Source organism: Phaseolus vulgaris, chromosome 7 (genome assembly GCF_000499845.2).
Source record: "Phaseolus vulgaris cultivar G19833 chromosome 7, P. vulgaris v2.0, whole genome shotgun sequence".
NCBI classification, from domain to species: domain Eukaryota; kingdom Viridiplantae; phylum Streptophyta; class Magnoliopsida; order Fabales; family Fabaceae; genus Phaseolus; species Phaseolus vulgaris.
In genome coordinates, this window is record NC_023753.2 from 28,083,330 (window position 1) to 28,155,418 (window position 72,089).

General features: G+C 30.9%; 3 protein-coding genes across 4 annotated transcripts; 1 reads left to right on the forward strand and 2 right to left on the reverse strand.

Annotated features, from left to right (window-relative positions):
* Positions 1 to 26,928: 26,928 nt before the first annotated feature.
* On the reverse strand, positions 26,929 to 29,887 carry LOC137829358 (uncharacterized). The gene is made up of 4 exons (XM_068636164.1): positions 29,170 to 29,887; positions 28,520 to 28,665; positions 27,664 to 28,041; positions 26,929 to 27,252 (listed from the first exon to the last, which is right to left on the reverse strand). The coding sequence occupies exons 1-4, from the start codon at positions 29,885 to 29,887 to the stop codon at positions 26,929 to 26,931; spliced, it is 1,566 nt and encodes a 521-aa protein (XP_068492265.1).
* Positions 29,888 to 46,307: 16,420 nt separating this feature from the next.
* Positions 46,308 to 49,203, forward strand: LOC137829643 (zinc finger protein CONSTANS-LIKE 13-like). Its single transcript, XM_068636491.1, has 4 exons — positions 46,308 to 46,982; positions 47,398 to 47,577; positions 47,678 to 47,955; positions 48,730 to 49,203. The coding sequence occupies exons 1-4, from the start codon at positions 46,512 to 46,514 to the stop codon at positions 48,824 to 48,826; spliced, it is 1,026 nt and encodes a 341-aa protein (XP_068492592.1). The 5' UTR covers positions 46,308 to 46,511; the 3' UTR covers positions 48,827 to 49,203.
* Positions 49,204 to 54,348: 5,145 nt separating this feature from the next.
* On the reverse strand, positions 54,349 to 57,575 carry LOC137829644 (protein TRANSPORT INHIBITOR RESPONSE 1-like). Of its 2 annotated transcripts, XR_011084055.1 has the most exons (4): positions 56,875 to 57,575; positions 56,054 to 56,546; positions 55,070 to 55,931; positions 54,349 to 54,647 (listed from the first exon to the last, which is right to left on the reverse strand). XR_011084055.1 is itself a non-coding variant. In XM_068636492.1 (3 exons), exons 1-3 carry the CDS (start codon positions 57,339 to 57,341, stop codon positions 55,134 to 55,136), a joined length of 1,758 nt encoding a protein of 585 aa, XP_068492593.1. In that variant the 5' UTR covers positions 57,342 to 57,575; the 3' UTR covers positions 54,688 to 55,133. The 2 variants fall into 2 exon arrangements, 1 of the variants encoding a protein (XP_068492593.1); XM_068636492.1 differs by lacking the exon at positions 54,349 to 54,647 and having other exon boundaries at positions 54,688 to 55,931.
* Between the last annotated feature and the right edge of the window lie 14,514 nt (positions 57,576 to 72,089).

A 72,089-nucleotide genomic window follows, 5' to 3' on the forward strand; every position in this document is an offset into this window, starting at 1 on the left:
TTCTCGGAAATCTCCGAGAAGTTCCTGTTGAATCCTGGGGGACTTGCGCAATACACTGCGGATAAGTCCTTACGGACAGTGATTACTCACGCCTCGGGAAACCAATTTTGTTCGTTTTTAAGCCTATATATGTTAACCTAAATCTCACATATATAAGTGAGATATTTTGGAAACAAGGGAACAAGAGAAGAATTTTAGTAAATCCTAGTTTAGTAGTCTCGGTAGTCTGTAGGCATAATCATAATTAATCATAGTATAGCTCTTTAATGTTCTATCGGTGCTTTCATTAACGTTTTCCATGCCTCCCAAACTTCAATCTAAAGACCTTGAAGAAATCCTGCAAGCCATCCAAGAACGACTCTCAGCTATACAAGCTCAAATGGAGGCCGCCAAAACCAGACAGACAAATATCGAAGTCAGGAATGAATTTATGCATTTGTCATTCACATCTTTCATAAACCACATTTCCTCTCTACCACCTCCTAATTGTTTCCCACATAATGGTACACAGAATGAGTCCCACACTCAGTCCCCACCATGAGACCACAAAAACAACAACTCACTGCTTTTGAAGGCTTAGACCGCCCGCGCCTCAACCGTCGCGTCGCTAGTGTCATCAGCCCTGCGCACACCAGGCTTTGTTCTGCAACACCACTACCGACATCAAGATTCATTCAATTGCCAGCACCCTAACTGTCGTTGCGGCGCCCAAGGTCGCCTGCAACTACACCGTCCTCATCCATTCCAATTTTTGCACCCCACCCCCCTCCCCTTCATTCACTTTAGAACACCAAAAATAGTTTCTCCCATTAAAAAAAAGGAAAAGAAAGAAATGCAACAACAGCAATTGTGTGCGGTGCACCAAACCCTAATACACAAGAGCAAGTGGCGCCCCAAATCAACCCTAACAAACCCAAAACGCCCCCTGCATCCCTATTTCCTACTGCACCCCACATCACTATCAAAACACTCTACCCCACCACCAAACAAATGCTCAAACGATTCAACCCCAGCACAAGAAGCACCAGCAGCCCAATTGCACTTAAGATTACACTTTGAGGACAAAGTATTTTCTAAAGCGGATAATAATGTTAGGATAGGCCCAATAGCATACAGGCTCAATCTATGTTAACCTAAATCTCACATATATATATATATATATATAAAAGTGAGATATTTTGGAAATAAGGTAACAAGAGAAGAATTTTAGTAAACCCTAACTTAGTAGTCTTAGTAGTCTTAGTAGTCTGTAGGCATAGTTAATCATAGCTAAACTCTTTACTATTCTATTATGCTCCTACTTAACCCAAATAAAATTAATTGGCTCAACATCCTCAAACCAATCATTAAAAAATATATAATATATAATGTATTGTACATATTATTTATGTAATCTATATAAATTCTTAGACAATTCATCCACACATTTTTTTATGTTCCTCCAAATATATTGTATAAATATTCGTAATAGCACCATCCATACTATCACAGTTTAATAAAAAAATATATAACAAAAATAACATAATCAATGTACAAAAATAATTAATTATTTCAAACATTCCAGACACAACATTTATTTAATTCATCTCACCAATTCAACACTACTCATAGAAATATTTTGATCATTGGATATCTTCTCACTCTTATATCTATTAACAATTTAGATTATTGACATATGATTCGTGAGCGATAAAACTATTTATTTGAGCTATATATAGTAGTTTCTTGAGAGAGATGAACAAACTTTATAACTCAAGTATTTTATTTTAATTAAACAAACAAGTGTTTTCAATTTAAAACCTTTTCTTCTCTATATACTATTGAAACTAAACTTGTTTTAATTCAATTAAGATTTAAAGTAATTTCCAGGTAAACAACATATCATTCAAAATACTAATTTCAAATATCAAATTATCATTTATAGTGTTATGAACCGAGTTCGATATTGCGTATAAACATGTCATGTACCGATATTCATATTTAAATACATTACATTAATGTCATGTCAGCGCAAATCAAATGATTTCGAATAATCACATTACAAGAAAATCATTGAATAGAAACCAACTTTATAAACAAAAAAAATAACTAGTTGTTATATTGACTAAATTATAAACCATTTTAGAAACTAAAAAAATTGTTGGTTTTTAAATTAATTTTTATTGTTGATAAATAGTTTCTAAATTGGTATCTAATTAGCTACCAAGATTTTTACAACCAAATTTAGAATCTAAATAATTGGTAGTTAAAACACCGGTAGCTAATTAAATACCAATTCATAAACTATTTATCAATAATAAAAACTAATTTAGAAACCAATATTTTGTTTAGTCTCTAAAATGGTTTCTAATTTAGTCACTATAACAACTAATTATTTTTTGTCTCTAAAATTGATTTCTATTTAGTAATTTTGTTGTAGTGTCAGCCTTAAATAGGGGACAACATTTATTAATGAATTAGGTCAATAACAACGCCAAAAGAAATAGAGTGGAGATTTTCGTATAGATCAGAGAATACATAAAAAAAAAACAAATTATACACTAGTTAAAAGTTCACATGTTTTTAGTTATACTGAATGACTTAGGTTTGAGATCTTGATCTAAAACATCATCGAAACTCAATTTAATCTAAATTGTTTTTATAAACACTCAATTTAATCTAATGTCTCTCACTAAATCAAGACAATATGTAAATCCAGTATAATCATCATTTATATACACTTGTATACAATTTAATCTCATCATCAGATAACTCCACCAATAACTTCTTATTTCATCATCAAAATTCAATAATTCAAATACCAACAACAAAAACGACAAAATTAAGAATGTGAGGAAAAAAAATCTTAAGAAAAATAGGTCACACATTATCTTATACTTCTTGTCTTCTAATTTATGTACTTTTATTGAGAAAAAAATCACTTCAAAACTCTAGAAAAATATTGGTTTGTATAATATATAAATTTTATAATTTTGAAATAACACTATAAGAAAAAAGGTTTTAATAGAGGTTATTTAGTGGAGGTTAATATAATCTTAGGAATTGATTTAATTAATGGAGGTTTTTTCTAAAACCTCAACAAAATAACGGAGGTTTTTTAACCTTAGCTAAATTCCAAAGGTTTATTCTAAAACCTCAGTAAAATAACATAGGTTTTTTTAACCTTTATTAATTTCCAAAGGTTTATTTTAAAACCTCCGCAAAATAACGAAGGTTTTTTTAACCTTCGTTTATTTTAAAACCTCCACAATATAGCGAAGGTTTTTTTAACCTTTGTTAATTTACAAAGGTTTATTTTAAAACCTCCATAAAATAACAAAGATTTTTTTAACCTTCGTTAATTTCCAAAGGTTTATTTTAAAACCTTCGTTAAATTCTAAATATTTATTCTAAAATCTCATCAAAATAATAGAGTTTTTTAATTTTTTTTAAGTGTCAAAAGTTTATTGTAAAACATCAATAAAATATTTTATATTTTCTCAATTCTTAATATATAGATATAATTAAATTTTTTAGTGAGTTTAGCCTAAACTGGTATACATATTTAAATATGCTTTGAACTTAGGTCTTAGAGGTTGATTCATTAATTGAAGTTAGAAGGCACTTCATTAATTGAAATTATTATTCAATTCTTAAAGATTGTTTTTATGAATTTCAATAAGTAAAAATAAGTTGTGTGTGAAGTGACATTAACTTATCACATATATACATCATCATAATTTATTTTTTTGGTTACATTTGCAGTATCAAATTTTGAAGAATCAGACACTGGAAACTATTCATTATAATAATATTAATAATAATATTTATAATAATATTAATAAAAATATTTATAATAATATTAATAATAATATTTATAATAATAATAATATTTATAATAATATTAATAATAATAGTAATAATATTAATAATATGAATAATATTAATAAATATTAATAATATGAATAATATTAATAAATATTAATAATATGAATAATATTAATAAATATTAATAATATGAATAATATTAATAATATGAATATAATATTAATTATAATAATAATATTAATAATAATATTAATTATAATAATAATATTAATAATAATGTTAATATAATATTAATATGTATAAATTATGTTAATAATAATAAGTAAAATAAAAATGATAATATGACCAAAGAACTTTTTTGGTTTAGTGGTTAATGAAACCTATGGTATTTAATGGAGGTTATGAAAGCCTTTTCCTGGGGTTTAAAAAAAACCCTGGGAAACACGTTCCCCAGGATGGTTTAGCGAGGGAAATCGCAACCCAGGATAAACCACTTAATGAAAGTTTTAACCTTTGGTAATGTAAAAATAAACCCTCGTTAAAACCATTTTTTCTTGTAGTGTAATAAAATATTCATTCTCTGTTTAATTTAATATTTCCTTTATAACTTATAAAATAAGTTCCTACACTACTATTAAAAGTTAATCACATTTAAGTCATACACGAAAAGTTAAAATATGTTTTATATTTCAAACAATAAATATTTTTTTTACATAATATTATAAAAAAAAGTGGTATACTTAATAAAAATCAAAAGTAATTATAAGAAATATAACAAAAATGTGTAATAAGATTTTCTTCTTAATAACAAAGAATAAATTAAGAATAAACAGAATTAAATGAAATATTAGGATACTCAACACTTATACAAAATAAAGTTATATTTTCAAAATAATTTCAAAAAATCTAAAGTTTAACAACTAAATAAAAAAACTATGAACATCTACACACCCTAAATTTTTTTATTTTTTCTTTTGTTGATATGTGTTAAACAATGGTGTACTTAACATATGACACATGAGATTAAACCAGTCCCATAGATTTGTAAAGATTTATAAAATTATTGTTATTTTCCATGTCATCAAAAATTGATTGTCTGATTTTTTTTTTTAAGGTCTGTTCGTTTTCAACGACAGATTTACCAGATGAATACTAGGTAGGGAATAAAAAGTAACAAAAGCACAAAAACTAAAAGTTAAAAAATTAATTAAAAACAAAAAACGAAATAGAAGTATTGTAACGTTCTTTTTTCAAAAGATTTATAAAAGGAAGTCGCGAATATATAAACAATTATAAGCATAAATTTATTATAAAATATTATCATGTGAATACATAATGAATTTTGGAAAAGATATTTTATTATATTTACACATATAATTATTATATTAAATATTAAATATATATATTATTTTTATATAATTAATTCTTATTATTAAATTATTAATTTTTATATTATATAAGTAATTATATAACATAATATAATATAAATAAAAAATTATTTTATTAAAAAGTAAAAAATATTAATAAATATATAAAATAAAAATGAAAATAAAAAATATTAATAATAAATTTATAAAATAATAACAATAAAAGAATTATAAATAATAAACAATGATAATAAAATTAAACAATGATAATAATAATAGAATTATAATTTTTTATTTGTTTAGAACTAATCTATAATAATAAAAATAAATTACTTATTATATATATATATTAGTTTTAAAAAAAAAAAAATTGATTATATCTATTAAATCACTTTAAAACTCTCTTTTCCATCTTTTCCGCTTCCTAAAATTCATCTCTCAATCCAAATAAAATATTAATGATTAAGATTTTTACTACACAAATTATAATCAGAATCACAAATTTAAGACTTTAATTTTATAATCATCTTATGGTGACATAAATATAAAATTGAAGACTTTATTATAAAAATAAATTAATACACTAAAAAAAAAGGTTTATTATCATGGGATAAAAACGGAGGCTAAGTATGAAAAACCTACGCAAAAATGTCATTATCGTCGGCATAGCGTTAATAAGAATTTTGAAGCTAATATACTCAACGTAAACATATTGGCGGGTGCGGCGACACATGGCGGGGGTTTTTTGCGTATGTCAAGCGTGGGCTTAGCCTACAAGAAGTTTAGAAATTTATAAAAAATTGTGAGTTTTACCTACGCTAAGCTCACACAAAATTATATTAGCGTGGGTCAAACCTTCAAAATGTCCAAGTAGTTATAAAAAATTGTGAGTTTGACCTACGCTAAGCTCACACAAAATTATCTCATATTTTGAAGTTACAGTTACATTATGAAAATTAAACTCTTTAAACTCTCTCATATTTTCAGGTTGCTTACCTTGAAGATCCTGACAAATTCACTCAAATACATTTCAATCACATGTACTTGGCGTCCATCCTGCAATAAAGAAGCACAAAATTCTCCTTTCAATTATGAGCTATGCTTTTACTGTTTTACTACATTCTCCTTTTTGTGTGTAAAGGGAGTTTGATAAACTTTTAATGACAACGCATGGAATCTTGCATTGTGTCCCATTTGGTTGGTTCAATTGAATAATATGACTCACAAACACCATTTTTATGTGATTATGATACAGAACAATAAAGATGAACAATGTTTTTATGAGTTTTTTTCCTTTTTAACTGTTCTTATGCATCTTCTTAATGTTCCAATTCTCCATCCTTTTTCCTAATTAGTCTTCCTATGACTGAACTACATATATATTTATATTAAGAATGAACTACATATTTATATTAAGAAAGGTGTTTCACAATTCTACAAACTTACAATATCTTTTTATTGATATGCAAAATCAATGAGTTTTTATTAGTGAAAACAGTCTGATATGTGAAAACAGCTTGAGACACCAACTTGATTATGAGTTTTATTAGACTCAGTATTAAAAACTTTCCACGACTTATATTGGTGATGTTGAAAAAACTGAATGACTTCACCATAGCAATAACCTGTATCTTTTCCTTAGATGAACAATCACTAAACAATCAAATTCATGTGTAGGTGAACAATGCAGGAATCAATGGGTTTGATACATATCTAAATGGCATGGTCAATGAGCAGTTTTTTTTACACTGTGTGAGGATATTGTTCTCTCTAGATTAAAGGCTTCTAAAAGTCATTTGGCTTCTTTACTCTAATGCAGGTGCCTTAAAAAATTAACTGGAACGAGCTACCTCGACTACCTCAATTTTGGTTAGATGAAATTCTAGTTTGCAGAATTCGGCTTCTCTACCTCTGCCTTTTTTTCTCATCTCCTCTGTATGAATTAAAAAATTAGAGACTTTGTGCAATATGTTACCTAATACCATGATTAAGTTTTGGACACAACATAGTACCACGTTTCATCTCATCCCTCACTTCTTCGTCTTCCTGTCATTCTTGCTAAAAAAAAGCTTCAAAGAAATGGGAAGTTCCCAGAGATACAAAAAGAAAATTATATACACTACTGTTACCACTATCATATTCATCTGGATGCATTGAATTCGAACAGTGTCAAACATACAAAACTAATGAAAACCAGTGAATCCAATATCATTGAGAATACAAAATACAAAATCACAGAGAATCACTGAAAATCAAAACACAATGTTAGGGCAAAACTGAGAGAATCACTGAAAATCAAAACACAATGTTAGGGCAAAACTGAGAGTAGAAATCAAAAATAAAATTACACATAACACAAAAAGAAAGGAATCGAAATGAAAACCTAGGACAAAACCGCGAAGACTCCGTTGGCACGCTGCTTATGAACGACAGTGCTCAAGCTGAAGCTGAAGGCTATTCGAGACTTCCCCCTAGCATGCTGCTTCCCGAATGAACCTTAACAATAGCTGAAGTTGAAGGCTATTCTCTGGCACGCTGCTTCCCAAATGAACCTTAACAATTAAGAATAGCAACACTTTTCCGAATGAACCTTAACAATAGTTGAAGCTGAAGGCTATTCTCTGGCACGTGCTTCCCAAATGAACCTTAACAATTAAGAATAACAACACTTTCAGAAAAAGGGTTTAAAATTTTCTCAAAATATTCAAAACCTTAACAATTAAGAATTTTCAAATAAATACAAATTAATTGTTTGCATGGGCTTCACCTTCAGAATTTAATTATTTGTTTAAATTTAATTTAAAATATTTAGCGTGGTTCAAACATTTAAATTTTTATTATTTTTATACTTTTAATAGTGGTTTGTTCCACCCACGCAACTTATTTTTTAATTTTTTTTTAAAGTTTGTGTGGGTATAACCCACGCTTTCTCACATTTTATTTGAATTTTGTGAATAGTGAAAGCTTATTTGACACTATTTAGTGTCGACATAAGACCTTCGCTTTTTTTTTCAGCTAAATAAGCAATTTCTTGTAGTGATATATTTTTATTTGAAAACATATTTTTCGTTAATAATGAAATAAAACATCAATTATTAAAGTGTGAGTTTTATCAAACTTATGTAATAAAATAAAAGTTATAAAAAGAATTTAAAGTGATATCACATAAGAAAACAGAAAAAAATAAAATCCCCTTTCATATGTAAGGTAAATCATGAGGTATAGGTTAACAATATTACTATGTGTTAGGTTAATAATGTCAATAATTTTATCTAATTTCAGGAACTATAACAAATTTTACTACAAAATTGAAAGAACTAAAATCTACATTCTTTTTAATTGGAAAAAAAATACTCAAGTTTAAAAAAAGACTTAATACTTTTCCGTATAATAATTTTAACGTTTACATATAAATTATACGAACAATTGTAAATGTATTAAATATGATAATAGTTTATGCAGAGATTGAGAATAACACAATTGATTAAATTATATTGATATATAATTTAAGTTGGGACTATTTAGTCTTGTTTTTATTTAGTGTAAGTTATACAAATCTAATATTTTAGATCTTAAAATTACTTTCATTTTTTAATTTTATTTTTCTATCAATTATTTTGTATCTTAAAAAACAAAGAATTTATTTTGTTTTTCATTTATGATACCAAACCAATGTCACGTATCTATAATCCAACTAGATGCAACTATTACTGAGTAGTTTTTCCTCCCACGGTTGCAAAAAAATATTTTAAGAAATTTTGCACTATTTTCTATATAAACCATTAGTCACATTGGTTTATACTCATCCTAACCATATCCACTTTTGGGATTAAGGCAATGAAAGATGGTTACTGCCTCTTTGAAAAATCTCACTATTATACAAATCTTCCACAAACTGCATATCTTTTTATATTCCATATTGTCTCTTTGATTCTCTTTTCTTTTTAACTTACCAATTTATTTGTCTTCATTAGTTATATTAAAACTCCAACACCTCCAACTTTGGTCTTTCTCAATCTTCATCGCTAAATATCTTCTAAAAAAATTCTCTAACCCCCTTCTTCACTTTTTGTGTTCCTCTAATTCAAACTTAATTTCTTTCAAAATTATAGAAATTTGAATTATAATCAACTTATTATGGGTTGATTATGAGACAAAGGGGTGTTTTTTACATCATTTGTCTAATTTTTTTTACAATCTCAAATATACAATGGGGTGGTTTAACTTTGCTCACATGCACATGAAATTTTTTGTAATAGTAAGTGGGGGAGTAGTCTTTGAATTATATGGAGTATTTGGGGATACTTCAACCCTTATACAAAAGATCGTGTATTATAAACTTCACATGCTAACAAAATGACTGTTGCTAAAAAAAATACTCTTACCCCAGTAAATTATAGACACGGAAAGTGAAAGACAAGTACCTATATCCTGACAATGATATGTATATTAAGAATTGGACTTTAACCCTAATTCAACCTTATAAAACTGACTTATAAGATGAGGTTTGCACGCGCTTATATATTATGAAATGTCTTAATCTGGTCAATGTGAAATCAAAAGTGTACTAATGAAGAAAAAAATAGTCTTCCACTACAAGAAAATTATTAAATAGAAACCAATTTTAGAGACCAACCTTGCTCTTGGAATAGTTAACCTTAACACCAGAAGCAAGTTTGAAACACTTCATAATTGCTTTTAAGGTCAAAACACTTTGAGTTGTGGCTTTAAAAAAAATAGGATGTCGTCTGCATATTGCAACATACTCACATTTACTCGTCCTTCCTCGACCTCGATACTCTTTACTATCTTCTCTTTTGTCTGTCTGACAACCCCTACAAGCCCTTCTGTCACAATGAGGAAGAGAAATGTTGTTAATGGGTCCCCTTGCCTTAAGCCCTTCTTTCATTTGAACTCAATAGTTGGACTTCCATTTACCCACACAGATATCGAAGAATATTTTAAGCAATTTTTTATCCATTCAATCCACTTTCCACAAAATCTCAATCTTTCTAGCATGCAATAAATAAACTCCCAACTTATTGAGTCATAAGCCTTTTCATTATCCACCTTGAACACCACACATTCTTTCTTTTTTTCTCTTTACTTCCTCAAATGTCTCATTAGCTACTAGCACACCATCCAACAACCCCCTTCCTTCTAAGAACGCAGACTATTGAGGGTCAATGACTTTATCCAACACCCTTTTCAACCTTGAAGAAAGAATTTTAGATACAATTTTATACACACATCCCACCAACGAAATCGGTCTAAACTCATTCAAAAGTTATGGATTTACAAATTTTGGGACTAGAGTAACAAAAGAAGCATTAGTACCTTTCGTTCAACTTCCACCCTCTACAAAACTTTGTACCGCACTCAAAACATCTCATTTTATAATATCCCAACAAAATTTTATAAAGCCAGAGTTAAAACCATCTGGTCCAGGACTTTTAGAACTGTCGCAATTCCAAACCGCCTCCTTAATTCAACTTCAGAAATAATTCCAAAACATTTCATTGTCCTCTCTTATGATACCCTTAAACCGAACATTATCCCATCTAACTTGTCTTCTTTCCCCCTACTGAACCTTTCCTAAAAAAAATCCTTCATTCTAGCTTTTACTTCAACCGGGTCATCACACCACTGATCACCAACCTTAAGACTACTAATTCCATTTTGCATCCTCCTCCACTTAATACTAGAGTGATAAACCCTGACTTAACCAATTCATCCTTGCTTTTTGCTGCAAAATGGCTTCTTGTTTAACTCTAGCTTGTCCCAAGTCAGCAAAAAGACATCTCCTTTCTTCTCTTCCTTCCACACTTAACTCCTCCTCATCATCTTTTTATCTAGAAGTTGAATTCTCTTTTCTAAATCCACTCTTTGTTGATTGACATCTCCAAATACAGATTTGTTCCAACTCCTTATGTCGAACTTTAACCTTCTCAATTTCTCCTTCAAAACATATAGACCATTCCCCCTAATAACATAGATTTTCCACTTAGTCCTTATGAGCTCCCTAAAATGAACATCTTTTCGCCATACATCGAGACATCTAAACGGTTTTGGACCCCAGTCAGTGTTTGTATCCTTTAAAATTAACACACAATTATCCGAAATTGATCTCCCTTCCGCAAACTATTTACTTCCCGACCACTTCTCTAACAATTCATGTGAAACTAAAATTCTAGTTATTTTTCTCTTAACTATCCCATTAGGTTTATACCAAGTAAACTTTCTTCCCACCAACGGAATATCGACCAGACTAGAATCTTCAATAAAATTATTAAAATTCCATATTTCACTACTATAGTTGACATTAGAGCTTTGGCCTCTTCTCTCCCCAGCAAATCTGATAGAATTAAAATCTCCAGCTACACACCACAATTTTAATGAATGGCCTTTTCTTACCTCACTTAACTCATCCCAAATAATTCTCTTTTCTCTTAAGGAACCAACACAATATATATTAGCTATCGTTATTTCTATTGGGGTTCCTATCTTCCACACTCCTTCAATGACTGAAAAGTTATTCCCGTTTTTGTACCTTTTCATTTCAAAACAATTTTTCTTCCACATAGTGATTAGCCCTTCACCATTATTGACTACCCCATTCTCAATCCAATCAATTTCATTTGACTCCCAAATTTGATAGTAACTTTCCTCATTAATATGTTCACATTTTGTTTCCTAAAGGCAAATAAATCCAACTTATTCTTTTCTAATAAGATCACTAATATACTTCCTTTTTATCCTTCCTCCCAAAACCCCTAGCATTCATACTAATCAGTTCTATCATCTAAAACATTTAGTCCACCCCTACTTTGACCCTCCTTCCTATTGTACTTTTCTTCCATACACTTTAAACTATATAAGACTCCTTCCTCGTTTCCCAAACAAGAGAAACCTAATTCCTTTCCTACATTCCGAATTTTAGTTGCATCCAAAGACTCGTTATTTAACTAAACTAGACGATTGCATTTTTTAACACCATTATCAGAAATGTAATTAGAATTAGACTTTAACCTTGCATCTGTCTTGCGAGACTACTCAGTGGTTCCATCAAGGCATGCATACCCCACCACTTGTGATTTGTTATTGCTACTCTCCCCAACCTTCGACGTCCTCTGTCTAGCACTGCTGATCAACGCATCAAGGTGGTGGAGGTGCACATGCGCGATAGAGCTTAATTAGATAATTGGTAGTTAAAACTTTGGTAGCTAATTAGATACCAATTTAGACACTATTTATCAATAATAGAAACTAATTTAGAAACCAATATTTTTTTTAGTCTCTAAAATAGTATTTAATCCAGTTAATATAGTAACTAATTATTTTTAATCTCTAAAATTGATTTCTATTTAATGATTTTCTAGTAGTGAAATAAGAAAGAATCATAAAAATATAAGTTGCTTGTAAACTTCACCTATTAAAAATATTAATGAAAACAAGCTTCAGTTTCTCAATGAATCTTAATAAAATCAATATAAAAAAAACTTATAAATTAAAGTTATTTTATAGAATATGCAATTATTAGTAATATTTAAATTAACAATAATAAGTTATAATTTTTTTTAAAAATATGATACTCAAATATTTTGTTTTAAAAAATAAAAATGTCATTCATATAGAGGAAAATGAAATATTTTAACTAAAAAAATGTGATCATGACATTATCTTGACTATGAAATTATAAAAGGAGAAATATAATGATTTTTTTTAAAATAGCACTTAAATATAAGTAACTCCACTGTAACAAATTAGAGTTGAACATTAAACTTAATGACACTACAAGAAAATCATGAAATAGAAACCAATTTTTAGATAAAAAAATAATTAGTTGTTATAGTGACTAAATTAGATACCATTTTTTAGAGACTAAAAAAAATGGTTTCTAAATTAGTTTCTATTATTGTTAAATAGTTTTTAAATTGATGTCTAATTAGCAACCAGAGTTTTTGCTACCAAATTTAGAATCTAAATAATTGGTAGCAAAAACCTTGGTTGCTAATTAGATATCAATTTAGAAATCATTTAACAATAATAGAAACTAATTTAAAAACCAAATTTTTTTTAGTCTCTAAAATAGTCTCTAATTTAGTCACTATAGCAACTAATTATTTTTTATTTCTAAAAATTGGTTTCTATTTCATGATTTTCTTGTAGTGAGTCAAATCCTCAAAATATTTTACCTTAAGAAAGTAATATATTATTCTCAAGTTTTCTTCCACGAAATATTGTTTAGTTTAAATAATTTTATTTTTATATATGTTCTATTTTACATAAGTATATATTAATTAAAATTATTATTTTTTATCAATAATAAATAAATAAAATAAAATGGAGTATTATTATACATAAAAATAAAATGGTAAGAATATCTCTCACCCTTGCACCAAAAAGAATCTTTTACCTTATCTCAACACAGGGAATCTTTAGACACTCTAAAAACCACGAACAACAGTATAACTAATAGATGTAAAAGATATAATGAGTTTTGCTAATAGTATGTAAAATATGACATGATGATATTTTTGGATAAATAGAAGGTACGTATATATTTTTATTGAAAGTGAAAGAGTAATCTTTTGTGCATTAAAAAAATAAAATCATCTATCAGTTAAATAATCGTATTAGTAAAAGACAGTTTGCGGCCAATTAAAAAAATTATGAGTTATGATTATATATAGCTTTTAAAAGAAAGCATCTCTCAAAAAATAATGTACCCTGGTTGAGAAATGTTAAGCTGACGAACGAGTGATTATTTCTCAAATTCAAGTAAAATTCAATCTCTCAAAATTCACTTTCTAATTCAAACAAAATATTTAGAGAAATCACCGAATAAAACTTAAAAAAAAAACTGATAAAAAAATATGAAAATTAAATATTTAAAATAAATAAAATTAATATCAAAATTATCAATAATTTTATTTATTTATAATATTTAATTTTATGTAAGTTATAATCAAATAAATCAATAGTAATTTTATATATTTTATTATTTATTTATACACTTAGATAATTTGGTTTGTGTTATGTGCACTAAGGTGGAGGAATATGTTAGCCACCTTTTCCTAACATATATGAAGTGACTTTAGTAGTGTGGAACGGTTAATTGAGGAATACACGGTTCAACATAATAATGTAAAACATCACTTATGTCAATTCAGATTATTAAAGTTATCTGGGAATAATGGTTGGGAGTGTATGTGGATAGCAATTGTGGAAGAGATCTGAAAACAGATAAATAATATCATTTTTAATAATAGTAGACCTGACCCAATAGAGATTTTTACTATGGCACAACTAACTAGTCTTGAATTACCAGAAATAGAAAGGGGATTTCCTTTAAGTATTTTAATTGGTGTTTAAACCCGATAAGTTGTTTGAAAACTATTAAAAAGAAATCTAGTTGTACTTCAAATTTTTATAAAAAAAAATTACATACTTTTTAGGTCATTCAAAGAGGTAGCATTGTGATGATTGGTGGGAATTATATATGATTGTTATGCTTACATCTTGTACATGGTATTATGGTTGGGAAATGTATTTGGTATGATGTATGGTATTATGGTTGGGAAATGTATTTGGTATGATGTTTGCAAGTGGAAAATAATTGGTTGAGTTAGCATGAGGATGAAAGTGATTATACAAGGGGTGGAAATAGAAAAGAAGGACAAGAAGAGACACAACAACATAAGAAGCTTGCGGAAGACAATTTGGCCAAATAAAGTTCTAATAATTTGTATAAGGTATTGTATTGATGGATCACACATAAATATCAAATGATAAATTGAATGTTGTAATAGATAGACTATACCCTGGAGGAACTTAGGTGTTTTATTCTCATTTAGTTTGAAAGACTTGATGATCTTTGGTACCTTATTGGTTGTCTTCATGAGTAGGTTGAACTTCTTTGTATAAGGATTGAAGAACCTCTTAAGTGCTCCCATATTTATTTAATTAATTCATTACTAATAAAAGAAAAAACCTTTGAGGAATTGCCTTAGCTTATGCTCTCTATATGTTTGATAAAACCATTAGGAAAAGAAAGAATATGTTGAGGACAGTGTTGGATATAATAAAAGTAAGTAGATGATTTTGGTATGGATGGCATGTGATATGTAATAAGATTGGAGTATTTCTGAAATACTCATATTTATTAATTCTTTACTTGTTATAAAAAGAGTGAAAGTGAAAAAAGTGAAAGTAAAAGTTACTGAAATTTCACTACAAGACAAGCATTAAATAATAACTAAATTTAGAGACAAAAAATAATTAGTTACTATATTGACTAATTTACACTAATTTAAAGACTAAAAAACTATTGGTATCTAATGTGGTTTCTATTATTAATAAAATATTATAAAATGGTTTCTAAATTTGTATCTAAATTGGCTACCAAAGTTTTAGCTAAACATATTTTAGATTATAAATTAGTCTCTAAAAGACTAGTAGAGACTAATTTAGAACATAAATAGTTAGTAGCTAAAATTTTGGTATCTAATAGTTAGATACCAATTTAGAAACTACTTTATAATGACTAATTATTTTGATCTCTTCAATTAATTTTTATTTAATGATTTTCTTGTAGTGAATAAAAGTATAGATACACTAAAAAGAAAAATGACGGAAGAGGCTAGGAGAGGGTCAACTCTTGGGGTGGTTAGTGTCCTAAAATTAGAATGCATGAATGAGTTTATATTAGAAACAATGTAGTTATATGCTAATTATTAATTACCAAAATCTCACTAAGTCGCTTCTAATGATGGTTGTTCTCATTTCTTATTTTTACACTAGTGATGTCTCTTTATATTTAACTACTATTTTAATTTATTTACAGAATAAATATATTTTTCTATAATAATTTAATTATATAAATTTAAATGATTTTATCACATTCTTTGGAGAAAAAAAATAATGTAAACACTAAAAAATAATTAAATAACAACAAAATTTAGAGACCAAAATTTTATATATTAATAAAAATTAGATATTAATTTAGAAACTAAAAATGTATTCATACTAAAGTGATTTCTATTATTAATAAAAATTTATAAAATGAGTTTTGAATTAGTATCTAAATTAGCTATTAGTCATTAAAAGATTAATAAAGACTAATTTAGAATATAAAATAGTAAGTAACTAAAAGTTTAGTAGCTAATGATTAGATACCAATTTAAAAATTATTTTATAAATTTTTATTAATAATAGAAACTACTTTATATACCAATATTTTTTTTAGTTTATAAAATGGTCTCTAATCTAATTAAGTAGTAACTAATTATTTTGGTCTCTAAAACTAATTTCTATTTAATAATTTTTTTTAGTGAAAATTATAAAAAAATAAACTTCAAAATATTTATATAATTGAAACAATTTGTTTAAATACTATAAATTTTATTAGATTAAAATAAAGATAAGATTAAATCCAAAGTTAGAACTAATAATAATAAATAAAACTTAATATTAACTTAAAAAATAATAGTAAATAGAATATGATTGAATTTAAAACATTAATATTGAATTTAAACTTGAAATTAATTTAAAGCCACACTCATAACCATACCTTAAAGTTTTTTAAGATTACAAAAATCTTTTAAAAAAATCAATCGTATAATCATAACATGTGAAGTTCACAATAAGATGAAAGGGAAAAGAATATAAAAAGGAGTGAGTTAAACGATAGAGTATGAAGAGTAAGATCGCTCTTTTCAGATTTGTAATTGTTTGTACCTACGTTATATAGAATTAGATATTTTACTGGTTTTATTGATTTCTATTGATTCGGAAGAAAAACTTAAAAGTTCACATTTAGTTGAATATTTCAATTTAAATATATTTTTTATCTAGAAAATTTGAACTTGGGAAAAAGAGTCTTAACATAGTTTTATTGACTATAATATATAATATAAAAAAAATATGTCAGTATTTTTTTTTATCAACAATAAACAATAAATAAATGGGAATCGCTTTAAAGGTGGTACAACCCTTAAACAGAACACACGACCTTTAACCTTTTTTTCTCTCGACACATCCTGCCAAAGTATAAAGATATCACTTCTTAATTAAACTTAGAAAGAATCACCTACGGTACTCACACTTATTCTTAAAAAAAACATTATGACATCATTCCATACCGATCAAATGGTCAATACACCAATCAAAAAATGAGAAAAATGTAGCCTGAGACTTGGATGTAACCCAAGATCAAACTTTTAGTTACACTAAACACCAAACACAAATATGTCAGGATAGTTTGAATTTCATGTGTAGTTGAAAAACTTTTTCCTCTAGACTGAGTAGAATAGATGTTAAAGTGATAGAAAAATAAGAATCATTATAATAGGGAAGCATATTAAATTTGGGATTTTTTTTGCGTTGTCCAGGTTAATAAAGTTAACAGGGAAATTCTCTTTGTTTATAATGCAGTACTGTGATTCTTCAACACTTTATACTCCAAAACAAAAGCATTACATTCCTTACCCCTTCCTTTTTTCTATCTTCAACTTTTTTATTCTCTTCGTTTTTCTTTTATAACTTTTGGTTCTGTATAGTTTTGGTCGGTATCTCTACTTATATTAATTTTGTTAAATTTATTTTATTTTTTAAATTATGAAATTTTGAATTATATAAAGTTATATGGGTACTGAGATATTTTTTAATAAACGGTTGAAGTATTTTTTAAATATTTTTATTTTTTATTTTTTGATAAAAATACTAAATCCTGAATATATTAATAATTACTAATACATCATGTTATGCTATTTGTTCAAAATTTAAATTTTGAGTAAATCGTTGAAATTGTAACAATTGATCAAATCGGTATCTAAAATTTACAAAACGATGCATTGTCTCTAAAATTATAAATTATCAATTAATTTAGTTCTTGAAATTCTAATTAAATTTATCTTTAAAATTAAATAAAATGATAAAGAGATGACTGAAACTATAAATCTTTCAAACCTTCTTATTATTATTATTATATTTTGTCTTATTATTATTAATTTATTTTTATATTATAAGTTGATACAAACCTTATCTTATAAAAACTTAAAAATAATTTTTATAAAGTTGAATTAAATTTAAAATTTATTTTTTAATATTATTAATTAATATATTATTTAATTTTATTAGAAAATGAAATTAATATGTCAAGTATGTGAGTAATCAACTGAGTATACATAGATTGTTACGATGTCACAAAACTAGAAACAATCAAACTATTATTGAAATAATAAATAGTTTTATTTCTTTCTTTCTTAAGAATTTATTCTTCCTCCACTCATTCTGTCTTTGCTTTTACTGTGTTTATTTTTATGGGCGTCATATGATTCTCATTGAGAATCCGACGGTTATAAATCATAATGTTGTATAAATTATAATGTCCCATTTAATTGGAATGTTTGACTAAAAAGAAGACAAAACTTCTTCAAGCTAGTATAATTATACTATATATTATTATTTAATAATATGTAACATGTATGTCATCTCGTCTTATTGTTAATATAACTAATAAGTTCACTGAATATTGTGTTAAAAACTTGTCATAAAATAAAATACCAATATATATATTATTCATAATTAGGATATCTAAATTGAGCAGAATTACCTTCCATTCCAAAAAAACTCAATTATTTAATATAATGTAAAATAGTTTAAATTTTTTTGAAATAATTATAAATATTTCAATTTATATATATATACTATCATATTTGACGTGAAAGAAGGTAATCTTAATCATAATCATAAAGTCATTACTACAAGAAAATCATCCAATAGAAAATAATTTTTAAATATCAAAATAATTAATTGCAATAGTAACTAAATTAGAGACCATTTTAGAAACAAAAAAAAAATTGATTTCTAAATTAGTTTATATTATTATTAAATAGTTTCTAAATTTGGTAGAAAAAACCTTGGTTGCTAATTAGATATCAATTTAGAAACCATTTAACAATAATACAAACTAATTTAGAAACCAAAAATTTATTTAGTCCCTAAAATGGTCTCTAATTTAGTCACTATAACAACTAATTATTTTTTTTCTCTAAAATTGATTTCTATTTCATAAATTTCATATACAAATTTATTTTACTTTAAGTTTAATTTTATTGGAGATTTTACATCGACTAGAAATAAGATCAATTTATAGTATATAAGTGAGTATAAATTTCATCTTAAAAACAATTTTGTAAGGTTGAGTTAGATTGTTGGTAGTGAACCACCCAAAAACATATAATTTCATGCACGAGTTGACAGTCTCGACACAAAAAAAAAAATTTATAACATACAAGTGAAGTGAAGACAAATTTCATCTTATAAACTGAGTTTATAAGATTAAATTAAATTTAAAATTATTATTTATTTTACCATTGAGCTTCATCGTCGAAAGGGAAACAGCCCGGATCACCAGTTAAGGCCCCTAAATGACCGCTCAGTGATAAAGGAGGTAAGGGTGCAGAGACAACCAGGAGGTTTGCCTAGAAGTAGTCACCCTTGAAAGAGTGCGTAATAGCTCACTGATCGAGCACTCTTACGCCGAAGATGAACGGGATTAAGCGATCTGTCGAAGCTGTGGGATGTCAAATTGAATTGGTAGGAAGCGTTCCGCCTTAGAGGGGAGTATCTAATTAGGGATGGACAAAATACTTGAATTGAATTGAACTACTGAAAACAGTTCGTATCTAAGAATAATTTAATTCTTAAAAAACAATTAATAGAACAATTCAATGCATGTTTTTATTAAAAAAATCCGTTTCTCTATGCAATTCAATTTCGTTAAGTTGAAATATTTTTTAACAACATTAATTATAATATGAAATTTTAGTTTACTTTTTGTGAGTTCTACTATCTCAAATCATTTTAAAATCTGATATTTACTTTTTCTTAAATGGAAGGATCTTATAAAATCTCAGTTAATCATATGTTATATACATTTCAACCTAAAAGTATTAATTATTACGAGATATTTCTTTAAAATAAAAATTATTTTTGAATATAAAACACAATATTTGGTTCTTGTTTAGAATCTTAAGATTGAAAATTTTTACTCATCTCTCTTCTATCTCATAATAATATGGTATCAAAGTCATTTAAAGGTTATCCTAGCGATTGCTTGTTGGGCTTATGGTGTCACCCGTTATCGGACTACTCATAATATGTTATTTCACGCACGAGCTGTCATGCTTGGCGTGAGGGTGTGTTGGAGATCCAACATCGACTAGAAATGAGAATATTTCATTGTATATAAGCGGATACAAATCCCACCCATGAGTTAGTTTTAGGTTTAAGATTTAAGGTTTATAGGTTGAGTTAGGCTTAAAGTCCACTTAGTAATAAAAATTGTAAATTTATTTCCATGTGAATATTTAATCTTAAATTTATAAGCCTAATATGAGTGGAGAGAATCTCTTGGCGTGATGATGGTTAAACTCTTTAATTATATGGTTTAATTGCTGTGTTGTGGGTGACACACAGGAGCCGGAGAAAATGAATAAAAATCTGAAAGTGCATTCTTGCCTGGCAGTATCTTCCAAATGCTCAGCTTTCCAAGTTTATGTGAAATAGCTGTCAATGTGTAGTGAAAGCACAGCTTATATATATATATATATATATATATATATATATATATATATATATATATAAGCTGTGTATATATATATATATATATTTTAGAGCTTCAATTTAAGTTAGTACGTAATAGAAACAAATGATGATGAAACTTGAGTTTTACGTATAAGTTAGAGAAGTAAAAGTATGATGAGTGAAGGTTTGGTTAGGGATAATATATAAAACTGTGGGGACTCTTCCATGGACCATGATCCTTCCAAGTAACTTGAAACAGTAGGGATATTTTAAGTTTTCCAAGGTGAGGTAATGTCTTACGTTCCTCATTCAGTGGACACAAAATTTTATTCTCAACTCACCATCATAATCTTTCTTTTATTTATATACCTGTGATCTGAATCTTTATTTTTTGGATCAAGATTTGTTCAGAAAAGCAAATCAACTGAATGAGCTAGGAGTTCAAGAACTATGTAATGCATATTCTGTTTCTTTCTGTTAAGTCAGTGTCCAAGTACAAGTTCAAAAACATAAATTAATAGCTTTCTTTATTAATTTGACTGCTGATAAAAAACAATTAAAGCAATATCACATCATACATATACTACTTTTAACTAGGATTCCGGTGCCTTTCTTCCAAGGATTTTGGTTACCGGAAAAAAATACACGAAGAAATTGAGATCTGAAGAGTAAATTATACCATCTTAAAGCAAAAAAGTATATATTATGGTACTTCAACCTTTCTATACATATGTAGAACTAAAGTAGGGAGTTTCTTTCTCCCCATATTAAACTCAAACCAACTCAATCTCTTATTATTATACTTTACTAGAACTCAACATACATCTTCATAAAGTATTCAAAAGTCTTAATTATATAGAAATTACATACAATTCATAGTACGTTATCATGTTGTATCATATGATTTGTCCAAAACAAGTAAAATCACCATCAAAGCAGTTCACAGTTCACAGTACAATGACAACCTCCACATTTTCTAAACTAGTTTACAACTTTCATGTTCTCTTACCATTGTTGATAGTATGATATATTACTAACAGTCTGCATTATTTTCGTTGTGTTACTATTACTTCTTTTGTAGATTTGCTTCCTTGGCCAAATAACTCCTTCAGACTTGCATATAATCATAGAGCATTCGGCAAAATGCAGAGGCCTAGACCTCTATTGTTAGGTTCTTTATTGTTTTCTACAATGTCTCATTTAGGCCTTAGAATCCTCTCCTCTCCCATGTTCACCTTTTGCTAGTATAAGTAGCTATGAAAAGCCAGGTACTACTTCTATTCTTTGTATCCTCCTTAGCCTCTCTAGTTGAATTGTAAGCCTTCTGCATTTTAGCATTTGGTGCCCTACAAATGTGTGATCACACTCTGTCTAATCCAACACTAGAAGCCTTTGAGGTTGAGTCAGTTGTACCTTGCGGTTATTAACCATTCCATGCTCACAAAGATCCCAATTTTTTCATTTGACTAATAATTATATGTACTCTTTCTTCACCCTATTATTTCCAATTCCTTACCAACTACTTATTGTGTTCTCAAATCCTCTCCTACCTCTTATCAGTTGGCCTCCAATTTCTCTACATTCAGAATTCATATATTACTATTCCATCTTTGGTAGCAGTCCTCCTATTTTCTCTAGCATCAGCTAAGGTTATATTTCAAAGTGCTTTTAAGCACTGCACTAGGCATTAATATCAGTCTGAAAATGAAAATATAACATCTAAAAGTTTGTGTTTCAGCCATGACCTTGCATTCAGTTATGTCATACACCACATTTCCTCTACATCTATCTTCCCTTGCCTAAATACCACCCTATTATTCATGTGGTTCCATATCCCCAAATTGTTATCCATAATCCCTCAATGCTATGTTTTGTTTTTCATTTAATTCCATTATGTGGAAGTGTTGAAAGTTAACCTTAATTAAGCTGATTATGGGGGTAGTGAACTTCCTCCACCCATTTATCACACATTTCTCATACTCTCCTAATTGTTTTACACCTTAAGAATAAATGAGTTGTTGTCTCATCTTTTTCCTTACATAGTTCACATAAAGTATTACCCACTAGTACACCTTTTTGCATTAGATTTACCCTTGTGGGAATCTTATCAACAACACTCTCCACCACCCAAAGTGTTGTGCACTCGAAAGAGTCTTCAAACTCCAAAAAGATTATATGTTTACTTTACCAAAAGTACTCCTTTCTCATCTTCTTTTCGGCCCATGTATCCTTACAACCAATTTTAGGGAATTGGCCTGCTATGACCTACATGAATTCTTGTTCTTGGATTGTTTTCCACATTAATCTCTCCTGTCTCTAGAAGAAGTTTCAAATCTAGCTACCATCCTTCAATTCACCCATCTCCCCTGGAGTTTTGTTCTTACAATTTGAGAGTGTGTACAATCTAGGAAACCTATTACCTAGTGAGCTTCCTTCTACCCAGTTGTCCTTCTAAAATTCGATTTTATCACTAGACCCAACTTTCCATTATATGCTATTATAAAAAAAAATACATTGCTCCTCTTCTTCACATGTTTTGCATACATCTCTCCAGATTTATCCTTGATTTTTTTATTCACATTTAGATTCCTCCACAAGTGATACTTAGACTCTAGAACCTCTTTTCACAAGTCTTAATTTTTCACACCTAATCTCCATTTCCATTTTAGGTCATGTTAAACTTTTCAATGTATCTTATTCCCATCCCACCTTCATCCTTTTGGTTTACATAATTTTTTCCACTTAATCCACACTATCTTTTTATCCTTCAATCCTCATCTCCAAATAAAATTCCTTTATTATTTTTAATCTCTTTCCATATAACTTTTTATACTTTAAAAAATGATAAATAGAATATTGGGAGGGTTGAAATGACTGGCTTAAGGAGATATACCCGCCCAACAAAGGATAACATATTGCCCTTCCATCTAGTTAACTTATTTCTTACTTTATCCACCACTCCTTACCAAAAAATTTGTTTTTTGGATTTCCTTTAATAGGCATGCATAGGTACTTAAAAGGGATTTCATATAGTTACAATTTAATATCATAGAGAAGTTCTTCATTATATCTTTCTCCGTCCATAATCTTACTTTTGTGACACCAACTTAAAGCATCTCATCATAACTTTTATTACCATGATATTTTTAATCTTAGCCTCACATATGAATAATGTATCATTATTAAACTGAAATAAGTTTACCATCACTCCATTATTTCCAACTCTTACTCCTTGAAATAATTGTTTCTTAATTGTTTGTCCTACCAACTCTACAAGTCCCTTTACAACTATTAGAAATAAGAATGGAGTCATTAGAATCCATTGTCGCAATCCTCTTGTTGGCTTTATTTTCTCGGCAGGACTATCATTCACCAACATCCATATTGTTGATGATTCCACACACGTTTTTATCCAACTAATCCATTTACTATAAAAGCCTATCTTGTAATACCTTAATTTTCAACTTACTATTTTTGGGAGCACTCTCATCTTATTTGCCAACACCTTAGAGATGATCTTGTATACAAATCCAACCAAGAATATGTAGTAAAATAGGCTTTAAAATGAACAAAAAATGGTTTTCCGAGGCGTGAGTAATCACTGTTCGTAAGGACTTATCCGCGGTGTATTGCGCAAGTCCCCCAGGATACAACAAGGAACTTCCTGGATATTTCCGAGGATCAGAACTAGCAAGTTACTCTTTAAAAGAGTAATACCCAATGGAACCCAAGGTTTTATAATATTAAAATAATCTAATAAAGATGAGAGAAAAAACTAAAAATTAAAGCTGATAGGAAGAGGAGTTTCAGGTGGTGTTGGGTGAAGAAGATGAAGAAGATGAGTGAGAGTTGTGTCTTCTGAGGCAAAGGGTTGCGGCTTTTATAGATGAAAAAAGTAACCGCATCCCACTACATGAGCAACTCTACTTCCACGGTCAAGGCGGTTCCGAGCAGTTTGCGGAGAGAAAGACTACGTCTTCCCGGAGAGTGCGGAGCAGATTGGATCTGTTGAGAGCACGCACGTTCTAAAAGACCCATTCAAGGTAGGAACCGTTACTGGAGGTCCCCTTAGGTTGCGGAACGTTGGGACTCTATCCCACGTTCAACCTCTGAGAAACGAGGGTTCCGAGCGTTGGTCCTCTACGAACGAGGGTTTTGGAGGTTTGTTCGCTCACTCAGATTTCCGTTTCTGCACATGCTCTGTTTCTAGGTTTTCTGTTTTGCAATATTATAGAATCTGTTTTACAAAAAGAGATTCTGTTTTACAACAATCCCCCACTGATGAGCATATATTTATTCACACTCACTAGCCTTATTCATAGATTATTGGACTATAATAATAAATAAATCCATTGTTTTAATTAATATTCTTATAATTGGGTTTATTTGGGCCTTAACTATTATTATTGTTAATTTTGTGTTTTTAGAGTAAATTATCCAGAGGAAGCATCTACCTTTGTGAATGGGCCAAATATGCAAAAGTCCAAGTTGCTTCTTGAACCAAAACAGGAAACAAATTCTAAGGAGAAGAAAGAGAAAATAAAATCTACAATATCTCAGAAACAGAATTGGAAGCAAATCTTCTGCAAAATACAAGAATTATGGAAAGATAGAAACTTGGAAACGGTTAACAAAATATAAACTACAATATTCTCTCAAGATCCTTGGAGGTGAAAAGCCTATAAAAGGACACAAGCATCAAGGAGAAATAGGAGCTTCATAGGGTTTTCTTAGTTTATTTTCTTCTTAGTAATTCTTTTGTTTTGCCTCCGCATGGAAGGCTAAACCTTTTTGGTTGATTCTTTTGTAATTCCCCATTGAGTTCTGAGGTTTTGTTCCAATAAAAGTTTCGATTTTTAATTCTCTATAGCAGTTGTTTTTATTGTCTAATCTCCTGGAAAACTGGTTTTTGTGAAAGGTTGTACTTGAACGCATGATTGAGAGTCTTCCTTGTCTTAAACTTTGGTTTCTTAGTTAGTTCGCATTGTTCTAATTAATTTCTTGGGCGCATGATTCAAGGGAGAGGAGGTAAGCATTCCCATGGAGTATACGCATGGAACAAAGTGGGTATTGATTAAACTAGTAGACGCATGCTTTACTGGTGAGTTTCAGTTGAATCAGATTGGCGCATGTTCAATCTGGTTTAGCTCTGTTGGAAGATTAATCTTTTCTCAATCCTACATATTGAAAAAGATAAAGAGAAAAGGAAAATAAATTTCTGGGTTCATCTAAGATGTAATGCATCAGATCTGGTATAGCAAGCTATATGAACCAGTCTTAGATTGATGAACGTAACACATAGTGTAGTTGGTATAGCGAGCTATATGAACCAAGACACTTAGTATGTGTTAGAGGTTTATCAGTCACAATACACCCCCACATTACTTGTTGTTATCGCTGTGTTGCACTACTAGGCCATGCGCGTGCCCGGTATTCATGAGTGCTATAGAGATCTTGCCAAGATCTCATGCAAGCGGCCCCACTTGACACTCATATAGGTGATTTCATCAAGTGTATGCTGCAAATTATACACCACCCATAACGGATATGAAAATCATTAAAACTTTGTAAATCGTTAAAACTCTTTTACCTCTGAATTTTAACCACAAAGTTTATCCTCTCGATAATGCAGTATCTAGCACTTTCACACACACCATAGGAATGGACAAAATTGATTTTAAATCAATATCAGTGCTAGAAGAACTAACAAGTGACTTGTTTTTACCCATATGAATCTTATTCATGGGATCTCCAATCACAAAGGTTGGGTTTCCATCACTTGTTTGTTTGCAAGTGCCTTAAGTCTCATTCCCCTCGATGTTTCTAAAATCATATTTCTCCCTAGGGGTTTTGTCAGAGGATCTGCCAGATTCCGTTCTGACTTGACATAGTCAATAGAAATCGTTCCACTCTTTAACAGCTGTTTCACCATATTATGTCTCAATTGTATATGTCTATTCTTTCCATTGTAGCTTTTATTTTTAGCTATAGTTATTGCCGATTGGCAATCACAATGCATTGATACAGATGGGGTTGGTTTCATTCCTAAAGGAATGTTTGCTAAGAAGTTTTTCAACCACTCAGCTTCACTACCAGCCATTTCTAGAGCAACAAACTCAGATTCCATTGTTGATCTTGCAATAATAGTTTGCCTGGCTGATCTCTATGTAACTGCACCACCCCCAAGTGTAAATACATAACCACTAGTGGATTTTGTCTCATCTGAATCAGAGATCCAGTTAGCATCATTGTACCCTTCTAACACAGCGGGAAATCCACTATATTCAATGGCATAATCCATTGTACCTCTCAAGTATTTCATGAGTCTCGCAAGTGCTTCCCAATGATCCTGACTAGGACATTTAGTGTATCTACTCAATCTACCTACTGCATAAGCAATATCTGGTCTAGAAAAGCTCATTAAATGCAATAAGCTCCCAATTATCTGGGCATACTGAGTTTGAGAAATAGATTCTCCTCTGTTCTTCTTTAATTTAGAGTTAGCATCATAAGGGGTACTCACTGACTTAAAGTCATAGTAACCAAACTTCTTTAGAAGTTTCTCAGTGTATTTTTCTTGGGATAGTAATATATTATCTCCCTTCCTTATGATTTTAACTCCTAGAATCGCACTTGCTTCACCCATGTCTTTCATCTCAAACTTAGATCCAAGAAACAATTTTGTTTTAAAAACTATATTATTGTATGTACCAAAAATTAGCATGTCATCCACATACAAACATATAATGACATATTCACCATTTTCAGATCTAGAATACACACATTTATCAGCATCATTGGTAGAAAAACCTTCACAAAGTAAAACATTATCAAGTTTTTCATGTCATTGTTTTGGTGCTTGTTTCAAACCATACAAAGATTTTAAAAGTTTGCATACTTTTTCCTTTTGACCTGAGACTACACAACCTTCAGGTTGAGTCATATAAATTTCCTCTTCTAATTCACCATTCAGAAAAGTTGTTTTAACATCCATTTGGTGAATTACTAACTTATGGATAGATGTTAAGGCTAGCAATACACGGATAGAGGAAATCCTAGTAACAGGTGCAAAAGTATCAAAGTAATCTATGTTATGTTTTTTAGTAAACCCTTTAGCTACTAATCTTGCCTTGTATTTCTCTATGGATCCATCAGGATGGTACTTCTTCTTAAAGATCCACTTACAACCAATGGGTTTTGCTCCTTTAGGCAGATCTACTAAGGTCCACGTATTATTTTTCTTTATTGAATCAAGCTCAGTTTTAATGGCCTTATCCTAATGTTTAGCATCAGGAGCACTAGTAGCTTCTACAAAACTTATTGGATCATTCTCAACTAGATAAGTATAAAAGTCATCTCCAAAAGATGTTTCCTTTCTTTGTCTTTTACTTCTTCTAACATCCTCACTCAAGGTATCACTAACATTATCTATAGGTTGTTCAGATGTACCACTACTCTTTAGCGGAAAGATGTGTTCAAAGAACTCAACGTTTTTTGTCTACTATAGTGTTGCGTTCAATTATATCACTATTAAGAACTAGAAACCTATAGGCAGCACTATGTTCTGCATATCCTAAGAACATACAATCAGATGTTTTAGAGCCTATTTTCCTTTTCTTAGGATCAGGTAACATCATTTTAGCTAAACTCCCCCACACTCTTAGGTATTTCAGATTAGGTTGATAACCTTTCCACAACTCATAGGGTGTTTTACCAGTTTTCCTATGTGGTATCCTATTTTGTAAAAAACACACAGTAAGCAAAGATTCACCCCATAAATTATCAGGAGCATTAGAACTAATAAGCATGGCATTCATCATTTCTTTAAGAGTCCTATTTTTCCTTTCAGCTACTCCATTAGACTCAGATGAATATGGTGGGGTTACTTCATGAATAATACCTTCTTTTACACAATAGTCATTAAATAAAACATATTCACCACCTCTATCTGATCTAATTCTCTTAATTTTCTTACTAAGTTGATTTTCTACTTTCGCTTTATAAGTTAAAAACATGTCTAAAGCTTCATCCTTATGTTTAATTAAACACACTTTGGTGTATCTAGAAAAATCATCTATAAAGGTTACAAAATAATTTTTACCACCTCTAGACATGGTTTGTTTTAAATCAACAAGGTCGGTATGAATTAAACCAAGAATTTCAGTTTGACGTTCTACAAAGTGACATGTTTTCTTCGTTATTTTAGATTCTACGCATACATCACATTTACTACTTTGTTTGTCATGCATGTTGATTAATCCTAGTCGTTGCAATTTTATAACATACGAAGAATTCACATGTCCTAATCTAGCATGTCATATATCATACGAGTCAACAATATAAGCAGAAGATTTAGATTCATTCATAATTTCATAAATGTTTAATACAAAAAGGCCTTGATCACAATATCCCTTTCCCACAAAAACATTGTTTTTTGTCATAACAATCTTGTCAGATTCAAATGACACTTTAACCCCAACTTTGCTTAGTAATGCCACAGAGACCAAATTAACTCTAATTGATGGCACATGTAGCACATCATTCAAAGCTAGAGTTTTACCATATGTGAGCTTCAGAAGAACTTTTCCTTTTCCTAGGACAAGAGTTGTCCTGGAGTCACCGAGATATACTTGTTCTTCTCCATCCCTCACACTTGTATAGGAGGTGAACACATTTCTGTTTGCACAGATGTGTCTGGTAGCCCCAGAGTCTACCACCCATTTGCTCACATTTAGGTTTACTTGTGAAACGACTGCCACAATAGTATCTTCCCCTTCGGCTAGATTTGCCTTAGGAGGATAGTCATTTTTAGCCCTATGTCTGCACTGAGGTGCATGATGGCCTGGCTTTCCACAGACAAAGCAATTACCTTTTTTCTTGAAAGTGGGGTTAGTTCCACTGGGATGAGAGAATTTGTTATTAGGTTTCTTTTTGTGATCAAATTTTTTCTCGTACCTTTTTGGAGCTGGTTTGTCTTCTATCACATTTGCTTTGGCAGACAAAGCTTTGGCCTTTGCAGCAACGCACTCCTTCCTGTTTGTGTCTTCGATGATGATGTGGGTGATTAAATCTGATAGAGACATTTGTTTCTGTCTGTGCTTCAGTTGTTCTTTGTAATCCATCCAAGACTACGGAAGCTTTTCGATCAAGAATTCGGACACGAATTCATCTGGCAATTTTATGCTTTCAGTTTTGATATCTTCAATCAGCTTGTGATATTCGTTTATTTGGATTTTGATGTCTTTGCCTTCGATCATCTCCCAACAGTAGTAGTTTGCAATTACGAACCTTTTGTTGGGTCTATTAGTGTCTAAGTTCAAGAGGGGAGGGGTGAATTGAGCTTATAAAATTTTCGCAAGAACACACAATTTTTCAGTATTCCAGAGGCAAAAAGAACAGATTGTTTTTACATGAAACAGATTGATTCTTCAGAGCAGTCTTGGCACAATTTGAATTTTGTTCAATGTAAAATTGTGATCAACAGAGAATTATAACAGAACCAGATCAACTTAATATTGTGAGGATGAAGGATACAACTATGCTTAGAAATCAACCAAAATTACACAACACAAGATTTCAAGAAGAATGATCCTTTCTCAGGTTTTAATGAATGGACAGTTTGTTCACAATTCACTTAAACCATTATATGCAGCAACCTTGTTTATGATCAGAAAACTTTAGCAAACCAGGAAGAACAGTTTTCACTTGAACCCAGAATTAACAGATTCAATTTCAAAAGAACAGATTTAGTTCTTGACAGATTTAAGCAAAAATCAGAAATGAGTGCAGGGATGAGAATACAAGATACACACGTTTTTATACTGGTTCACTCATACAGAGCTACATCCAGTCTCACCTTACCCCAAGGTGGAATTCACTAAAACAGTACCAATCACTTACAAAACCAGCAGTTCTTGAACACTACAAGAACAGCACACACAATGCTGAAAAACCCTATTTCAGCACACCTTGCACTCCAAGAAACCCTATCAAGGAGTGACTAACACTTACACCTTTACAAAACAGAATAAAGGAAAGATTACACCTGAAAAGAAGATGCAAGAACTCAAAACCAGTAGTTCAATTTGCTGCAGAACTGCACCAGCACCTTCACCAAGTTCACAGGTTTCCTACAATAAGCACACTTGAAAATCTCTTTGGAAAACCTTTCAAAAAACCTTTCAATCCTTCTTCTCACATGGAAATTGTTTGATCTCTGTCAAAAGCGTAATTCCTCAGCACTAATTCATGTGAGAGAGACTTTTCTTTATATAGAAAATAGTTTCTAACTTCTTTTCAAAAAACAGTTGAAAAGCAGTTAAGAAAACAACAGATTCATTTCTGAACTTAACAGATTTATTTTGTGAAAACTACCAACTCAGCTAACAGAAATAACTTTCTGAGTTGTACCTTTGGTGCCCTAACTAACTTGTGAAAAAACCTTTCAACAGACCAAAGAATAAACCTGTTCTTTCACAGTAAAACAGATTAAAGTATAACAAACAGGCCAGCTCAGCTTAACTGAAATAACGAACTGAGCTTTCCCTTGGTGCCCTAACAGAAATTTAGAAAAGCCTTTTAACAGAGAAGAAATAAACAGATTCTTTCTCCATAAAACAGATTTATTTGTGTACTGTTTTAAAACTGTTAAAACCATTTTAAAAAGCTTTTCAAAAACCATTTAACCACATCATGTGCTTGATCTAGACTTGGTTAGGCATCTAGGATAGGTTATACAGCAAAAGGCAATCATACATACTTACAAGCCTAATTACAAATGAATCTAAAAACCTATTACAATCTTCAAAGCACACAAGCCATTTTCTTCATCAAACACACATCAAGCCTTGTTAGGGAAGAAGCTTCCTTCAGCTTCAACAATCTCCCCCTGTTTGATTGAGACAAATTCCCTTTGCTTTGCACAGCTTTGAAGAAAGATCATGACCAAATCTGTACAGAACTATATACAAAGAAAACAGGTGTTAAAGCAGAACAAACAGATTTAGAAGTGATATACCTGCAGACCCCTGTGAATATCATTTGCAGAACCTGTGCCAGGCTATTCTTCTCCCCCTTTGGATTCATCAAACAGAATGGGAGCACAAAATATCAAAGAAAAATAATAGCCATACATAACAGTTCAAATAAAACCAACAAACCATAGAGGTTCATTACAAACCACAAAACAACTAAAAACCAGTGCAGAAAAAAAACAGTACAGATTAATCCCAAATTGTTCAAACAACATATGAAAGATAAAGACTTAGAAATAGGATCACTTGTTGTTGTAATAGAGCTCAGCTAGCAGCACTTGAACTCCTTCAAGTTGGTCATCCAAGTGTTGAAACCTGGCGTAAGTCATCTCATAGTGTGCCTTCTACTCATCTGTGAGTATGTCCAGCCTGCTTAGCACCTGTCTTTCAAACATAGACAGAGGTTCACCTCTGTACTCAGGTGCCTCATATGCAACTATTGCATTCTGACTCGTGGCAGCAACATCTTCATGTTCAGCAGAATGTACTAGTGATTCGTGCATGTGCTGCACACCATCAGCATTTGCTTCTTCTTCATTTCCTTGAGGAGCAGCTTCTTGCTCAGCCCTCTGTCCAGCATTTCTTCTAAAAACCCAGCCATCTTCATCCTTATAGAATCCCATCTTCATGAGTGTGGAGTTATATATTTCACTTGCAGCTTTAATAGAGTCATTCCTTTCATTGGTAGTGTCCACTTTAAAATGATCAATTAGTTTTGACACAAATATTGCATAGGGAAGACGATAATTAGGTAGTCTTGCAGATTTCAGCATATGTTCAACCATAGTACTTACCCAATTTACCTTAAGCTGGTTCATGATGCAATACAGCAGTATCAAGTCTTCCTCATGAAGTACAACATGATTACTTCCTCTAGGGGTAAGCTGCCAAGCAATTATATGAGCCAAGAGTTTAGGAATTAGAGTTAGGCTACCTGCATGATACCTAGCTACTGGTTCAGTGGGATTCCTCACACAGCTTCTATAAAATTGCAATTTGTTGAATCCTTGAATTCCAGCAGTGTTTCCTTTGCTCACTTTCAGTCCTGAATATTTGATTCCACCCACACTGCTCCAGATTTCCCTAGTGATCTTCAGCTTCACTCCTTTTACATGGGAAACCAGATTTTTACCCTCTTGTTAAAGGGGTCAGTAAAACACCTTCACAAGGTCTGGATAAACATTTCCATTCATCTCCAGAAATCCTTTCAGCTTTTGATGCTTGAGCAAGTCTTTGGCTTCTATCAGATTCTCCTCTCTCAGCCATGAGAACTCAAGCAGCTTGGGTACATTGATTTGCTTCCTGCCAGTCTCATGTATGAACCTTGTCATTGCCTCTGAATCTCCAGCAAACCAGTTTTCCAGGATGCCTTGGCTGCTTTGAGATTGCTCCTTGGATTTCTTCTTTCTATGTGAGGAGGATGCCATGCTTAATCTGTTTTTCCCTGCATCAATATATTACCATACAATTCTAGAAGAAAGACATTACAGATTATTATTCAAAAGCAGAAACAAAACCTGTGGTGAAGCAATGTGCACCTGGACAGCTTATAGTGCAAGTGAGATAGTGTGAGGGACGAGCTAAATTGTGCTAGGTTTATATAGGATTATTAAACCAAAATTGAAAAGCACAAATTTTAATTCAGGGCAATGTAATCAGATTTTGGAAATAATGAATTTTGAAGAAAAATCAAATCCCACAGATATGCTGCAGATTTTATTCCAATGATGCAGCAGGTTCAGGTGTGGATTCACGTAGGAATATCTTGGAACCTGATTTTGGTACATCAAATCTGTTGCATCTACACAAAATCCAATTAGTTAGGATACCCACACATTGATTTGCATGGGTCTGCTGGTCAATAACCGTAAAAGCAGTCAATAATAAAGTGAGAGAGAGAAAAATAAATCTTTCTCTTTCCTAGTCACAGCTGTGATTTTTGAAACAGGGAACGAAACATGTTAAAACATAAAACAACAGATTGAAATTTTCACTGCAGAGGACAATTCAAGCTAATAATACCCAATTCATTTAAAAGAAAGTGAAACCTGTCTTTAGCAAGTGGTTTAGTGAATAGATCAGCTAATTGAAATTCAGTACCAATGAATTGTATATCACATGTTCCATTAGCTATGTGTTCTCTTAGAAAGTGATGTCTAATTTCAATGTGCTTAGTCCTTGAGTGCGTGACAGGATTCTTAGACAGATTTATGGCACTTGTATTATCACAATTTATAGGTATGTTATTTAACAGAATACAAAAATCACTTAGCTGCTGCCTTAGCCATAAGGTTTGAGCACAACAACTTCCAGCAGCTATGTATTCTGCTTCTGCTGTGGAGAGAGCAACACAAGCTTGCTTCTTGCAATGCCAAGAGATTAGACTTGATCCAAGCATGTGACAAGTCCCACTTGTGCTCTTCCTATCAACTTTGCAGCCTGCAAAATCAGAATCTGAAAAACCAATCAAATTCAGAGATACCTTGTTAGGATACCATAATCCAACATCCTTAGATCCTTGCAAATATTTCATAATTCTCTTTGCTGCATTGTAGTGTGATTCCTTTGGATCAGATTGATATCTAGCACATAAGCACACAGCAAACATAATATCAGGCCTGCTGGCAATTAGATATAATAAGGAACCAATTAAACCCCTATATTTCGTTTGATCCACTGATTTTCCTGCAGAATCTTGATTCAGCTGACAACTTGTTGAAATAGGAGTGCTGATTGCTTTGCATTGATTCATATCAAACTTCTTGAGCAGTTCCTTGCAGTATTTTTCTTGGCTTATGAAAATCCCATCCTTGAGTTGCTTAACTTGTAGACCAAGGAAGAAATTCATTTCTCCTAACATTGACATCTCAAACTCACTTTTCATGGTTTTCACAAAGTCTTCACACATCTCTTCATTTGTGGATCCAAAGATAATATCATCTACATAGACTTGCACAAGTATGATATCTTCACTTTTCTTCTTTAGAAAGAGAGTTTTATCTGAATTGCCACGGCTATAACCTTGACACAGCAGAAATTCACTTAGCCTTTCATACCATTGCCTAGGTGCTTGCTTCAATCCATATAAGGCCTTCTTAAGCATGTACACATGTTCTGGATTTTTGTGATCTTCAAACCCTGGAGGCTGAGATACAAACACCTCTTCATTTATGTAGCCATTTAGAAATGCACTCTTGACATCCATTTGAAACAGCTTGAAACCTTGTATGCTGGAAAATGCTAGAAGAAGTCTGACAGCTTCAAGACGTGCTACTGGTGCATAGGTTTCACCAAAATCAATACCTTCTTCTTGGTTATACCCTTTAGCAACCAGTCTTGCCTTATTTCTAGTGATTGCTCCATGTTCATCCATCTTGTTCCTGTACACCCACTTGGTTCCTATGATATTCATCTCATGCTTTCTTGGAACCAAAGTCCACACTTCATTGTATTCAAACTGGTTCAGCTCTTCTTGCATTGCTGTTATCCAATTGTTGTCTTGCAGTGCTTCTTCCAGGCTTTTAGGCTCAATCTGTGACACAAAAGCTACTGTTCTGCAGAAATTGTTGAGTGAATTCCTTGTTGAGACTCCTTTCTCAATTTTACCAATTACATTGTCAAGAGTGAGATCCCTTGGAGTCTTTCATTCTTTAGGCAGTCCTGCATTCACAGTAGATTCTTTGACAGAATTTGAATTAGTAGCATCAAGCTCACTAGATTGATTCTGTTGCATAATTGTTCTTAAATCATCCATACCAGGTTCATCCATAACAGATTTGGGCACAGAAAAATCTGTTTCATCAAACACAACATGTATAGATTCTTCAACAGCAAGCAATCTTTTGTTATACACTCTATAAGCATGACCATTTATAGCATAACCAATATGTATTCCTTCATCTGATTTAGGATCAAACTTCCCCAGATTATCTTTACCATTATTTAAAACAAAGCATTTGCAGCCAAACACCCTAAGATGACTAATGCTAGGCTTCCTACCTTTATACAATTCATAGGGAGTTTTCTTAAGAATTGGTCTAATCAATGTTCTGTTAAGCACATAAGAAGCACTATATACAGCATCAGCCCAAAAATATTTAGGTAAACCAGATTCATTTAGCATAGTCCTAGCTAACTCTTCTAGTGATCTATTCTTTCTTTCAACAACACAATTTTGTTGGGGTGTCCTAGGAGCAGAATAACTATGTATGATCCCATGTTTTTCACAATATTTATCAAACTTTGCATTTTGAAATTCTCCCCCATGATCACTACGAATCTGTTTTATCCTATTTTCATTCTCATTATGCAGAACCTTAGCAAGTTTCTTAAAGGCTTTATATGCATCATTTTTAGAAGCAAGAAACAAAGTCCATGTATATCTTGAGAAGTCATCAACAATCACCAAAGCATAGTAATTTCCAGCTAAGTTAGCAGTCCTAGATGGTCCAAACAAGTCCATATGCAAAACATCCAAAACTTTATTTGAAGAAACCATATCTTTTGATTTAAAAGAAGTTCTAATCTGTTTTCCCTTTACACAGGCATCACACAATCTGTTATTTTGAAACTTTATGTTTGGTAAACCAGAAAAAAGTTCCTTAGATTTTAGCTTATTCAAGTGATTTGTGTGAATGTGAGCTAGTCTCCTATGCCACAGCCATGACTCATCATTTTTAGATAGCAAACACTCATTTTCAGAACAGCTCTTTATAATGTATAGGAGATAAATGTTGTTTACCCTTTTTCCAGTGAACAGCACCTTACCAGAATTTTCATTTGATATTGTACAAGTATTTGCTTCGAAATTGACCTTGTATCCCTTATCACATAGCTGGCTAATGCTTAGAAGACTATGTTTTAGCCCTTCAACATATAGGACATTCTCAATAGTAGTTGAGTCTTTAGTACCAACATCTCCTCTTCCAAGAATTTTTCCTCTATTGTTATCTCCATATGTGACATGCCCTTCAGCTTTGAGTTTCAGATTTATGAACTGAGTCACATCACCAGTCATGTGCTTTGAGCAGCCACTGTCTAGGTACCACTGGTTTCTCCTGCTGTTTTTCTGCAACAAAACAGATTTAGCACATAAGGTACCCCTTTAGTCTAGGATCCAGCATGATTAACACCTTTCCTTAGGAAGCCATTTGGCCAATCCTTTAGGAACAAGATATCTCCTAGCCTTACATGTTCTAGATACATGACCAGATTTCATACAATAAAAACATGTTGCAGTATGCATTGTTTTTGAATTACTAAAAGTGGAAAAACCTGTTTTGGAAGGAACAAAGAAACTTGACAGCTTTTTCACATTACCTTTCATTCCAGGATTATATCCTAAACCATTTTTATTGAAAACAACATTCTGTGAACCTAATAATGTTTCAAGATTTTCTCTTCCCTTAGTGAAATTTGAAAGTGTTTTTAACAAATACTCAACCTATTTTTCCAGCTTTTTGCAATTATCACAAGTTTTAATTGATGCATGCAAACATGTCAATTCAAGACTAATTAATTCAGTTTTAGCTTTGTGCAATTCTTCTTCAAGAGCTTTAACCTTTGGTTCAAGTACCCTATTTACTCTATTCAATCTGTTGCACATTATAGCCAACCTGTTTGCTTCATCATGTGTTTCCTTAAAGGCTAATAGCAGTTGATCATAGTTTTCAGAATCAGTAGAGAAATTACTTACTGAGTCAGAGTTGGATCCCTCATCATTCACCATGAAGCAAAGATTTGCTTCTTCACTTTCAGTTGAAGAATCACTAGATAAGGATACATCATTTTCTTCCCATGAGATATATGCTCTTCTACCTTTCCCTTTGTCACTCCTCTTGCTTGCTGATTTTTCTTTACTTTGATTGTTTGGACAATCAGCTTTTATATGACCTGGTTTACCACATCCAAAGCACGTGTAATTGGAAGAATTTGAATCAATAGGTTGTTTGGAATACCTCTTTCTTTGCTGAGTTCTGTCACGGTTTTTCTTTCTAAGAAATCTGCTGAATTTTCTGGTGAGCAGACTCACAGTCTCATCATGTTCTGGATCACCTTCTTCCTCACTTGTATCATGTTCTATGGTAGTTTTCAGAGCAATTCCTTTGGCCTTCTTTTCCACTGTTTCTTGTTCTTTCAATCTTTTCAGCTCAATTTCATGTTCTATCAGCTTTCCAAAAAGTGCAGCAGTGGACATCTTGGATAAATCTCTGGATTCTGAGATTGCTGTTACCTTAGGCTGCCAGCTCCTATCAAGACATTTTAATACCTTAATGTTAAGCTCTTCCTTGTCAAAGACTTTACCAAGGCCAGTGAGGTGATTTACAATGTGTGTAAATCGTTTCTGCACATCTGCAATACTTTCTTCAAATTGCATTCTGAACAGCTCATACTCCTGAATTAGTGAGTGCTTCCTTGCCCGTTTCACATCATCAGTCCCTTCATGAGTCACCTCTAGTACATCCCACATCTCCTTTGCTGAGTTACATTGAGAGACTCTAAAGAACTCATCCATATTCAGTGCAGAGGTGATGATATTCTTGGCTAAGGAGTCATATTGGGCCTTCTTCTTCTCGGTTTCACTCCATTCAGACCAAGGCTTCTTTATTGTTTCATATTTGACAACCTGCATAGGTATGAAAGGTCCACTGACCACTGCATCCCAGATTCCCATGTCAATAGACTCCATAAAGATCTTCATCCTGATTTTCCAGAAAGCATAGTTAACACCACCAAACATAGGAGGTCTATTAATAGACGCACCTTCAGCAAAAGACATTTTAAACTCAAACATCATGCACACACTTGAGCAAAATACAAGCCCTAGCTCTTGATACCAATTGTTGGGTCTATTAGTGTCTAAGTTCAAGAGGGGAGGGGTGAATTGAGCTTATAAAATTTTCGCAAGAACACACAATTTTTCAGTATTCCAGAGGCAAAAAGAACAGATTGTTTTTACATGAAACAGATTGATTCTTCAGAGCAGTCTTGGCACAATTTGAATTTTGTTCAATGTAAAATTGTGATCAACAGAGAATTATAACAGAACCAGATCAACTTAATATTGTGAGGATGAAGGATACAACTATGCTTAGAAATCAACCAAAATTACACAACACAAGATTTCAAGAAGAATGATCCTTTCTCAGGTTTTAATGAATGGACAGTTTGTTCACAATTCACTTAAACCATTATATGCAGCAACCTTGTTTATGATCAGAAAACTTTAGCAAACCAGGAAGAACAGTTTTCACTTGAACCCAGAATTAACAGATTCAATTTCAAAAGAACAGATTTAGTTCTTGACAGATTTAAGCAAAAATCAGAAATGAGTGCAGGGATGAGAATACAAGATACACACGTTTTTATACTGGTTCACTCATACAGAGCTACATCCAGTCTCACCTTACCCCAAGGTGGAATTCACTAAAACAGTACCAATCACTTACAAAACCAGCAGTTCTTGAACACTACAAGAACAGCACACACAATGCTGAAAAACCCTATTTCAGCACACCTTGCACTCCAAGAAACCCTATCAAGGAGTGACTAACACTTACACCTTTACAAAACAGAATAAAGGAAAGATTACACCTGAAAAGAAGATGCAAGAACTCAAAACCAGTAGTTCAATTTGCTGCAGAACTGCACCAGCACCTTCACCAAGTTCACAGGTTTCCTACAATAAGCACACTTGAAAATCTCTTTGGAAAACCTTTCAAAAAACCTTTCAATCCTTCTTCTCACATGGAAATTGTTTGATCTCTGTCAAAAGCGTAATTCCTCAGCACTAATTCATGTGAGAGAGACTTTTCTTTATATAGAAAACAGTTTCTAACTTCTTTTCAAAAAACAGTTGAAAAGCAGTTAAGAAAACAACATATTCATTTTTGAACTTAACAGATTTATTTTGTGAAAACTACCAACTCAGCTAACAGAAATAACTGTCTGAGTTGTACCTTTGGTGCCCTAACTAACTTGTGAAAAAACCTTTCAACTGACCAAAGAATAAACCTGTTCTTTCACAGTAAAACAGATTAAAGTATAACAAACAGGCCAGCTCAGCTTAACTGAAATAACGAACTGAGCTTTCCCTTGGTGCCCTAACAGAAATTTAGAAAAGCCTTTTAACAGAGAAGAAATAAACAGATTCTTTCTCCATAAAACAGATTTATTTGTGTACTATTTTAAAACTGTTAAAACCATTTTAAAAAGCTTTTCAAAAACCATTTAACCACATCATGTGCTTGATCTAGACTTGGTTAGGCATCTAGGATAGGTTATACAGCAAAAGGCAATCATACATACTTACAAGCCTAATTACAAATGAATCTAAAAACCTATTACAATCTTCAAAGCACACAAGCCATTTTCTTTATCAAACGCACATCAAGCCTTGGTAGGGAAGAAGTTTCCTTCAGCTTCAACACCTTTGTCTGACGATATCTTCGGCAGTATATTTGAGGATAAGAGAATCCCAAATATCTTTCGCATTCTTATAAGAAGCATAAACATCGAATAGATCGTTAGATAACACACTGAGTAAAGTGTCCTTATTCGCATGGATCCAGTCGTCAACTTGTTTCGCAGCCGTGGTTGAGTCAGGTTTGGCAGTTGTAAGTGCATGAGCAACTCCGTACATGTCCAATAGGGTGGACACGCGTTCTTGCCAACGCCGGAAGTTCTGACCGGTGAAGACTTCAATTTTGGAGACGTCCGGAAATGGTTTCGCAAAAATGGTTTGCGTTGTGGAAACAACATTTGATGTTCCCGTAGCGGTGTTGTCGTTGTTGTTCGGATTTTCAGCCATAAGTCCTTACGATTGTAGTAAAATAGGCTTTAAAACAAACAAAAAATGGTTTCCCGAGGCGTGAGTAATCACTGTCCGTAAGGACTTATCCGCGGTGTATTGTGCAAGTCCCCCAGGATACAACAGGAACTTCCCGGATATTTCCGAGGATCAGAACTAGCAAGTTACTCTTTAAAAGAGTAATACCCAATGGAACCCAAAGTTTTATAATATTAAAATAATCTAATAAAGATGAGAGAGAAAACTAAAAATTAAAGCTGATAGGAAGAGGAGTTTCAGGTGGTGTTGGGTGAAGAAGATGAAGAAGATGAGTGAGAGTTGTGTCTTCTGAGGCAAAGGGTTGTGGCTTTTATAGATGAAAAAAGTAACCGCATCCCACTACATGAGCAACTCTGCTTCCACGGTCAAGGCGGTTCCGAGCAGTTTGCGGAGAGAAAGACTACGTCTTTCCAGAGAGTGCGGAGCAGATTGGATCTGTTGAGAGCACGCACGTTCTAAAAGACCCATTCAAGGTAGGAACCGTTACTGGAGGTCCCCTTAGGTTGCGGAACGTTGGGACTCTATCCCACGTTCAACCTCTGAGAAACGAGGGTTCCGAGCGTTGGTCCTCTACGAACGAGGGTTTCAGAGGTTTGTTCACTCACTCAGATTTTCGTTTCTGCACATGCTCTGTTTCTAGGTTTTCTGTTTTGCTAGAATCTGTTTTACATCAGAATATAGGCCTACTTTCACATTGGATTTTCATTTTTAGGTACTAAAGTTATAAATAATGCATTGCATCCCTCGGTCACTGTTTGGACTATATCATGCTTGAGAGTATCCTAACTATTTTTTATAAAGTGAAAATTAAAACCTTCAGGCATACAGCTTCTTGCACTCCCACACTCATTAATTATTTCTTTTATTTTCACCTCTTTAATACAACTTATGATCATCCTATTATCGTACTCTGTCAAAGTTGGAAATTCAATTTTATCAAGCCTAATGCTAGTATTCTCAACAGCATTTCTCAACAACATTGAACTTATATCCAAAAAAAAACTCTTGTACAACTTGTTCGACCTTAGATAGTTCCTCACACCAGTTGCTTTGGACATCCACGCCTTTTAACTCATTTTTTATTATTCTCCATCTGATCCTAAAAAGGAAGTATTTAAAGTTGATATATTCCTGTTCTAACCAATTATTCGTCACCTTCTGTTTTAGGTTTGAGATTTCTTTGTTACACACCAATTTAAATTCACTAAGTAGCTTCATATGCTTAATCCTTATATCATAAGTTACTTTCATTATCCAACTTATCTAGCTTTCCTAGTTGTCTGACAATGTGATGTTTGTTTGTATTTATAATCCTAAAAACTTCTATATTCCATAACTTTATTATTACCATATAATTCTCCTTTCCAGTACATTAGTTCCATATTGTTTTTATCATATCATTAAATCCACGTTGTATTCCAAGCATGCAACGCCCTAAACTGTTTCTACTACAAGAAAATCATGAAATAAAAATAAATTTTTAGATACCAAAATAATTAGTTGCAATACTAACTAAATTAGAGACCATTCTAGAAACTAAAAAAAAATTGGTTTCTAAATTAGTTTCTAATATTGTGCAGTTGAAAAATAAATAAGAGTTATAGGTAATGTTTTAGAAATTAGAACAAAAATATATATATTAGTAATTAAATGTGGAAAATTTGGAAAAAATTGAAACTATAAATTTGACCACAAAATGAAAAAGAAAGAGAGAAAGTTAAGAATGGAAATGTAATTAAATTATATTACATTATACCAAGTAATTTATAGGGTTGTTTTCTAGGTCTTCGTGGTCATTGTTATCACCTTTATTATCGGGTCCCTATGAGGACATTGTGAGTCAATATGGATGATGTTGGGTTGTATGCAAATGTGGTTGACTAGGAAAAATATTATGTATACTCAAAAAATAAACTTAAGTTTAAAATTAATGAAAACTAATTAAAATTTGAATTATTTTTAGATTAGAAAACAAGACTTGTGTGTGGTTAGTTGAGTTAAAACACGTGAACTGGGTTATGAAGACTTCTATGAGAAGGTTAATTTGAACAATGCAATGCTTGCGTTCATAGTCATATAAACTTTGTTAATATAGACAAAGTTGAAAATAAAATTTGCTTCCAAATTCTATCATTAATTTTTTTTAATTTTACATTATTGATTTATATCTTTATTTTTTTCACAATCATACAAAATATAATAAAAATATTATTATATAACAACCTAATTTCCATTTCATTCCTAACTACAATCCTTATAATAATTTTATATAGTTTAACATATTTTATTTTTTTTATAATTTTTATAAAATTACCTATTGGTCTTATTTTTTTAAATAATTTTATAGACAATATATTTTTTACATTTCAAAAATAATATGTTTATATAAATAATTAATATTAATACATTAATATTTTTATATAAAAAATGTATGTATTAATATTAATAATAAATCATACACAAAAAGTCGTGTAAACATTCCACAAGTATAATTAAATATAAAAACAATTAAAATCTAGTCTTACTAACACGACTTCATTTAAAATAAAAATAAATAAATCTCAACTAACATTAATCAAAGTTGCGTGAGTCAAACATGATTTTTTCTCTAATACTAAAGTTGTGTAAGTCGTGATAAACTGTCACAACTTTACCTTTATAAATTCAAACTTTTGTCATACGTGCATGACTTATTTATAATAAAGTCGTGTCATGTTGACATGACTTACCAGTATAAGTAATTTTTTTAAAAATATGTTCATTTTGGTAATGTTTCTTAAAAAGTTACTCCTATTTGATTAAAAAAAATCCAATTATGTGTGTCACCATAATTCATTATGGTGAAATTCCAAAAGATGTTATGCATGCAAGTCCATGGTTGTTGTTAAAGTTGGACGGAACAACCAAAATGTGGTCGTCAACATTAAGTAATATATAAAGTAACCAATATCATAACTAAAATACACAGTTAAACAAAAATTGGAACACAATTAATCTGGCAAAGTTTGTGGTCTTATTTGAAAGTGATGTGAAGTTGAATGAAGATAATGGCAACTAATGTAGTGTACAAAAGCACTTACAAGGTTCACCAACCTGAATAACAACGTGCTATTCTATGTATTTTTAATGAAAGCGTTTAAATGGAAACAAAACCTTACGTAGAAGTTATGGGTCTAGCGAAATGCAATTCTGAATGTAATGAGTCAAATTTTCCTTCCACTTTCATATTTATTAATGGTAAAAACTTAGTTTTAACATTTTTAAAAATTTTAAATAATTATAAGTGAAATATAATCTTACATTTTTAAATAACTTCAGTTACACCTTCGCATCCTCATATCTCCTTTTCAACCACAACACTTCTAATTATCTTCAATCGTAATGTTTGAGAGATCAATTCCAACATTTGAGCATGTGGGGGAAGTTGACAAGAAGATTTATTGTATTCAACATTATCAGTGTGAAGATAATTTTTTTTTTAATTTTGTCCTCCATTTTTGCACCTTACTGACTTTTTTTTCTAGGTTTTGTGAGAGTTCCAAAAAAATGAAAAAAAAAAAGTGAACGAAAACACAACCACCATCACAAGTAAAAACACGACAAAACTTACCTCAACCACCAACATTGACCACCTAGCCACCACTAGTCACCTCAAACAACCACCACTACTTGAAAATGAATAAGAAGACACTACACTCTCCAACAGATATTGTTGAAATTAAAAAAAAATGTAGGTGTAGAAAGAAGGTATGAAGGTGCACGAAGAATTTGTGAGTGAGAATGGTGGATGTCATAACCTCGTTAAACATTATATAGTGTTTGTCAAAGTTGACAGTTGGTTGCATGTCACCAATGAGTGCTTTTTTTACCAAACTATGGTAATTTTATAAATTAATTATCAAAATAATTAAAATTATCAAAATAGGTATGTTATGTCACCTTGACACAATTTTAGTATAATTAGATTTTAATTAATATTAACATAACTTCATTTGAAAACTAATTACACTGAATTGGTGTCACATTGACATAATTTCAGTTCATCTTAGCATGATTTCTTTACAATAAAATCGTGACAATTTGGCACGGCTTATTTATTTAAAAAAAATTCCTCACTTTAGTTATTTTTTTTAGCAAATAAGAGATTATCTTGATTATGTTCTTACAAAAATAAAACATTTAATTTAATTGGATAAAGAAGTTGTATAAATAAATATAAGCTATTTATGATAGTCGTGTCCGTACCTAATGATTTAAACATTGTTTGCGAATATGTTGGTATAAGCTTATCCAAAATCATTTTCAAAAGAGAAAACACAAAAAAATATAAAAGTTTCCTCCAATTTTAATAAACTTTTTCTTTAATAAAATTAGTAAAAGATATCATATAGCTTATATGAGAGATGGAATATGGGGTGTTGCTTCTCTGATTTTGGAAGTATCCTAATTCATCATTCTATATAATATCATCTTGCAAGTTTCAACAATCCAACATTTATATAATGATTAAATGAATGATAAAGTAATCAACAATCAACGACTAATGAAGATTACAGAAGTGATATCTTGATGAGAAGAGAAAGTTTGACTTGTTGTTTTTCTTTTGGGTCTCATAATGAATGGTTTGGATGATTAAGTTGTGTGGGTGGAGCCCAAGTTTCGTACCCACAAATTGAGAAAAAAGAAGTTTTGGGCCCACGGGCAAACACCCCATATGAACTTTGGTACTGAAAAATGAATTGAAATCTCCTATGGCCCCCCCTTCTCTTCACTCTAATCCCATCATTTCCCACTCTTGTCATCTTTAATCACTGTTCATCAATGCCTACTTGCATTCCAACATCAACCTAGCCAACATCGTACCACCATCTTAACCAATCGCCTTCTTCTACTCTTTCGTGCTTTGAACATCGCACATGAATCAATTTTCTAACACAGGACATTCTGTCCTTTGATCACCAACCCCACTTAAATTATACTATAAACAAACTAATCAGTTTTTAATTCTAAAGTAAAAAAAAATAATATCTATCAATCATTATGGTACCCTTTTAACTAAATCTATAATTAGGGTTCATTTTAAATACATGTTTTAAACTATGCCAAAGTTATTGCTACTTTTAGTGAAGGGGAGTTTGCTATGCGTTGCGTGCAAAAAAGGAAGTTAAAAGAAATAAAAACACGACAACAAGTTCGGATATTCCGTAGCGAGGATGACAATCAGGCATGATTCAGAAGATTCCATAATCAAAACTCTTTTTTTTAATAAAATATTTTTCACAATAAATTATATTATAAAATTTTGACATCTCAACAACTAAATACAATAAAAAGTTGATAAAACTAAACTCCTATTCCCCTTAAGAAAATCTATATTTGGAATACCCCTCACCACATTTTACCCACTTTCATATGAAGAATTGGTTGAATGATATTAAGGACATGGAATTTTTTTCTCATTTTATACTTTTAATATTTTTTATATTTAATTTTTTTAATTGTGTAACTATATATTCGTTCTATTTATTTTTAGCTTGTTATTGCCATTGCATTATTGATAACTAATTAATAATGAGTTGAATATTCTTTGATAGTTTGAATGTGAGAAAAGTGCAAAGTTAAAAAGACACTTTGAGTGGGACCCACATCCTTCTACTATTAGAACAATATTTTGGTAGTTTGTTTTTACCAAGTCAACCATCTTTTTCATAGTAGTTCTTCCAAATGATTGTATCCTCTGCCTTTTCCTCTTACATAGTTGGAACGTTGAAGCCACGTCTCAAACCCCTCCTTTCAGATTCCAAAGCAACGCAGGTTTTCGCGTAATCTGTGTTTCAGAGTATAATAAGGTAAGAGGAAGAAGACATGAGTGCTTATCCCAATCAAAAACAGAGAACATGCGACTATTGTGGGGACTTCAAAGCTCTTCTATATTGCAGAGCTGATTCTGCAAAATTATGTTTCTTATGTGACCGCAAAATTCACTTCCCTAACCAACTTTTTTCCAAGCACTCGCGCACTCACCTCTGTGATGGGTGTGGTGATTCCCCTGCATCAGTCCTCTGTTATGCTGAGAACTCTGTTTTCTGCCACAACTGTGACTGCCAAAGCCATAACAACCGCATGCTGTCTCAGGAACACCAACGGAGACCCCTTGAGGGGTTCTCTGGGTGCCCTTCTGTGACTCAGATGTTAATGATTTTGGGTCTTCCTGAAAAATCTCTGCTTTCAACCGAGGGGGAAAGTTCCCATGATGATGGCCTTTCCGAATTGCACGTGTGGAATTCTCCTTCTGTTTTTGGTTTTGAGGATTTGATTGCTTCCTCTTCTTATAAGGTATGCGTTTTCACTTTAATTTTGTTCCTGGTCGCGTCAAGTTATGCATTGTGGATATCATTATATTCTTGAGTTCGCACCAACTCCAAAAGTGTTTTCAAGATTGAACAGCTTTTTATTTGGTTGTGAAAATAGAAAATGTAACTGAAATAGCTATTTTGTTCTAACAGGATAAAACTATTATAAACAACATATGTTTCTTTGTATTTTGAAGTAGTTGCATTAGTTTCATACTTATCGGTTTCTATTTCAAAATTGTTAATTTGTGGATTATTTATTTATTACGTCTTTGGATAATTGGTTTTGACTGCGAGGATTCTAGATTCTTTGGAATTTGGATGTTAAAAAGTGCACATGAAAATCCTTGAGTATTGCTACGATTTTGACATGTTTCAGGATATTGTTATTGAATCAGAATCATAAGGGTGCGTGCGGGAGACAGAAAGAAGAAATTCTGAGTCAGCTTCGTGAACTAATAAAGTTGGAGCCTGACTTAACTCATGGAGAAGTAGATGCTGAACCACAACTGCAATTTGAAAACTTGTCTACTGGTTTTGAACGTGACATAGAGGCTAACATGTTTCCTTCATATGAGGTAAACCTTACAATAGTCCTAAGATTATTACCATGGAACAATATAACCTTTCACATAACTTAGAAAAAATAGAAGCAAAGCTGAAATTCCCAATGTGCAGGCAGGTGTGTTTTGTTGGCATGGAGAAAGCAGTGATCGTGCAAATCAAATTGTTCCTTCTGATACGTCAGTGAGTGATTATAGCGAGCTAGCTTCAGCTAAAGATCCAACTTTTACAATCCCTGCAACTCACACGTATTGTAACAACCAAGGAAAACCATCAAATTATTTGAAGGCTGAAAACCTGTCTCCTACTCCTAAAGCTACTCCTTATGAGTTAACAAGTCATGAAAGAGATTCAGCATTATTGCGTTACAGAGAGAAGAAGAAAACAAGAAGGTACTCCTTTGCTTGCCACGTGTCGTGTATTTCATGTCTTTATACATTATGAATCTATGCTATGTTGTTACAAATTTAATGTAATGGCGAAGTCCAGCCAAATTTAATGCACCTGTTATGCGGTGCCGAAATCTTTGAAAAGTAATTGGTGAGGGGTATTTAAGATTAAATAAAGTATAAAAAATTAAAATTTATTTATACTTAATTGATGTACAATCTTTTTTATGGTTTATATTTGAATCGAGAGGAAGTACCTTGTGGTGATATACTTCTTTGTCAATGAATAGAAACTAGGAGAAGAAAAAGACATCAAAAGCATGAACATGAAGAAAAACTAAAGCTTAATTTTCTACCAAGTTCAATTCTAGTTTACTGTCATATTAATTACACTTCATTTGCATTGTGACCAACTTTAACACCACACCTTATGCATGCTAAACTTGTCACTAATTTTTTTATGAATCAATTATTACTAGTAAGGTGGATCTCCATGAATCCAATAGTTACTATTATCAATAGCATATATATAGTCAGCATAGTAGTATTCCAGAAAATTATCTTGTTACTGTCCTTTTATCAGCATATTAAGAAAACGGGTGTGATTCTGCAGTTGATCACAACTTCTGCAATTTTAATAAGTCGTTGGATTGGTGGAAAACCAATCTGAGATATGAGTAGATATGTGCATGTTCTTGATGAGTGTTCTATATATATAATATAAACTTATATTGGAAGATGGATTCATAGAATTGATATCCTTCACGTGGAAAACAGGTATGACAAGCACATCAGATACGAATCACGAAAAGTTCGGGCAGAAAGCAGGATGAGAGTTAAGGGTCGGTTTGTGAAAGATGAGACACAGAAATAACAGTAAATTAGTTGTTGCTAATTACATGAGAACTGTAATTCTGAGTTGGTGAGAAAGCATGTTGAAGAGAGAGCCACGTTTTTAGATTGATGATGTCTCTGTCATCTCTTGTCTCAAACTGAACTTTCTTGCTTTCTCCCTTCTTTTAATTCACTAGAATATGAGGCTCCAAGGAGATAGAGGGAAGTTGAAGAGGTAATTGATGTGCAGCAAAGGAGGGAAGTGGTGCATGAAAGGGTTGAGTACAGTAGAAAGAGACAATAGAAAGTAGGCTTGTAAACATTACAGTGTTTATGTGTATAAGCGGATGAGAATCGCAGCATTCTGACTACCATGGTCTGATAATGCAAATCAATTCTTTCGTGTTTTATGTGTTTTTAATTGCTAGTTTTACATAACTATAAACTATAATTTGGCCCTTTTGTACGTGATTAAATGTAAGGAGTGGTGGCCAATTTTGATTGCTCCAAAGTTACAGATCTTCAAACTTACGCCTGCACTGCTCATAAGTTTGTTGCCTTCTCTTGACTTCTTATTTCACCAATTTTAGGCTTTGATTTAAGGTATTAAGTATTGTTTGCATATGAATATGAAATGGAATTAAAAGGCCAGATAAGATTAAAAACCTATCACATTGTTTGTATGGTGGTCTAAAAACTTCAATTGCTAATTTTAATTTCAGAGTATTATGAAGAAAATCCATGGTTGTGAGATTTCTTGAGGCAAAAAGTTAAAAACAAGAAGACGCCCAAATCTTATTGAAACCAAATCTTAGGCGTTCAGAAATAATAGGTGAATGCATCTTGGGTGTGTCGGTGCACTAGAAGAAATTTCTAAACAGGACTTTCGTATGATGTGACATTAATAATGCAAAGAGCATATTAAACCTACTTCACCATTCCTTTTCAAAATATGGGTCCTCATGTTCTTGCTCTACAATTTCTCATATAAACTAAGGCACCTTCATATTATTTTAAAAAGTCAATTTTATTTTTTTTTAAATTTAAATAATTTTTTAATAGAAATTTTGTACTTTTAAATAATCTCAACTACATCATACATTTCCATATCTTTCTTCTTCTAGGTATAATTTGATATTTTTAAATAATCTCAACTACATCTACATCATGCATTTTCATGTTTTTCTTCCAGTTATATTTTTTTTATTTTTTTTTAACTGTAGTATTTTGAGAGAACATTTATATGATTTGAATGTGGGTGAAAGAATTGATGAGAAAATTTGTTGTATTCAACAATGTTGTTGATGGCAAAGATAATTTTTTTAATTACTTTATTTTTTAACTTCGATTTTTTTTTTCTTTTTAAATTTTAGAACTTCTGCAAGAATAATTAAAAATTTAAAAAAATAAAATAATTTTACTCAAACTAATAATAAAAATAAATACTTTTTAAAATATTGCTCTGTTTTGTTTTATCTAGTGATAAATAATTTAATTATTATTAACTTATATTTTTATGATAAAAATTATCTCAAATAAATTATTTTTATTTAACTGTTCTTAATATTTAAAAATAAACAATATCAACCAGATTTCTTAAAATAAAAAGGAATCGAGTTAAACGTCACATTTTACTAATTTATATTTTAAAAAACATCTTAAATTTTTAGTCTTTTTTTGTTTGTATATATTTTTATTAAAATGAAATTAATATATATTAAATGTTTTATTAATTTAAATTTCTGTTTCAAAGGATATTATTAAAATAAAAAAAGGTATGATAGTGAGGAAGAATTTGGCTAAATTAAGAGTAAAGTTTTGGTACCAAAGTTGTGTTGAAGCGAAGTTAATGAAACGTGTAGGCCCAAACCCATAAATGTTAGCCCGGCCCATGATAAGTTACAGTAGTGGTAGTATTCCGTTATGTTTGACCATAGAACCCAAAAAGCAGAGATTGTTAGTGACGTTGAAGATCTTGCTGCAAATTTCTGTTTCAGCGATGACTATTGCCAACAACCTTTTTAACACAATCTTTGTCTTTCTTTTCAATTCGGTCTTCTATTCATATCCAAAATCACTTCTATCTTCCATAATTTCTCGCATTCTTTACTTTTTACAAACCCATCAATTTTTCTATACATATTTCAAGTTGGAAGTCAGATTAATGCAACTACATTAAATAAATAACAATATATATATATATATATATATATAATTCTACTTAAAATAGCAAAAAAATTGAAAGAAGGGAAGAGCAAGCTAAGTGTTTTTTTCTTCTATTTTCAGCTTCCCTTCAACATGGAAAGTGTAGTGATGTGTTTGAATATTTATTAAACTTTTATATTTTAAAATAACTGTAATGATTATTTTATTAACAGAAAATGTTATTGTTTACTATATACGACTTATTGCGATGATGAGTAGGACCTAAAATAAGTATTAGGTGCTCTTATTTATTTATTTATTTATTTATTTATGCATATCTTGAGTTCAGATTTTATACAAATATGAATTTTGACGTGCTAGAAGTCTACGTTAGAAATTTGTCATTTTCAATGTTACTTCAATTCAACGCTAAATTCACAATGTTTAGATATAATGGTATACGTATAAATGTTTGGACATATTTGTTACAGAGAATTTTATTACTAATCAAGTTATATATAAACTTTCATAAAAAAATTATTTCCTCTTATTTTTTTATATTTCTCTTAATCTAAACAATTTACTTTTTTTTATTCTTTTTTCTTCATTTTATTCTTTTCTATTTTCTTAAATCCACTTCCTAATCTAAACACACTCTTACAAACAAAGATTACAAACACATTTCCAAATTCTTTTACAATCTTATTTCAACAGTTATCCTCTTCAATAATATTTAGAAGGATATATCCATATATTATGCATGTGAGTATTACTAATTAGTGTCTCAAAAATACGAATTAAGATATTAAGAAATAAAAATGTTGTATGGTTAGAGATGCATTGAAAATAATTTAAAAGCATTTTTCTTTTCTTTATAAAATAATAAAATATTTTTCAATCCTCTGTGGTTCACAAAAATTATTCCCCATACCAAACACGGGTGGGTCCACAGTGTTCTGCTCTTGTTAAAACTTTTTCTGGTTTCTGCTAACTTTTAAGAAAGTATTGATTTTACTTGTGTGGAAAATAACGTCAGCCGGAGATAAACTTTTTCAGCACACTGTTTATCTAAGACAAAACACCTTTTCTAATCAAAATTATGCTTTTATTTAAGATCTGCCAATCATAACAATTCCAACATTTGAATTAACCTGTTTTGGTAAATTAAGGTCACCCAAAAAAAATCTTCATTTGCAGACATTTTTTCATGTGGTTATGAGTAGTAGTAATATTCGGTGCCATTAATTGATTACTGCCGCGAAAAAAATTATATTAATGCGTAATTAAAGTGTAAAATGATCATAACCGGTGTGCTTCAAAAGACCCCAAACTTTTTATTGCAACAGTGAAAAGCATGATAGTTAGAAAAATATGGAGAACAACAGTAAAATGAACACAGCTTTTATACTTTATAAATATTTGAAGAAGGTATAAAGTTGTTGCATTGAGGAAGTGATTAATAGATAAGTGTATTAAGAAAATGTGGTATAATTAGTTTGGTTTAAAAGGTTGTGTTGTGAGTGCAGTGATGTTGAGTGAGTGTGACGATGGGTAAAAGGCTAGGGTTAGTTGAAGATTGAGCTAAGTGTATTTGGGAGAGAAGAGTGAAATTTGGGAATGGTTAATTGGAATTTGAAATTACGACATTGAATGTGTAAAGTTAAAGGTGCTGGGTGGAAAGCAAAAGTGTGGAGTTAGGATGATTGTTACTTTTCTAATCATGCACCATCCATTTGGCAGTGTAATATAATGATGAGAGTTGGGAAAGAAGAGTGGTAAAATGAGAATGAATGATATGAGAGTGAATTTAATGATCAAAGGACCATAGTAATAAGGGAATAAAAATGATGATGATCATGAAGTTGAAACGTGTGGCCATCATGAACCAATGAAACAACCCCAACCCCTCTTTACTTACCCTTCCCATTCATCACATAAGTTGTTGCTGTTGCTGTTGCTCTTGATGTTGGTGCCATCACCCTCATGTAATGTTACTGTCTCTCCCACTTTACCTGCCCCGGATTATCCCTCATTCTCCTTTTCTCTTTCTATTTTTTTATCCTTTTCTCTCTCTCTCTCTCTCTCACACTATTCTTTCTTTCAAATTCTATTCCTCACAGGGATTCTCCCATGTTATACACTACCACTACTACTACTTCACATTATATATATCATTCCACCTATCAAAATCTGGATCAGAATATACACATAAAGTTAAACGTATTATTAAAAGACAGTTCTAAGAACATAAATAAAATAATAGATTATGTGCACTGTGCAAATAGTACGTAAAAGCTAACTCGTTATTGCAGCAAAGTTAGTAGGAGAATAAGGTAACTAATTTTGATTTTAGACACTAACAATATTATGATTGATTAGACATTATAGAATATATAATGAATTAAATTGGGTTTTGAAAGTTTAGTTTGTGGATGTTTTGAGAAGGAAAGAGTTATTGAAGAGTGATGGTGGGTGGGAATAGTAAAGAAAAGAGGAAGATATGATGAGATGGTGCGTCTTAGAAAATAGTAATGGAGGTGAGTGCAGAGAAAAAGCTGAAGAAGCCATCTCTGTGACCGAATCTATCACGTGGCGCACCACTCGAGGCTCTTCTCCACTTCTCACCACCTCACCATATTTACCACCGTTACTTTTCTTTTCTATTTTTTAATACCATCGCACACCTTGCTTTTTATACTATCATTTTTTTTATTTCTAAACATTTTTTCCAAAATATATGTAAGTATCACTATCTCAACTACAAACAACAATATTTCAATAAAAAAACTCCAACAAATACCGGATCAGAGGTTTTCAAATTAGATCACAACTCTGATTATTTCGCTCACCACAATTATAAAACCAAATTCAAATTTTACTTAAATTAATTGAATTTATTTTTGTAGAATACGAATTGGTTTTAAAATTTGTGGAGAGAAGAAGTATAACTAAGGAAAATTTCATTTTACAACTTCTAGTAATTTACCGTGCTCGATTTCAAAGCACGTAGATCCACTTCTTCCGGCGACAAAAAAAATAAGTTCCTCTGCATACTTTAAATTCTAAGATTTAATTTTTAATAAATAAATGAATAAATTATCAATTTCATTCTTAAAGTATCTTATCTCCCTTTAATATTTAAATTAACATAAAAATTTAAGTAATATCTTACATGTTAAGTCAATGTAGTCCAATGTAAAATTTGACAACCAATTTAGTACTACTTTTAAGATAAATAGATTATTTTAGAGACAACATAAAAGATACGGAAAATAGTTAAAAGACCCATTTTATAACAACTTACATCCAAATTATCTAAATTAACTCTCAAGATTTCATTCTTTCTAAGAAATTAACTATTTTACTACCCTTTAAAAAATATGGTATCGATCTTCCAAAACCAAAAGCAAACCAACCTTGAAAAAACTTTAGGAGAGAACTTCATTTTAACAACGAAAATTGACGATATCATTCCCAGTTCCTCGCTAGTAACAAGCATACAAGTGAATTTTATGGTGACTCAGCTTGAACCATTCTCTTGAAGGAAAAAATTGTTCAGAGCCTGGCGTAGGCAACCAAAATGAATTTGAATGCATATTCAAGCACTGTTAAAATGCAAAAACCTTTGGACTAGTTGAGCCATTCCTCGATTCATATGCGCAGACTCGGTTGTCACACAGTCATTCCTACTGTTTACTGCAGAGCACCAATCGAGTCTGAATAGAAGAAAAGAAAACATGGCATAATTACATCAGATTGTTGCAAACAACAGATCAGGTTTGCATTAGAATATAATTACGAAGTTTATTCCTTCCCACCGCATAATTTTAATGATAACAAGTCCACCGATAATTTAGTAAGAGCGGAGTAACATGCATATAAAACTATGCACAGGTCCATAGAATATAATTATAGGAAAAATAATAAAACTATCCTAAGCCACATATAACAACAAGGTTCGGATCTCTCTATCAGAATTGGTGTTTCGTTGCTCAGCCAAAGAGTAAAAGGAATGGCTATCGAGCTCAAGCCTTTTTATATACCCTCCTGTACCTAGCTCAAACACCAACCATAACAGCATCAGCATGCGCCGGTACACAGTTTTAATCCATTACTAGGTGGCATTCTAGGCATGTACCTGCATCAACGACTCTCACATCAAATTGTCATAAACTCCATGGCTGGTTCCACAGCAAAATCACTCAAGAAATTCTTAATGCAGAATCATCTTCCATTCTCCATACATAGCCTGGCATGTCCAATCTTGGCCCAGAAACAGTCCTGTATATGTATAGCTTCTCAACAGGACTACTATCCGGCCTCGAATCTGGAGGTCCTCTTTCATCAATGACTTCAACATTAAGCATCGGCATTTTCTGACCCAGCAGTTTACATGCTCCGTAACTCACCAAGCAAGAGGACATCCAAAGGGATCGCATTGTCTCCAGCTTTGCAGCATTGGCTAAAAGGGCTTTGTCACCAAAGGGGCAGTCCCTGATCTCCAGCTTCCTAAGGTTGTCACACCCAGACAGCACATGATGGAGTCCCAAATCGCTATCTCCAGCAAAAGCCACAGAAAGCATCTCAAGCTTCTTACCATAAGTCCCAATATACTCAAAAACGCGGTCAGTAAGAAGCCCAGAAAGGGAAAGGCGACGAAGATCCTTGCAATGCTCTACAATAGCTCCAAAACCAGCATCCAGAGGATCATGGGTAAGATAGTCTGGAACTTGAGGCTCAATAATACACAGTCTAAAACGAGTCATATTAGGTCTGTTCCTGGCAATTGTAAGCAAGGCCGCGTTAGACATTTGACGACAAAAATATAGAACTGACTGGAGCTTGGAACAGCCTTCAGACACAGAAACAAGGCCCTGCTCTGTCAATGCTACATTTGGTTCTAACCCAAATGGGTCAGACGGAAACACCCTCAACTCCCTCAGATCCTTACATGACGCAGCAATCACTTCAAGGCCAGCATCTTCTATGTAATCCAACACCTATTCCACAAATACCTTCAGATCATCAGCATAAGAATTTACAGCAATACTTTGCAACAGTGAACAAAGATGCAAACACAAACATGCAATATGAATGGAAATACTGTATGAAACAGACTTACCCATAACCGTTGTAAATTCTCACACTGACTAACAAGCTTGGTAAGATCAGGACTTTGAATAGTTGCATAACTCATGTTTAGTGATGTCAGGTTGGAGCAGATAGGATAAACAGCTGGAAGGTAGGAGGGGAGCACGTCCCAAAATCCAGACAAGCTTTTCAATTGACGGCATCCAGAAAATGCTTCGGCCAGGTTCGAAAAGACTTCCGGCCGCATCTCAGTCGTGTAGGCTCCTGTGCCTAACTCAGCCAATTGAGGAGCTCCACGAAGAAGGTTGGCCAGCCTGTCTAGGGGCACAGCACGATTGAGGCGGAGAGTCTGCAGATTGGGACACCTACTAACCAGACGCTCTAAGGCAGACAAATTCACCTCATTGCCTAAGCAAGAAATGTTAAGGGAAACCAAGGATGTGTACGAATCGGGAAAATGGCTAAGCCAGTGCCCACAAATGTCATCCACTTCACTCTCCCGTAACTCCAACTCCCTCAAATTCCTACAATTTATTACCACACAATGGATTTATCAAAACTATGTTAAAAAAGAAGGAATCACACCGAACCAAAATTACAACACAACAGTCATTGTCATCAACAATACTGACATAAAAAAAAACAACATAAACTCCTAAAAAATATATTAAAAGCCCTAAAAGTTAAATTTTATGAAGAAGTCCTTAGAGTTTCCAAATATTGTCCAGTAGGATCCTTACTTAATTTTTTTAATACTACAAAGAAAAAGTAATCTAACCAATCTCATCCACATTTAATCAGAAATTCAGTTCACAATCTAAAACGGAGAAACAAAAGAATAAGTTGCGAAACCTGCAATGGGCGGCAATGGCAGCAAGTCCATCAGTGGTGAAACCCTCACAAGAGGTGAGCACCAGCACTCCGAAGTTCTTGAACGATTTCGCGATAAGCTCCAAGCATTCATCAGTGACGACCATCCTCTTGAGCCTGATCTCCTGGAGCCAAGGGTAGGCAGCAGCCATGGCCTTGATCCAAGGGCCGACATAAGCGCCCCAACCCTCGGGGACCAAATTGAAGTCTGCGAAGTGCGGCTTGCCCTTGATAGTAATGGATCTCACTTTGGGGAAGCGGTTGACGACGGCGGCCGGAGAGACAGCATAGCAGTTGCCGACGAAGACTCTCCGGCGGCACCAGCGGTCGATCTCGTACCAGGACTTGCAGACGAGGGAGATCGAACCACGGTCCTTGTCGCACTCGATGAAGGAGAACACATGCTCCAGCACCTCCTCGGGGAAGGAGTAGGCTACTCTGGGCCGCATGTCCAACGGAATATAACCCAAAACGCTATAGTTCCGGAAGGAAGATGAACAACAATAACAATATTCTGAATAGGAGTATTAGGAGCAGCGTAGCGTCTAGATCTGAGACGCCATTGGAATAGGGAGGTTGTGTTGTGGAGTTGTTGTAGTTGGCAGAGACAAAGAGAGAAGAGAGAGAGAAATAGAGAGTGAGGGTGAGGGAGAGGAGGATAAGGAGTTTGTGTTGTACCGGTAGAGGTTAGAAAGTAACTAGGGTTAAATAGGTGGTGTGGAGAGGAGGTTTGCGAAGAGTGTAGGATCAGGTATTGTGGAAGGGACACGTGGATATGAGTGAGTTGGAGTCGTTGGATGGGCGGGTTTGATGATGATCTTATCCATTGAGACGAGACGCGAGTCCGGGTGATTTGATGAGGTGTTATCATGCCTACCGTAATGGATGTGGAAGGGAATCTCATGATTCCCGTTGCATGGCTTCATCTCCAGAGATGGTGATGGATGGATGCACCCGGGACCACATTTTCACCATCACATTAATTCACTTCTAAATTATTTATATCTTTTCTTTTTTTTAATATTATATTCGCCTGCAACTCTACACTCTTTTCCATGCCCTCCCATTCAAATTCTACATCATTCAAATCTTTTTTTCTCAAATTACAAAGTTCCCAAAATACTAATACCTTTCCAATGCTTAAATAACCCTATCAATATCAATGTTGTTTATTTCATAAAAAAAAATTCAATTAGTAATTTACAATTTGATCGTTGAGATAAAAATTCAAATTTATGAAAAGATCTATAAAGAAAATCTAGTTCTTAAATAACAATGCCTCATCTGTTACACAACAACCAACAAGAAAAGATAAAGCAATGAGAAAATGTGATTCCTGCCTTCCGGGACCAATTTCTCATGTTCAGATAAATCAGCAAGAAAGGAAAAGAATCTTGAGGGAACTTATAAGTTCTAACCAAATCCTTCCCTTGTAAACAACCAATAAACTTAAAAGAATACTTCACTAATTAAACAATAAATGTATCTTTTTGTTTTAATGCAATTACTTATTTCATTATCTACGTATAACAATACAAAAATTAATGTTATTTTTTTTTTTCAATCCAATCCAAAACATGTCTGAGGTGAAGTTCCGGAAATCGTGACATCACAGCCGTCCAATCATTCTTCTAGCACTGAGATGTTTGTTTATGTTGACAGTAAAACAGTATTTTTTACAATTAATTACCGTGGGAGAACAACTTAAGTGGTGAACAGTATCGTGAATTGAGTTCGGAATTTTTAATTTAATTTGATCTGACGACGTTACATCATTCGTTTTATTTGACTTTATTTTGGAAAGAAGTGTTTGGGAAAATTGAGTTTAGGGAAGAGAAGTGTGAGTTACATGGAAGTGATTAATGAGAGAAGTGGGCAATGTGGCCCACTTTTTAATGAGGGTAGCATCTATTCTAATGATCGATTCCATTATTTATCTTATCATGGTACAAGTATGAAGTATGATATGAATGAGCCAGCTATCATACAAGTGTTCCTGTTCCTCTTCAAATCTTAAAATCTACTTCCATCAATTTAAGTCTCCTATGTTTCCATAATTATTGCTCTCCTTAACCAACAAAATAAATGCAACATATTCATACTAATTCAACTTTTATCTTCCATAAAAACAATAATTTAACTCTTCCAAAAAAAAAAATTGTTTCATTTTCAATATATTTTAATTAACAACATTTCAAACTTTTTTTAAGTTTAATAGCATGACATTAGTGCAACAGTATTAACATAAACAGTGATAACAACAAGTAATTCTCTGAAAGATCTTGAATTTGCCAGGTACTGATAACCATCATCCAGCCACAAGTTTAGCAAGCCAATAATTGATTAGCATTGAGAAATAAATTATAAATTATGATTTGAGGGAAAAAAATGATGTGGAAATCAGAATAAGTTTTTCAATTACTATTAAAAAACATAAAGGAACACGAAAATTAAGACAAAAGATCAAACGCACATGACTCCCTTCAGCTAATGTAGGATTGCACTGAATGACAATATACACTGTCTTTTTGCTATAAATTATTATTTTTTCTTACGAAAGTTAGTAAATCTTTAGTTTAAAATCTATAAATAATGAACATTTTTGTTTCTATTATGCACAATTATAAAACGCTGGTCAACAAAATAAATTCGTTTGTAGTTTGTTTTTAATATTTATAAAAAAAACATCCTTGACCATTAAATTTATCGGTCTATTTAAAAAATTATTAAAAATAGACATTTAAAATTAAAATAATTTTAAAGGAAAGGACTAGTGTTTTGGAAATATCAGGATCTCGATAAAAGGTTGTGTTTGGCAATTCAATCAGATTTAAAATTTAAGAAACTTATTTAAATAAAAATTCAGTTAATATAAATTATTTTGATACATAGTGTTTACTCATTTGTCATCATACCACTGTATAAGAAAAAAAAATATTTTATAATTATTTTTAATTACTTAATTTTATTATTTGATAAAATACATAATTATATAATATCTCCTTTTTTTATAATAAAAAGTTTATAACAAAAAGAAGGAGTAATTGAAAACTGTATTATACAATTTATTTATTTCCTTTCAATAGATCTCTTTCCTTTCTCCAAACAAGTGAGAAAATAATTGAATGAAATAAGATATCTTCACTTCTCATTGATTCACTAATAATTTGTCTTTTTCATTTATATTATAAAGGCAGCAGCAGCAGTGCTAAAGATAGTACTCGCTCTTAATGGCAAATAACTCATGAAGCTCCATCAATAGGGTGGCGTGAGGAAGTTAAAATACATTATACACAACAGATATGAGAACCCCAACGTTGTAAATACAGCTGTATGTTATACCTGTATTCAAAGACATAAATAAATACACAAAATTATCTCAATTTTAATGTGTTTATTATCATATTTATTTATTCAAAATTATTATAATACTTAGAAGTTCCTCGGAAATCATTACACTAATCTCTCCTTTTCGATTTTCGTCCAATAATTTGAATAAAACAATGTAGAGGGGCTGAGTTGTCTTGCACGGGTCATTACTTTTTCTATCGGGAAGATATCGTAATTAAGATTTAAAGACGCATTAATTAATTCAGATTATTAATGTGTTTAATATTAAGCCCACGCACGGTTCTCCGGGAATCTCTCTATCATTGGACTTTGTTCAAAACCATATATTATATTACTACTTCATACAAATTTTTTGAAAACTAAAATCTCAAAACATTTATAATAATAAATAATAAATACAATTGAAAGAGGTCTAAAGTCTAACTCAATTACTTGGTACCAAAAATAATATAATAATAGTGTCTTAAATTTGAGACTTCGAATTTATGATCCTGCACGTAAAGTGGCATACCCACCCAAGTTCGATTTGAAGATAAATAAATGCTAAGACAGCTGAAGAATTAAAAGTAAAACAAATACATAACTTTATCATGTTTTTTATATTCTAAGTTTTATTTTTCACGTATAATAAACTATATTAGGTTTTTTGGTTATAAAAAAGGAAAAGAGAATCCATGGAAAAAGATCAAAAATATTTTATGTATGGATGAAATCACAGAATGAGAAAGGTTTGGTTGAGTTTGGTTTGGTTAGATTGAGAGGAAATAGTAGTTGAAGAAGAATTGAGTGTTGTAACCTGTAACCTGGTGAATCCTATTAAGATCCATCACTCTATGACAGAATCTATTTAACTATGATGCCTCATAATTCACAACTCATTCACTAGGCTTAATTACTTGATGTTGATGTATACACAACTTTCCTCCCCCATTCCCATTACACACATACAAAATAACTCTTTTAATCATTTTTTTTCTAAAATCTAACATTTCAATTTTAATATATTTTTTATTATTTATTATATTTTTAATGCCCCACTATTAAGTTTAGTAAAAGGTAAATGCATACTTATAACTCATTTTTTTAGAAATTTATTTTAAGCTATAAGTTGGAAGTATTGAATTCACATAAATGTTTTATCATTCTTCCATCTACATCATTTTTTCATTTTTTTTTAAACACCCAGTGCAAACACCTCTTTCACAAGGTATTTTTTACCCAATACTAAAACTTTACAAGAGATGTTAGCCTTTATTATCCATCCAAGAAAGAATAATATATACATATATTTAAAATTATAAACATGATCCATAACACCCAAAATATATTGAATTTATAAGACATATATAATAATTATGTATGTTACCAAATTTATTAATTAGAATTTATAAGTTCCTTCTAAACTGATATCCAAACCTGCACTATTACTTTTTATTGTACTAACTACAATTATAACAACTATAAAAAAATAAAATATGATATATATATATATAACTTTTAAACACTTAACTAAATTTTATTTTTTTTATTTTTTTATTTCAAACTTTTTCATCTTATATTCATACAAAAATCCCCTATTACATACACAGTATTAACCTAATAATTCTCTAAGTGTTGGCCATTAGGTTGTGCTTAATTCACAGTTGATCGTATTCTTAAGCATTATCTTGGATGTAACTTTATTTTAATTTTTGAAAACTGATAATTAAATATTGATGTAATTCTCTCTTCGTGGTTCGATCGCACTGTTTTTCAACTGTTCTTCTACTACTTCCTTAGTTTCGGCTCTCGATCTCCTCGTAAACATCGAATGGGTACCTGCAGAAGGCATTCCAACACTCAAGTCAGCAAAAAGGTTCAACACTCGTTTGTTAGAGTACTGTAGATAATTACGTATTTGTTTCTTGGAATGTGCGTTATTTATATTACCTGTGTTGGACTTTCCTTATTGGGTCAGGTTAAGGTTGGACCATGTTTAGGGCTTAATTACCTAGTTCATAAGCACAAATTAACTTTGCTGACTTTAATTAAGCGTTATTGGACTTGAGCTATCGGTCAGCCCGACGAAGGTGTGTCTCCACTGCATTCGATCGGCCCAACGTTGGGACCCGAGGTATTATATCAGTCGTGCAACCCTCACTGATATACTTTCTAATTAAGTTTAGAATAAAATATGTTTTTATAAAATATTGAATAAAAAATTTAGAATTGTAGATAGAAAAGACACAACATGTGATGAAACAGATATGATAAAAATTATACAGCTTAAATTTAAATTCAATTATTATTATATAAACATAAAATAAAATAATATGTATATGTTGTATATAATATTATTATAAAAAAATCATTAAATAAAATTAATTTTAAAAATCAGAATAATTAGTTACTATTTAACTAAATTAGACTATTTTATAAACTAAAAAAAATTATTGGTATTTAAAGTAGTTTCTATTATTAATAAAAAATTATAAAATAATTTTTAAATTGGTATATAATTATTAGCTACTAAAGTTTTAACTACTTACTATTTTATATTTTAAACTAGACTCTATTAGTCTTTTATAAACTAATTTATAATGTAAGATATTACACGGGTGCATAAAAGGTTAAAAATGGCGACTATTTTAATCGTAAAACGACAACTTTTTAGTCGCCTTTGATCAGCATGTAGTTTTATGTCTCAAAGCAAAGAAGAAAATTATTTAACTCCCTTCTTATATTCAAACAAAGAGGGTAGTTATGGTAAAAGTCGCCCTTATTAACCATTGAAGCATTTAAGAAGACGACCATTTGCCTTAGTCGCCCTTATAAGCCATTGCGAAGTATCTAAGAAGGCGGCTATGGTAAATAGCAGCCCTTGTAGATGGTAATTCTCATCTAAATTGATCTGTTCAATTATAACCCAATCAGATAAGTACATAAAGAACTATATTACAAAATAAGGTTCGCATAAATTAGTGTTAAAATACATATATGTTAAAGAATTAATAGAAAGTAAAAAATAATATTCATAAACAATGAATTAGACACATTAAAGAGAGTAGACAAATATACTTTAAATACCTTAAGGTGTATCAAAATGAGTTTTTCTTTGCATTTACACTTCCCCCCATTGAACAAGCACTGAAATAATAAGATTTCATGTTAGAACACATAACATTACATAATGTATGAGTAATAAATTTGTGAATGTAATATAATTATAATGATTTGATACATCTCTAATTTACAGTAGGAAACATGATGCAAAATTTCAGAATTTTATGACAAATGAAAGTAGTGGAACTAAAACCTTAAAATACATGAAAAATACCTAAAAATAAACAAGATTTTTTGTCGTCGTTTTACAACAAAACGCTTCATGTAAGAAGGCGGCTATGAGGTCAAGTCGCCCTCTTAGAAGAAAGTGTTTCGTCTAAGAGGACAACTTTACCTCATAGTCACTTTCTTACACGAAGTGCTATAAGAAGACAACTTTACCACATAACTGTCTTCTTAGAAAAAAATATTTTTAAAAAAGTCATAGCAGTTTGAAGGATAACGTCTGACCGTAAAAACACCTTAAATGTAGTGTCGAAATAAGTCTTTTTTGCATTAGTGTTAATTAGTAACTAAAACTTTGGTAACTAATTTAAATATCAATTTATAAATCATTTTATAATTTTTTATTAATAATAAAAACCACTTTAGATACCAATAAATTTTTAGTCTCTAAAATAATACTTAATTTAATTAATACAGTGACTAATTAACTTTAATCTTTAATTTTTATTTAATGATTTTTTTCATATATTTATAAATTTTTTTTCAAATAAAAAAGTTATAACTATAAATTTTGTCTTAATGATAGTTAAACTTTTCTAATGATGAATTGTAGTCACTGTATTTTCAACAGCACTTGACGATATTTTATGTTAATTTAGAATATTCCTTTAATGATAGGTAAATGTCATTGAAAGGAGATATGCATCTACAATTGAAGTCATAACCATAATCATCCTCATATGCGATTTGTTAATATTAAAGTTTTATTTTATCTCCACCTTAAACACATGCCAGACTTTAATTCATACACCACAATTGATAAAATAATTATCCAAGGTCATTTTGAATTAATATATAACTCAGGTATTATCAAATTATTCATAACTGGAAATTATCTATTATCATAAAACATATAAAAAAAACTAAATAAATTAAAATTGTCAACTATACTAAAACATATAAAAAAACTCATTGTTAATAAGTTGAATTAATCACTTTGGAATGTAAAAATCATTCTAATATGTCAATTATTCTAAAGTGTTATAAAATTCAACAAAATATTTTGCCAAAGTGATGATGATGTAGTTGAGGCTTCAGATACATTCATGAAAAACTGTAACATATAATAACTTACGCTCCTATAGAATCATTAATTAAAAATAAATTTTAGATAAAAAAATTATTAATTTCTATATTAACTAAATTAGATATTATTTTATGGACTAAAAAAGTTATTAGTATTTAAATTAGTTTGTATTATTGATAAATAGTTTCTAAATTGGTATCTAATTAACTACATAAGTTTTAGCTATCAATTATTTAGATTCTAAAGTGAGTATCTAAAACCTTGATACCTAATTAGATATTAATTTAAAAATTATTTATCAATAATAAAAACTAATTTAGATACTAATAATTTTTTTAATCTCTAGAATAATATTTAATTCTGTTAATATAGTAACTAATTATTTTTTGTCTTTAAAATTGATTTCTATTTAATAATGTTACATACATTAGTTTATAAACTATTTTATCAATCAACTAGTTAATAATAAATAATAGTGAATTATCTAATCCCAAACTCTTTCAACTTTGATTTATTTAACACCATATTTCTTTTTAAATAAAAATATATAAATTATTTTTTATTTGACTTAATAAAACTATTTGATAGGGATTGGAGAATAAAATAAAAGTGTTTTATTAAAAGAAAATAAATTTAAGCGGATAAGAAAAATTTTAAGAGTGAGTTGAATTCTATCTTAAAAACTTTAACTTAAGTCATTTAGAGTATAGATAGGAGTTAGTTTTCCTCCCTTTTTATTATACATTTGTTCATTAATTTTCTGAGACTTGAAAGAAATATTAGAGGTTGGAAATTCACTAACAAATGTGTGATTTGGGAAACAAAGATATTGAAAACACGCTTAAGAGTATACTTTTATTTTAAAGATTATGATCTCATTTAAATGTGATTGCATACTAAATTTGGAAAAGTGACATTCATAAGAAAAAATGGTTAATGCATATGCATTGAAAAATAATTATTACAAAAAATTTAAATGAATGCTTATAACTTATTTATTAAAATTTGCACTTACTAGTAGAAAGTTGGAACGAAATAGGTTTTACTTCTATAATCAGAGTTGGTGATGCATCTTTGCATTTCAACTTTTGTTGTTAATTTGATGAATTGAGAGTACAAAAATTCATATATCTCATGTTTCAAAACATATTTTTCAAAAAATTAAACAATTCAATTTTTGAGAGGTCAAAGAACCTCAAACCTCCGGCAATTCATTTAGCTTAAAAAACTAATAAAAATAATATCAATTTAAAAAATAACAAACGCCACAGTTATAAATGTTTGAAGTTATTACTCTCACGGTCTTTCACAACACACAACGTATAGTTAACACTGAAGGGCTACTAGGATATCCTGGTCTTGCTACTTGTGAAGGTATTTTTCGTGAGAGTATGGAGAAATTTATTGGAACTTTCTCTGGGTTTCTTGAAGTTCAAATGACTTTGATTGCTGAGTTTTATAGAGTTATCCATGCTATGGAAGAAACTCAAAAGATGAGGCTTACTAATGTTTGGCTGGAATGTGATTCTGCTTTGATTTGTGTTGTGTTTACTGCTATGCCTAATGTTCCTTGAATGCTTTGTAATCGATGACATACATGTCTTAATTACTATGAGAAAATCAAGTTTAGTGTTACTCATATTTTTCGTGAAGGAAATGTGTGTGTTGATAAGTTGACTAATTTAGGATTTATTCATAGAGAACCTTTTCATTGGTATAATAGGCTACTATCTAGTCTATTCCCAAAATCTTTTATGAATAGATATAGTCTACCTATGTATTGTTTTTGTTAACATATGTGTTTTGGTCTAGTCTCCCATATTTTGATTTTTTCTTTTTTTTTAATAATATTTTTTCCATGTATTGACAAATGATTGTTGTTATTTGAGGTGTCAGCCTAGCTGAGATGTCAAATTGCATACTGATGCTTAACATAAAAGCTTTTATTTAAAAAATGTAAAATGATAAAATTTGAAGTGGGCAAAGAAGATGAGAAAAACAGAAAAGAAAACAGTAAAAAAATAACAAAAAAAATGCAATGTCTAAAACTTCTTTCTACACCAATTCTTCTTGATGAACTGGTATAGAAAATCTTCTTTTACATTGACTAAACCAATAACTCACGTAAGATATATAAAAGGACAATGATGTACATACACATTTTATTTAAAAAAAAACACCTATTATACACAGTTTGTGTTTGTCTCTATCTCTCTTGTCTTATCACAATGTGTATCTTATAAATCTATCACATTTTTCTTTTCTTTTTTCTTTTTTCCAAGTGTAGTCAAGATTTCATCAATATTTTCTTTTACTTGTTTCTTTCTTCTAAATGCAGTCAAGATTTCATCAATATTCTAAGCGTCGTACGTCCATCATCAATTTATAAACCATTGGTGTAGAATATTGTTCAAGTATTTATAAATATGATTGTGAGAAAAAAAAAATTAGTCTAACTTGATTGGTTCTTGGCATTGGCACGGTGCCGTGTGAAGGTACCAGAGCTCTAGGGTTCCGACAATGTGATTGAACAAAACGCACAGAAACAAATTTAGCAAATTAAGCAACGTGGGGATTTCAGAGACCTAAAAGTTAGGGTATAAGGATTTCATAAGATGCCAAAATTTCAACACAATTTGACTTTCTGAAACCAAACCCTATCCCAGACAACTAATTAGGTGCTCCCCGAGACAATTTTTTCGTTACAAAATTAAATATAATACTTTAATAATTCACCATTATGTTTAATTTGAAAATCATAAACTTTAACTACTTTTAGCTTTCAATTTAGTTTACCCCAAAAGTTAGAATCTTGGCACGTAGAAAAAGTAGGTTTACGTGAGTGAAGGGCCTTTCCATGAGTGGATTGGTATCTACCTATCTAATCAAGTTCATGATTAGTGATTAGTGATTAGTGATTAGTGATTAGTGAAAGTTTAATAATCCATATCTCATTTTCTCTTGCTTCCTTTTGTTTGTTTTGCATACGTATAGGTATAAATATATTAGAAGTGAAAGATAAAGATTTTGCATATGGTGAGCATGCCATGAAACAGGAGCTGCAGCTAACTTTTGTTGACCTAAAAACACAGCGAATAGGAGAAGCTGTATTCAAACAATGCATAGCCTGTGAATGTGATAGAAGTGCAGATCGAATATCATATTGAGTTCAACTTTAGGAAAATCCTTACAAAATTAGCTATCATTGACTGCTTCTTAATCATTTCACTGGAAAATTACTAAGCTTAAAGTCACAAAAGAGATAAGAGGGGTTTGAGGTTAGTACCATCATTTTCCCTTTCTTCTTTTACTTTACTGCCACAATCATTTACAAAACAACCATCACATTTTGAATTTTTTTTTTATTTGGATTAAATATGTTGTTTGTTTTATATTATAATATAAAAATAATTAGAATAAAAATCATTTTTAGTTTTATTAAAAAATTGTTAATTTATTTAAAATTTATTATTGTTTTGATTTTAAATTGATATCAACTTTAACTACTTTCAATTTTCAATGTGTATTGATGAAGTAGAATCTCCAATTGAAACAATTCCAAATAAAAAAATATATTTCAATCATTTTTATTATAAGTACAAAATACTATATTTAGATACTCAAGTTTAAATTAATAACAAAAACAAATTTCGTTTATTAAAGGAAAAAAATCAAATTTAATCCTTTTTATTTTTACTAACACACAATACAACTTAATCATATATTATCTTTATTATGTACTTCTAATTTAAAAATTAGAATTGTTTTAATTAATAACTTTCAACTACCAACATTTAATTATTAACCAAATTTTTGGCTTTTCATTATCTCTTCAACCACTTTCACTTCAAATACCCTTCCTAATCTTAAAAAATATTTTTTTAATCTAGTTATTCTTGTATTTATTCTCAATAAATAATCATTGTAAATTTTGGTTCTAAAAGCTTCTTCAGCGGCGGCCAAAGACTATCTAATTTGAAAAAGCAATGTACTTTCAAAATAATACATAGTTCTTTCTCTGAGTAAACTTTGTTTTTAGGTATGAGAATTATGACTAGGAAATTCACCAAAATTTATCTTTTTGAAAGGTCGTGAGGGATGAAAGCTAAATTGATTGAAGCTATATATGTTTTCAAGTAATCAAAATTTCAAAGAGGAATAATTTGACTTCAAATTTGGAACCAGGATACCCAGGTTGATAAACAAAAATGACTATAGAATAAATAAAGATTTTGAGTAAACGAATATTCGATAATGTTAAAAGCAACGAACTTATGCAGAAGAACTTTTAACAGAAAGAAGATGAAAAAAAAATTATAAATTAAAATTAATTTATACACAAGTTAATATCACTACTAGAAAATTATTAAATAAAAATTAATTTAAAAGAATAAAATAAATTAGTTGTTATATTGACTAAATTAGATACTATTTTAGAGACTAAAAAGTTATTGGTTTCTAAATTAGTTTATATTATTAATAAATAGTTTTTAAATTGGTAATTAATTAGTTACCAAGGTTTTAACTACCAAGTATTTAAATTCTAAATTTGGTAGCAAAAACTTTGGTAGCTAATTAGATATCAATCTAGAAATTATTTATCCATAAATAGAAACTAATAATCTTTTTAGTCTCTAAAATAATACATAATTTTGCCAGTATAACAACTAATTATTTTTTGTCTCTAAAATTGGTTTCTATTTAACAATTTTCTTATAGTATATAAATATATATATATATACCATATTTAAATATTATTTCAATTTTTTTTAAAATATAAAACATTCTTATTATTATTAAAAATTAATGTTTAGAAATATTAAAAGTAAATATATGGTTTCCAATTAATTTTTTTAATTCTCGAAAAACATATTTATGATTATGAATAAAAAATAATATTTAAAAATTAAATAAATATATGATTGTCAATAAAATTATTTCATATATATATATATGATTATAAATTTCAAGTAGATGCATTATAAATCATGCATGTATTCTATTTGCAACTTAGGGGAAGGTGTAAAACGACGGTTATGGTAATAATCGTCGTTTATATGTGAAATTAACACGATAGTTAAATAGTCGTCGTCTATGTCTGAAGAGAATAGATTACGTGTTAAAACACAAGAATCTGGGAGCCATTGTTTTAATACTAAAATAACCGTTGTTTTATATCCTGCATAGGCTCAACATAGATGGTGCCAAAAAACGACGGTTATTACCATAACCGCCGTTTTTTTTGAGAATTTTTTTAGTTTATTCTGTTTAATGCTATTTCCCATCTAAATTGATATGTTCAATTAAAACACAGTCATCCAGATACATAAATTCATAGAATCAAATTATATATATATTGATAAAAATGTATTACAAACACTAATAATATATTCATATCTATCTATCTAATTCCTATACTATTGATTAATTACCCTAAAGTTATAGAAATTAAGGAAATATGTGACCTAAGCATGTCTCACGGACAAAGGCTATGGACTCTCATCCATAAAGAACAACATTACAGAATAAAGTTAGCATTAATTAGTGTTAACACTAAAAAAAATGTATATTGTGGTGGTTACTTTCGTACAAACTGACGTTTATAACCGCCACAATATACGCGTGTGGCGGTAAACCCTAAACCCTGAATCCCAAACCGTCATAGAACTGGTCGCCACAAAGTTTAATGTGACAGTTTTACGCATACTTGCCGCAACACCCGCCAGTTTAACACTATGTTTAAAGTGGTGGTTTTTATATGTAAGTAGTGTTAGGTATAACTGTCACAATTTAATTTATTGAGAAGATTCTGACGCCATTATATAAGGTATAATGTAGCGTTTTTAACTAACGTAATTTTAATTCTTAATAAATAAAATTTAACCACCACTTTTTTATAATTTTGTTTTTACAATTAACCTAAACATAATATATTTTCATAAAAAAATAAAATAATGTATAAAGTTATAATCATCCATTCATTTCATTACAAATTAAAGGACACATAATATTGTTCAGAAGTTGATACATAATTGAAAATTAAAACACATAAAAAGATCATACATCACTAATCAATTTTAAAATTAAAACACATAATTGTTCAAAAGTTCATTCATCCCTAATCAGTTTTGCTTCTAGCACTTGATCCTATTATTTGATTAGGTGATGGAGCACCACTTCCATTATCTGATGCTTGAAATAAATAATTTAAAGTTAATTAATTTAAATATTTATAATTATAAAATAAAAGACACCAATAAATATATAAATATATTAATACCTCAATGATGGATGCATAAACCAAATTAGGTGTCATTACAGCAAAATGTTCCGGAACATCTTTTCTTGAAGCAATATATGCAAGCAAAATGTTGATTTGATTTTTCACAGTTGCAAGCTCAATTTCCATTTGAGTTACCTTGCCCTCCATATTTGATGAAGTTGAACTAGAGGAAGCATAGTTCATACCACTTAGCCTTGTTGTGGATTCTTTGAAAGCAAGGTTGGGACAAGCTCCATATGACACCAACTAGACCTTCTAGAGATATATCTGAACCACATTTTGGATTTGTCAACATTAGTTCATCAGTTTTTTCCTGGATAAATTTGAAAATAATAACAAACAACAACATATACTTGTAATAATATATTATGACAATAGTAAACATAATCAAGCACTAAACCCCTTTTCATTAAGCATTTCAGAACTAGGAATAAGTCATTTGAACCCTCTAAACCCCAAGACTTATCAAGTCCTAAAGAATGTCATATGTGACATGATCACATTGTTTTCATAACCATTTTACCACTCAGGTGCTGCTGAGATTATACTAGGTTGTTGGAAAACTGATCCCACAATTCAGAAATATCTATCAAATGGTTGAACTCTCAACTACAACATAGATTCCAAACAACATGAGCATTTGCATGTAATCAAGATGCTTACTCAGGAGGAAGATTTGATGTATGCAGGGTTATGATCAAGATATGTATGCAAGCATTCCAACATATCATTATGATCAATACATCATCATCAAAGCAGTCCAAATTCTTACCCTAATTTCCAACGCCTCATCATTCACATATGTGCCATTTTTTCTCTTATGTGTGATCTTCCACAACTCGTCCAATATTCTTACCAGTCTCAATTTTTTATATGTTCAACAATAATAATATAAGTATAATGTGGCAGAAATTATAATATATTAAAATAAGGAACACAATATAAGTAAATAAATACCAAATTATTTCTTCTCCTTGACAGAGACATAGCACCACCATTGTGCGGAATAATTTGTCTCTTCCTTATATCTCTATTTCTATTACACGTGTTCTACAAAGTGAAAATGAAATAAGTTTTGTGTAAACTTAAAGTAAGCTTATTAACAATAAAAATAATAGAGTTTACCATTGTAGAAGGCCTTAAACGATAATCAACAAAAACAACCCATTGTTCCATGTTTAATCCAGCTGAAACATTCTTGATGAGGTC

Bases quoted from the DNA above. Each gene is read 5' to 3' on its own strand.
- LOC137829643 (XM_068636491.1), top strand. From the start codon at position 46,512: ATGAGTGCTTATCCCAATCAAAAACAGAGAACATGCGACTATTGTGGG. The intron at 46,983-47,397 runs GTATGCGTTTTC...TTATTGAATCAG, and splicing joins TTGCTTCCTCTTCTTATAAG to AATCATAAGGGTGCGTGCGG. The intron at 47,956-48,729 runs GTACTCCTTTGC...CGTGGAAAACAG, and splicing joins GAGAAGAAGAAAACAAGAAG to GTATGACAAGCACATCAGAT.
- LOC137829644 (XM_068636492.1), bottom strand. From the start codon at position 57,341: ATGCGGCCCAGAGTAGCCTACTCCTTCCCCGAGGAGGTGCTGGAGCAT. The intron at 56,547-56,874 runs GTTTCGCAACTT...AATAAATTGTAG, and splicing joins GCCATTGCCGCCCATTGCAG to GAATTTGAGGGAGTTGGAGT. The intron at 55,932-56,053 runs GTAAGTCTGTTT...TTTGTGGAATAG, and splicing joins AGAATTTACAACGGTTATGG to GTGTTGGATTACATAGAAGA.
- LOC137829358 (XM_068636164.1), bottom strand. From the start codon at position 29,887: ATGGATTACAAAGAACAACTGAAGCACAGACAGAAACAAATGTCTCTA. The intron at 28,042-28,519 runs GTGTGTTTTTTA...GCTAAACATTAG, and splicing joins GGGGTGAATCTTTGCTTACT to GATAAGGCCATTAAAACTGA. The intron at 27,253-27,663 runs GTATGCAAACTT...TCTAAATTAAAG, and splicing joins TCTCAGGTCAAAAGGAAAAA to AAGAACAGAGGAGAATCTAT.